This window comes from Pterocles gutturalis, unplaced genomic scaffold (genome assembly GCF_000699245.1).
Source record: "Pterocles gutturalis isolate BGI_N339 unplaced genomic scaffold, ASM69924v1 scaffold14424, whole genome shotgun sequence".
Taxonomy (NCBI): domain Eukaryota; kingdom Metazoa; phylum Chordata; class Aves; order Pterocliformes; family Pteroclidae; genus Pterocles; species Pterocles gutturalis.
The window spans coordinates 4,829-59,541 of record NW_010130915.1 but is presented as its reverse complement, the minus strand read 5'-3'; the positions used below and the strand labels follow the sequence as shown (position 1 = coordinate 59,541).

The 54,713-nt window shown below is 39.2% G+C and overlaps 1 protein-coding gene across 1 annotated transcript; it reads left to right on the top strand.

The window, feature by feature from the left end:
- Nucleotides 1-731: 731 nt before the first annotated feature.
- On the top strand, nucleotides 732-34,965 carry LMO7 (LIM domain 7; the record flags this gene model as incomplete). The annotated part of the gene is made up of 21 exons (XM_010080407.1): nucleotides 732-849; nucleotides 2,003-2,145; nucleotides 3,457-3,898; nucleotides 4,672-5,001; nucleotides 7,905-8,019; nucleotides 12,044-12,205; nucleotides 13,565-13,749; nucleotides 14,417-14,477; nucleotides 15,498-15,554; nucleotides 17,692-17,717; nucleotides 18,033-18,137; nucleotides 19,881-19,973; nucleotides 21,374-21,744; nucleotides 23,475-23,540; nucleotides 23,878-23,943; nucleotides 25,543-25,595; nucleotides 27,206-27,425; nucleotides 28,345-28,617; nucleotides 29,974-30,082; nucleotides 31,778-31,880; nucleotides 34,228-34,965. Coding segments are annotated over 21 exons (3,121 nt in total), but the record flags the coding sequence as incomplete, so codon positions are not given.
- Nucleotides 34,966-54,713: the final 19,748 nt, after the last annotated feature.

Below are 54,713 nucleotides of genomic sequence, written 5' to 3'. Positions count from 1 at the left end.
AGCACAGCCTTCTGGCATGTCAACCACTCTTCCCAGTTTCATATCGTCAGCAAACTTGCACTCTATTCCCTCATCCAAGTTGTTGATGAATATATTGAATAACAGAGCATTGGTCCCAATGGCTCTGTTAGCCATCCCAACTTGGATGGAAGGCATCAGGGAGGCTTGGGGAGGACTAAGATAGGCTAATAGGACCCATGACGTCCAGGAACTGAGCATTTAGCAGTGAATGACTTTTCCCTGTTAGAAACATGCATCAGTATCTGTTTTGATTTTATTATTAGCATAAGGAAAGAAAGAACGGAAGGTGATTTTGGGGCTGTTCCTGGAGAGAAGAAGTGAAAGGATGGGAATTTGGACTCTAGAAGGGGGAAGGCCTTTTAGTTCAAAGAAAGGAGCAAGGTCAATAGAGAGAGTAACAAGTTTAAACAGAAGTAGCAGTTGGGTATGAGGAACTTGATGTGAATGATTGCTGTAGAGCTGCTGCAGAGCTGCCTATTCCCTTAACCTGATTTTATTTGCTCAAACATGTAACTACTGACTTGAGTCCTGGCACTAGAGCACGTCCCAGCCTTGCTCGTTCATCTGCCTGTGTGTTTGTTGCTCTATTCGAAATAACACTCAAGAGCGCTCAGTTGTACTAATAGAAATCTCTCCCTCTCTCGAAGGTTTGACTTGCATAAATGATGGCTAAGATATGATAAAGCCGAGTACTGTTTTTTTCTTCCTAGGAGTAAATCTTTGAATGATGTCAGCGCAGAGGAGCTGCAGTCATTGCGCAAAATCCGTTATGAGGAGCTACAAAGGATAAAAGAACAGTTACAAGAACAAGATCTAAAGTGGCAAGAAGTAAGTACTCCTTTTCACCCCTCCTCACATATCCTGCTGACGGGCTGTGTGCCGCCGACCTTTAGTCTCCTTAAAAAACAGGCTTTGGCATGTGTGCAGCATTTTATGCAGCTGTCTTCTAAAACAATCCATCTCATCCAACTAGTAAGTGGGTTTGGGGATGTCTGTCTGATGCAGAACTGAAATGGTTATAAATATCATCATAAGTATCTGATTAATGCTTCAGGATAAGACTTGTATGTATTGTACATACAGACGATTTCTGTGGACATAAAGAAAAGTTAGGGCACAGTTTCATGTGTTATCTGAAATTTGTGAATACTTTTTTTTGTGAAATGATTGGAATGTCTGAGTATTTGATCTTTTCGGAGAAGACAGGGAAGTAATATTTCCTTGTGCAAATTCTTGAGGCTCCTATCCTCTAATAATTCTGTCTTAAATCCAGCTTGTCAACTGATGTGGTAGCTTTGCATAGCATCATAAGGGTATCTGAAGACGTTTTTTATTCAAACCTCTTCACAATGATTACCAACAAAAAGCTGAAATTAAGAACAGAGCACCAGGCAAGAAGTTCATAGTTGTTTGTTTAATGCATCTCAGTTCTAGTATTCAGTACTTGTCTTAACTCAGCTCTGATATTTCGTGGAGAATCTTGCCAGTTCACATTGTGGTTTTACAGAAATTAAGAAAATATAGAAGTATATGTTTTCAATTTGGAATTTAAGGCATGTTTATTCTCAGGCTAATATATCTGTCTAACATAGCAGTGATTTGGAAAAAAAAAAAATCCCAAACTCCAAAGCCTACAACAAAAAAATACAGATGGCATTTGCGTAAGTTTTCAACTATGTGTCATTGGATGAAGTATGGTAGAATAAAACTGAAAATGTTAAGGGGGTAAAAAAGGGCAAAATGTATTTTTCTACTGGTAGTCCAGTAATTACAATTGTTAACTTTAACAGGCAGTGAGCCTGTAACCCTATCTGAAATATGAGAACCTTTTTACCGTTTAGGAGGAAGGTGCATGAAAATGTGGCCACGATGCAGACATGCAAATAAAATCAAGGCAGTAGGTAGCATGTAATGGGATGCCTCTGTGGATTTATGAGGTCTTGAGAAAATTTGTTTGTATACGTTCATGTTATTCTTATAGGATCTAGCAAAATGGAAGAATCGTAGAAAGAGCTACACCTCTGAATTGCAAAAGAAAAAGGAAGAGAGAGAAGAAATAGAAAGGAGAGCCTCAGAGGTGTCTGAAAGGAGTACCAAGTCACTGAAAGAAATGCAGCAGGAGAGGTAATGACCCTAATGGGAGTATTATGTTGAAGAACTTAAAACTGAGCATTTTTATTCCCTTGAATTCTTGAGCAGCTTTTACTTGCAAGTTGCGATTGATTTTGCAGAGATCTCAACATTTTTTACTTGCAAATTACAGTGTAGAAATCTAGGCAGTTGAAGGTTGGAATCTGGTCCACTAACACACTGTTTTCACAGAAGGTTAAACAGTTTTGCTCTATAAATGATGTTTTTCTCTGCTATGCATAAATAGATCTAATGACAAGTCAGTATTTGCATCCACTCTAAAGAAGTTAAAATAATAGTGTGGAACCAGATAATTGCCTTTTTTGGTCTTGGATCAGCTTAACTATTTCTCTTCCTCTACCACTACATTTGCTATTTTTTAGGCACTGTGGATAAATACAGCCAGACTTTTAATGTATATCATAGAGCTGTAAACTTTTACTTGATTTCCCCTCTATCCCCAATGGTTCCTCTGGTTATTTACAGAACAAGATTCTTTCCAAAGAGTAAAAAGTGTAAACTGAGTAGCACAGTACCATTTCTACTGGTGATAGGGGATTTTTTTGTTTGTTGTTCGTTGTTTTGGTTTTTGTTTTTTTAAAATTCATGTATGACTGAGATTAAGGGAATATGCACATGGCATGTATTCATAAAAGAAATATTTAAATAAGTTTTAAAACAGAATGCTTTGAGTTTCTGAATTTTTTTACTTATTTGGGAGGACAAAAATTAGTCTCTTGAATAAAAATATGGATGCTAATTGTATTGAATGTCCAGTATCATTAGAATTTTAAAACTGATGTGGTAAAGATTATCTCTGTGGTGGTTGTGTCTTTATGACAAAGGAATGAATAGCAGGGGGAAAAAAAATTCTGAACTTCAGGCCACTATCATATTTTGTTATCTAAAGTTCAGGAGGGAGTTTCCATACAGCAGTTATACAATTCAGGCAGCATTATGGGACTAACTTCTTCCTATGCTTTTTTCAATAAAATCAGTATTTCTGAGGACATGTAACTTGAATAGCTGTATCATTTTCCTGGCAAAGATTTCTGTCATGGTAGCAACCTGATAATGTGATGGTAGTATGCCTGAATGTTATGGGAGTGTTGAAATGGGGAGGAGAGAGAAAAGATAGATTTAAAAATATATTAAAATAACAATATTTTTAAGTGATACCATTCGTTTTCATTTAGTGGAGATCTGTTTCTTGGTTTATGCTCTACCTTGAACATTCAGTAGTTGAAAGGCTTAGGGCCCACCTGTTTGGTCACTGTAATATTTTAATGTGCTCTGTCCCCATAGGGAGGACAGAGATAAAGACTCTTACAGGCAGCGAAAACATGAACACAGATGGATGTATTCACTGAGTGACGATGTGTTTAGTGAAGAAAAAGCACCTTCCACACGGTCAGCAGCAAAAGATTACCTTTTGGAAGAAGATACCTCCTACAACACTAAGGACAGCAGAAGTGCATATGCCACCCAACCGCACAAGGAGAACCTGCCGGAGAGCTCAACTGCTCGTGAAGCTCCTACTCTGCCAAAGAGCCGGGCAGAGGAGCAGAGCTCGGCTCTTTTGTCTACTCGCTACTCGGTGAATGCTCAAACTGGGTCAGCTCAGGTTTCAGCTTCTCTCCCGAGAAGTTACCAGAAAGCTGATACCTCTAGGTTAACATCTGTGGTTACACCAAGACCTTTTGGTGTCCAGTCAAGAGGAATCTCATCACTTCCACGGTCGTTCACGGTAAGATTACGCTTCATTCCCAAAGTTTGTGATTGTTGACGTCTTTGATAACTGGGGGAACAGTAGAATTTTAACATTTAATGTGTTTTTTTAAAAAATCTGCTGTTCAGTGAAGGGTGTGTAAATAGAGCCAGCAATTCTGTCATGGCTTTAGATGTTTACTCATGTTTCTGTACTTAAAGGCACTCCTAGAAGTAAGGCTGATAAATATATTTGGTGGAATAATCTTTTTATTACTTGTAAGTCTCCTTAGCGTTCCTTATCAAAAAAACTGCCTTCATCAGATGTAATTTTCTGAAGCCAAGTTAACATAATCAAGTGTTAAAGACAAATTTTTCAGGTGATATGTTTTCTCTGCTGTGCTGACTTTGCTGAAAATGAAATTTTGTTTTAGTCTAAAATTTGCCTGCTCAGTAAGGCACTGAAAACATGGAAATCAATTCCCCCACCACCACCCTCCTGATTACTATGTTGATTTTCATAGTTTTCTCCTAAATCCCTATTTGTGTCAATTTAAAAAATTGGTAAGAATGCAAATCATTCTAAGCAGATGATTTTAACAAGTTTCTCTTAAGAAGTCTGGACTACTTATTTTGGAAGCACTTGAAGAGAAAAAAAAAAGTTACTCTTCTTCAAAGTCAGTATTTAGTAAAGGGTACAGTAACCAGAATTTACGTGAAAGGGAAAGGGGTTTTTTTGTTAACATATTTAGATTGCAGAAAGATTATGATTTTTTAAAGCACCTATTTACCAAACTGTCATTTTTGTCCTAGATGGATGATACCCAGAAATACAACGGAGAAGTAGAAAAAGCTAAAAGAACTCAAACTTTGGTCACTAGCAGTTCGTTTTCACAACCAGACTCTGCACAAACTCTCTCCACTAGTGCATTCAGAAGCAGAGGTGAGGAGGAAGAGGAGGAGGAAAAAGAAGGTGTTCAGTCAACACCTCCTCCTAGTTTGGCATTACCTGTAAAATCCCAAGACCAAGATGCTGGAAGTAGTATTCTTAAACCAGAGTATTGCTCTCCTCCTGATTCTCTTTCACTTGCATCTTCTGCAGAAAATGTGAGTCTGCCAGAGCCTGAGGATTCAAAATCCCTGGTAAGTGTGGAAATAATGTGATTACTTAGTGTAACTGAATGCTACAGCAGAGTAAAAGAAAAAAAAATTAAAATTACATCTAATGCAAGTATTGTTTGGTAGGAGGAAACTGCTCGGAGAACTATTCTTTCCTTTGATTTAATTCAGGGGAAAGAGAATATTTGGAAAGAAAATAATTGGTTCTTTTGCTGCATTTTTTCCCTACCCTTTATATGTCTTGTGCTTAATTTTATTTCTCATTCTAATTCAAAATATTTATTCTAAATATTGATTGCTTGGAAAGTTTTTGTTATTCTCCAAATTACCACTTCGTGCTCACAGTCAGTGGGTCAGTTAGATGAATGATCTGAGCTGCTGTAGCATTCATTTGCACTTTTAAACTGGTGGTGGAAAATACAGATCAGCTTTTCGAAGGCCAGCCTTAAAGATTAGTATCATACTATCCTTTTTTCCATCTCCTGTGGCTTGAGTCCCCCCCTTGTTCTTTAAAAATAGTTATTTACTTGAAATTAATCTAGTTAATGTTCGCATGAATGAATTTTAAAGCAAGTCACCATTTGCTTGGGTATGTGCTGTTTCCTTCAACTAGTCACATGTTTCACATGTAAAAAATGACCAGCAATAGCTTTAATTACCAATACCTTTCTATAATTTCTAATGATGTGGTTCATACCCCTTGACAGATTAGAGATTAATTCTTTTTTCCTGCTGCTGCTGTAGAAGTTAATTGTGCCAGTTGCTTGGGTGAGGATCATAAGACCTTGTATGCTGATTTATGAAATCACTTCCTACACCAGCTTTTTATAAAATTAGTCATTCTTCTTCCTAATCACTTGTGGAGAAGGAACACATTTCAGTTTACTACTCCTGATACCCTTTGGCCGTTGCAATGAAGTGATCATAATTTTTTGAAACTGTGATTGTTGTATAAGGAAAGAGATCAGAATCTTTTTTTTTTGTTCCTGTTTTGTAGCAAAAACGGGCAGAGGAATTGCTGTTCTAATCAGTGAAAACATAGATTAGATATGGGTTCTTTGTATCACTTTAAGAGAGCCAAAAGAGAACAAAATGTACTAGGTCCCTTTTTTCTTTTTTTCCTTGTCGTTTGTCACGAGATTATAAATTGTCCTTCCTGCAAATGAGTAATGTGAGGTTTTTAAAATAAAAAATTAAAAACAAAATTAAAAAAGCTTGTGTTGTGCCCCAAACAAGCTGTAACTTAAGGAATTCAAGTTCCATTTTGAGTGTTTGTGAATCATTGCCAGAGTCGAGAGATTGATATAGTTCACTAGTCACCAGGGCAATAACACCAGGTTTGTGGAGTACTAAGTGTTTTGGAGACGACCTGTCCAAATGATGAAGTTCAGTGTGCAGAGTCGCATTACTCCTCTGACAAGAGGTAGGTTTGAAAAAGAGGTGGGTTGGGATGGTGGAAATAAAAATAATAACAGTAATTTCCAGGACCTCACTAAAATTCAAAGCTTTGTATGTGCTCTAGCCCAGAGTGCTAACCTGTCTATTAGTAGCTTAACTTTTAATGTACTGTTACTCATCTCAGGACTTGGGTTGTATGGGAGCATTTGCAAGCTAGTAGCTGTATTTGGAAGAAAGGACTTCGTTTCTACCCTGGGCTGCAACAGAAAGTGTTTTACCAGGAACATTCCTTTAACACAAGGTGAAGGTTCAGGATGTTACCTTGCAATGTTATTGTCTTCTGCAGCCAGTGCTTGGGTACTGCTGAAACTCCTCTGGCTGCATCCCGCCCGGAGACTCTGGCTAACTTCATCTGTCTGTGCAGTGCTCCCTGCAGCTGCCTCTTGCATCCCACCAACACAGGAGCTGTGGGGAATTGGCTTAGATACCTAGACTTGTAAATATTTTAAGTTAGGGAAAATGAATCCCACCCTTCAGGAAAGCTGCTTCACTAGGCAACTAAAATGTAGCTGTACACTTAGTCCACCAAATTTAGTACACTTGCAGGGATCTCCTTCATGCACACATTGCTGGAATGTATCTATTTTATCAGTGTTTGACAGAAAAAGTCTTGTCTTTTTTTTTTTTTTCCTTTTGTAACAATGTTTGTGCCATGATATAGAAGTGAATAGCATTTGGGTATTTTAATTGCTTTTTAATGAGTTCACATTAAAATGTTAATGTATGAAATACATGTTCATAATACAATGTGGGATTGAAAGCAAGTGTTCCAAAATGTTTTCCCAATCAAATATTTCTGTAATTTAAAATGATAATGTTAGGTTTTGATTCTGATTTTGAAAGCATCTTGAAAGTCCACTGGCACGGAAGATTTGTATTCTAGCTAATTCTGGAATTAGATTTATTATCTAAGGTCTCCATTACAAAATCCATAGCAAGCTAGTAGTATTTCACACAAAATTAGAAGGATGATTTTTCACCCAAGTAAACCTGGTTGCAGCATTGAGCCTAAAGGAAACCGATGATGCCCACCGTAGGATGTGCAAGAAAAAACATGATGAATTACTGTTATCTGGCTTTTTTTACACCTCTGTTTGACTGATGTTCTCTCAGGAGGCAGTGCATTCCACAAATTCACAACGACTGTCCATGAAGACCCACTTAGGGGTGTAGTTTCCTCAAATTTCTTACATTTTGTAGCATCATGTTAGGGAACATTTAAAGTAAGAGAAATACGCAGCTAAGTATATGTGTAGAGAAAATAAAAATGTAAACTGAAAACATACCTGTTTGAATAAAAAACAAATTAGGTTCTTAACTGCCTTTAATGCTGTTTGCTTTGTCTGTGATGCTAATAATAGATGATTAAAGTGCACATTGTGAGCAGCCTCACTTATTTAGAGGATAAACTTTCGCTCATTTAGATTCCTGTGATACCAGATACTGTAGTGTCATGTTTTATTTTTCAGGAACAGTACAGTGAAATGAGAATCAGTATGAACCAGAGGCCTGGCCACAGTCGCAGCTTTGGGTTTACAACAAATTGGAGTTCTTCAGGGGCCTTTGTACAGACGGTTGAAGAAGGTAAATGTGCATTAACTGCACCAATTTTGTTCTTACGTTTAGTTTGCAGAAGCTTCTAAATTAAGGCATTTGCTGTTAAGATCACTGCAAATATTTTAAGAAATCAGATGGAGAACTGAAAAATCGGTATTTGGTTTGCTAATGTATTTCTGTGAATCCTCATCTCTTGAAACCAGTTGAATTCAGAAATACCAAAACTGCATTTTCCTAGTCAAGGACATTTCTATAACCACTGAAAAGGAATAAACATGATTACTCAAAACATTCACCAAGTCCCTTAACAGAGCAATAGTAAGAGGCACATACAGACTTCTAATATCCAGATTTCTCCTTTCAACTAAGGTTAAAATATTTTGGTTCATATGGTTTGTAAACACGTGCAGAGGAAACTTAGTTAGAAATTAGTATTTTTATTTCAGTTTTTGCTTTCTTAGTCATGTTGAATTTTGGAGACAAAAGTTTTAAGCAATTGCAACCTATAATTGATTTCCCCTGCCATTTTTTTCCTTTTTTTCAGGAAAAGCAAACATTTTTGTCCTGAAATTAAACGTACATGAAGTTTATTTCTAAGCTTTAGTAGTCTTCTGCAGAGAACCAGGCCAGTTTTCTTAATTAAAAAACCACAACAAAACACAACAAAAAAGCAAGCAAATCACATGTAATGCTTGTTTTCTGAGCAGTGATCTTTCCCACTGCTAGTAATACTTGAGGAATATTGAATTCTGCCCTTTCATCCAGCTAACACAAGATCATCCTGAGAAAGGAGAAGTAACTGGAAACTTCTCATTTAGTTCATTATGCTTTCCAGAGAGGAAAAAATACTATTTAACAGCACTTTCTGAGCAGCCTTAACTTTTTTTTTTAAAATTTCACATTAAATTTTTAGATCTCTCTTCTCACAATTAGATCGTAACTGTTAATATTCGCTTTGCATGAAGAATAACTTTCTGTTTGCTTTCCCTGCTGCTAGGCTTCTGGTTTAATTTTGTTACTTGGAGGCGGAGGACTGTCTCTTTATGCTGCCAGCTGCAAATGAGAAGCCTGAGGGTAGTGAATGTTCCTGCTGGTCATTCACAAAGGTCAACATGGGCTCTATTCCCCACTCTGTAGGCAAGAAGATGAAGGCCTTGTGCCTGTTGTCTTGATTATGCTTTATTACCATTCTTGCAAGGAAGGGCAAAAAGTTTAAAGATTGAATGGAGAATGAACTGTATTGTGATATTCTTGTTTATAACCTGTGTTTATTATATTTCTTTCAACAACTGACTCACATTGTATCCTTATTCAAAAGGTGTAGCTTCCTTTAAAGAAGGATGTAAGAGGTGGACAGCTTGTTGAAAGAGTAAGATGTGCTTTCAGCTGGGCACTTCTGAACATTGTATTTCCTATTTTTAAGGATAAGTCAGGATAAGTCAGAATAATTCAGGTTGGAAGGGACCTTGGAAGATCACCTAGAGCAAACCCCTGCTCAAAAAAGTGTCAAGACTGAATTCAGGCCAGGTTGCCTAGGGCCTTACCTGGGTGGGTTTGAGACCCTCCAAGGATTGAAACTGCACAGCCTCTCTGCACCTTGCATAATTATCTTCTCAAAGAAAATTTTCCCTGCATACCCAGTCAGACCGACCATTGTCTCAGGGCATAACCACTGCGCTGTGTTCTCCTGCCGTGAATTCAATAAAGAGCTGGCTTTCCCTTCTCCATGACCTCCTGGTAGGTACTTGCAAGACTTCTGTTAGGTCCCCCTGCAGCATCTCTTCTCCAGGCTGAACAAGCCCATACCCCTCAGCCTCTCCTCACGGGGCAAGTGCTCCAGCTCTGACCATCCCAGTGGCCTCCCATGAAACTTACCCAGTTTACGGATGTCTCTCTTACAGTGTCACACCAAAACTTGACACAGTATTGTTGAAGTGGCATAACGAGTGCTGAGTGAATGGCGTAGTCGCTTCCCTCAGTCTGCTTGTCATGCTGGTGTTCATATAGCCCCACCATTGCCAAGGTCCCTCCAGCCCACCAGCCCCGCAGCCTGTACCATCACTGGAGTTAGTCCATCCCAGGAGCAGGACTCTGCTTTGCCCTTGTTGAATGTCAGGTTCCTGCTCTGAACGGCAGCCCTGCCCTCTAGTGTATCGGCCACCTTTTGGCATGGTTTGCAAGCTTGATGAGGGTGTGGTTCACCTCCTCCCCCTGGTTATTGGTGAACATGTTAGAGAGGACAGGTCCCAGGATACATCCCTGTGGAGCTCCACTTGTAACCAGTCTCCAGGCTGAATATGAACCATTAGCCACTACCTTTAGAGCCTGACAGCCCAGACAATTTTTCACCCATCTGGTTATTCTGCCCTGCAGACAATACGGTCCTGACTTTGATACCAGGATATTCTGGAAGATCATGTCAAAAGCTTTACTAAAGGCAAGATGGATGCCCTCATCCACAGATCTAGTCATTTCATCATTAAAGAAAAACAGGTTGATCAAGCGTGATTTAGGCTTGGAAAATCCATACCAGCTGTTCCCATTCATCTTGTTCACTTTTCTGAGCCCAGAAATAGCCTTCAGGAAGACTTTATCTGATTGTCTTGACATACTTGTCATCCTGACTAGCTTTTTCTTCAGGTGATAACCTGCATTTATCTTTTTACTGCTTATAAGTGACTCTGTATTTTGCATATGCTTTTCCTTCAAAAAATTGTTAAGAAAACTGCTTGGCAAGCAAAATTAACTTCTTATAAATGTTCTCAAAAAGCTTAATAAGAGTTAGGCTTATATTTCGGTGAGACCCATACTACATAGAAAAGAAGATACTGGTCATTTTTTAGAAGAATTTTCAACATTTGTGCTAAAACTTAAGTAAATAGAAACCCTTAAAGTCATTAATCTAGACATTGTTCTGACAGCTTCCCCAGTGCCATATAATCTTTATTGTTTCAGTCCTTTCCCCTTTACCCACCCTATTTGCAATAATTTTTTGAGACTGTGTTGATGTAGGAGTGCGTGTCTGTGATCAAACACTTGCAGGCATGTAGGACAAAGTAAATTTGACCCACTTCCTTCAAGTTTTAATTTTGGTTTTGTTAATGACTCTGAGGTAGTATTTATCTGTTGTAATAACAGCAGGTGGGGATAGGTTAGAGATAACTAAATTTGTATGGAAAATGAGTGAGTATTTGGTTGGTTTTCTTTTATTGGGGAGTAGTAAGAAAGAAAAATCATTTACTTTCAGGGAAACTTATGAAAAACAGCAGTGCCTGTTTTATGTAACGTAAATAAATCCTCTACAGCAGTGTAAAGTGAGATCACTTGCCAACATTTGGTAGTAGATGAAAAAGAGTATAAAGTGCAGCCTGTTTTGCAAAGTATCAGTAGAATTCAAAGTCCAAGCTGGAATAAAGTTTGCTCTTAATTGACAAAATAAGTAGAATCCAGAGAAGTCAAATGGGACAGCAGCCAGCAGTATCTTGAATCCAGTTACCAGTCAATTCAGAGCTAGCAAACTATTTTGGCAAAGCAATAAAGCAGCATGTTCTTGTCAGTAGAGCCCAGAAGAAGTAAATAAGAATATGAAAAAGCCAGTTTCTACTGGAATTAACAAAGTGGAGGTTGGTTTTTTTTGGTCAAATAAGAGGATGACCCGAACATTGGCTGAATTTCAGCTAATTGTTGACTGAAGACACTGTGGTGCTGCCTCTCTCTCCCCCTCTCTTACTATCCCAGATGATAAAGATGAGTTAGTGAAGGCAGGACTGGGCCCAGAGCCTGTTTAATAAGTGGGCTAGCCAGAATGTGAATGCTTGCAGGTCCAAAAGGCTTACGTCCATTGTCATTTTCATAAGTTTAAAATTGAAATACTACTTTTATATTGAGTTTAATTCATATATTCACAATGCAGTAGGTTTTTCAAAGACTTTCAGAGTATCCACCAATAAACATTTCTCTTTTTCGGGGGGAGGGAATCATTCAGTCACACTGGGGTAAAAAAATTTTCTTGAATGGAGACTTAATTTTATTTTTCTTCTGTTTTCTGCAGGTAGCCCTGCAGCACTTTGTCAGCTGCATGTAGATGATGAGATCATTGCTATCAACAGCACAAAGGTTTCACGTATGGACTATAGTCAGTGGGAAGAAGCCATCAGCAGAGCACTAGAAACTGGAAACCTGGTCATGGATGTCAGACGATATGGAAAGAATGGTGAGTTGTTTCATTGGGCAGATACAGTATGCTCTGTAAGGCAAATAAGCTTTGTCTCTGCTGTACCTGGCAGCCTAGAGCCCTTATTGGCCTTACAGTAGTAATATGTATCTACGCTAAGTAGTTTGCTAGCGTGTCTGTTGCATTTTAACACAACCTGGCTTTTTTTTTAACTACGTGTGCATTAGAAATGTCTTGACAAGCAAGTCTACAAAGCATTGAACTACTGACCTCTCTCTTATGCTCTGGCCTGTTTCTGAGAGGATGCACAGGTAAAAATATGTGCAGCCACCACACAAGGGAATTTAACATTTTATATCCTGCCATGTCACAAAGAGGGGCTGGTCTCTAGACAACAGTAATTTCTAGAGCCTCTCTCCTTCACTCAGCAACTCCACTTTTTGTCAGGGAAGGAGGATCTTGTGTTCCTTTTTTCAGGGAATGTTTTGGGTGGCATATGAGCTTGTGGTTGATGTAGCACTTCTGTGCTATGATTTTTACCATTGACTCAAATATTGCGATGCTGTAATCTCTCCAGAGTAGTACTACCTGTTCTGGTTAGTGAGGGTTTCCGTCCTGGCTGAAGGCCCTGTAGCGTCCTTAGACTTGCCGTGGGTTTGGTCAGGATACCCATTCAAAGTCCCAAAAGAACTTTTACAGAGTTGGAAGTGTGACCAATGACTTCTGTCACATTATAAAAACAAAGCTAGGTAGAATAAGTTGCCAGCAAGTAAAGGGAAAAAATAGTGAGGTGGGGAAGAGGCAGAAAACAAATCACAACTCAGGGCCTAGCACAAATGAAGAGTGAAATCAGTGGAGAACAACTCATTGAATAAATTTCAGGAGCCTGAGTGAAGATTGTGATTTTTGTCACCTCATCAGTTTTGCTAGTTTAGTTTAGACTGCCTGTTTTTTGCCCTCTGTGTGTTTCCTGAGGAGCACAGATGTGAAAATGACAGTTCCCTGGATAGTGTATGAGTCAAGCTGTACCTTGTGTGAGTAAAGCTGGAAGAATTTTCTCAATCCTTACTAATGCTAATGAAATAGTTTCCAGTGAATACTAATTTCTTTCTAATATTGAACTGCCATAGTCCATGTTAGCAAAACATCCAGTAAACTTTTACCTGGTTTACAACTAACACTTGCATTTTTGGGGAAGGCGGTCTGCTCATAAAAGCCCTTTTTCCTGTCTTCACAAATTCCACCTGATTTGTGTCTCTCCCTCTTCTGGTATGTGTGTGTTTGTTTGGAGGGTTGTTTTATTTTTTTGTGTTATTTTAATGTGTTTTCATTAACTCTTGTTCTGTTCTTTGGCATTACTGTCTACATTAATCTCTTGATCCTCTACATACCAAAAAGACTGGGGCAAAGACCAGCCTTCCCTACCACATGTAAGGCATAAAATCCTCAATCTCACCAGTATGGCTACCGACATTATAGGTACATCTGAAAATAAATGGATTGATGCAACTTCTGGAGAACACGTTTCAAATGTTTCCACCATATCAACAAAAAGAGATTTCTCCAGCAGCCTTCGAACTTCTGTGAGTACGTTTTTTGAAGGGTTGTGGGATTTGTGGGGAGGAAGAAAGTAAAAATGTAACACCTTGATAGGGGGAGGATGGAGAAAAGACCTTGGAAAACTTATTTTTACTTGTATTGCTTAAGGAAAATATAGGATACTGCAAGTACAGAGATGTAGTTATGTACTTACTAAGGTAAATAAGATGTTTTAAAGACTTGCTACTGTCCATTCATGAGTGGACACTGCTAAATATTACAATATTTGCAGACTACGTTTTAACTAAAATGCATAGAGTGTTTACTCTTTAGAAAAGACTTTTACCTCCAGTATTAGCGTAAATGAAAGTTGCAGCCCCAAAGAACAAGCATATACATACTTTCAAATTACTTGCAAATAACACTCTACCTGCCAAGGAGATGAAATCGGAAGATGTCTGCTTCTGGCATTTTCTTGCAAACTAATGGTTTATATTTCAGCCAGCAATTCACAGCTGGTTATTGATCCCCTCAAATGCCTGCAGTCGTTTGATCATATAATACACTTGGGAAGTTTTACATAGTTTTGTATCTTTCTGTGGAAGGTTCCTGAAGTGTTTCATGATATACTGTTCCTGTCAGGGAGATGTGTAATTGGATAAACTTCCACAAATCTAATGAGTCTAAACCCTTTATTTTGTATTTTTTCAGGAGACAGAAACAAAGTTGATAAATGGAATGCAAGGAGATCTTGGCTATAGTGAGCAGAGAGGTAAACTACTGTTGCTTTTCATCCGCTATTTGTGTGGGTTTGGAACAAGCACAGACACTAAACCTGTAATCATCGCAAGCTTTGTACAGTGAGCAAAGTGAGACCTTAATGAACTGAAAGCTAGACAGGTATCACAGAGATCTGGTTGCATCCATACTGGGTGTAGTTTGCTTCCACAACATGCTAGGCAGTTGGAGAACTGAAAACAAAGTAGTGCCAACCCCCCAGCATTAGTGGTTATAAATCCACTGTGTGGTAGGGGCGAAAGAGAAGGCACACAATGTACTGTAATTGCCACAGTATTATGTGGAGACTGAGTCAGTATGAGTATCAGTTTATTTCACTGCCCAGGAAGAGTGTAAAGAGTATTCAGCTTTTTTTTTTTCCTATTTCAGTTGTGAGGTTTTGGGGATAGTGGTTGTTTTACTATGGTTATTGTATTTCTGGAGAACGATGTTGATGGTTCTGGTATGAGTAATAATTACCTACAATGCTATGAACAGTTATAGCCTTACTTGATGGCAGTGAGAGGAACCAGGTACATAGACTTCCTAATGGACCAGTAGTCCTTAAATGGGAACTTTGTATTTCGTTTTATCTTGAATGTGCATGGTGATTGTAGAAGTTCCCCCAAGAGATCGTTTGCACTCTGGAGATGCCTTTCTGATGACCTTAAATGGTGATTAGGCTCTTCAGTCCAATTTAGCACCTTAGTCAAGGTGGCCTAAATTAGACAGGGAGAATCTGAGTCCAAGTTTGACACTTGTGCTGTTGTTATAGTAGGACATTGTTTGTGACAAAATAAAATACTAATCAGTATATGATTTAACCTACTAAAAACTGTATTTGTTCCTATGAAATATTAGATTTCCTTTGTGTTTCAGTGGCTTTTTATATTTCTGAAGTGATGTTGCTGTAGATTGGATAACAGACATTTGTTAGACCTCCAATGGTGATAGACATTTTAAAAAAAAAAAGCACCTCATTGACTTGTTAATATTCTTTGTATTTTTCAAATAGCATCTGAACCTATTTCCTTGAAAAACTTAAAAAGACGGTCAGAATTTTTTGAACAAGGTAAACCAAAGAGCTAACATTTCATGTACTTCCATGAAATTGTTCTTGCTGCACACTCTTCCTAACAAGTCTGGCTCTGGGTACTGTACCTCTTCAGAATTGTTTGTTGCAGTTACAAAGAAGCAACATAATTAATTTCCCTTCTTTCCCCAGGGTCGTCAGGTTATTCTTACAATTCATGGGTCTACCTTTGTGGTAATGGGTGTTTGTGTGTTCTCTTGTATCTATAGCTGTTTAAATCTCTTCTATGTTGTTCATACTTTTTTTTTCACTGGGTAGGAGTAGGAGGATAGCACACTCTGTTCAGGTTTGCTACTACCTACAAAACAAGAATAATGTTGAATATTCCATCAGAGGCTTAGCACAGATCTCAAAGAGCTGTTGATAAACTCAAATCCAGAGTTAAGTATTTTATCTTGAGCTGCAGCTCTGTGCTTTCATCTAAATTGGTGGAAAAAGGCAGCTGCTGGCTTTCCACTATGTGGTCGTGTCGCAAGATCCCGAGAAGACCAATATAAATATTTGAATTGAATATGCTAACTTTTAAAAGCAAAAAATGAGGCACTTAATTTTGGTTTTGTAGGTTGCTTTGTGATGTTTTGCATGTCACAACTCACATACTTCCACTAATGTTGTATGTCTAATGCTGTCTTTGGACTACGTATGCCTTGCTGTTCTGCTGTAGCCTGAAGGAGTGAAATTCTGGCCCACTGGAAGTTCAGTGTGAATTTTGGCAATTATTTTAGTGAAGCCAGGACTTTGCCTTCGGTGGTGATGGCTTCTGTTTTTTTCTACAAGTGATAAGTGAAGTGCCACAGCATAAATCTGTGTTTGTGTTCTGTTTGCTTTTAAATACTTTGCTGCATTGTATCTGGAATATGATAGTGTTTTGTTGTTGGTTTTTTTTGTTTTGTTTTGCTTTGCTTTTGTTTATTTGTTTTTTAAAGGCTGGCTATGAAGTTTGGTTTTTATTTAAATAAATGTTATAACAATATTGAAGTATTTCACTTGTGCTTGAGGGGGAGGAGAAGGACATATTTCTAGAGTGTACACTCAGTACATTTTTGTTCATTTTAAATTTCTGATGCCTTACTCTTATAATGATGTAAAAGATTCTTCTTTCAAAACCTGTCCAGGCCAGCATAAGTTTACAGGGGTGACAGAAGAGGGGAGCAAAGACAGGTGCTGCCTATGCCTCCCTTTAGCATCTCCTGGTGCAATTGCAGGAGATCAAGTCTCTTTGTCGTATTGTCACTGTGGCTGTTGCAATCTGATAATGAAGACAAAATTGTGCATATATAGATTGGACGTGAGTCTGTGACTCATTAAATATCTTTTGTAGCCTAAATTTGACCTTTTCTCCACTTCATGTGGACATACTTCAGAAAACTGTTGCAACTTGTTGCTTCTGTGCATTTTTTTTTTAAAACTGAAATTTGGACAGCTAAATAACAAATACACTAGCAACAGACAAAAATAGTAATGATGCTTGGGAAAGGATTGTATTTAAATTTGTGCTTCTCCCCATTTTCTCAGCTTTTAATATATTAGCATAATAGACTTCTCTCTAGTAATCATCTTGGCACAAGCTAAGACCAAGCATGATAGCCTCAAATAGCATAAGGTTTGTGATAAATGGCGACAAGCTCACCAAATTCAAGTGTGCTTTTGGAGTAGGAAAGGAGGACAGCTGGAAAGGGAAAATATATGGTTTTGTGGTAGAGATCTTGCCTGTGGATGTCTGTTGCTCTTAATTCATGTCAAAGGCAGGAGGTGAGTAGCTACTCTACCCTGCAGCAGCATTCTAAGTATCTGGTCATGCTAAACAGTTGGGTTTCAGAATAATAATAATAGCAAAGAAGCTTTGTATTGCCACAGTGGGAGGTGTACTGCTAATTCAAGCAATTGCTAATGCCACTTGTAAGCATGAAAAGCTTTTAAACAATTGCACACATTAGTTGAAAGCACCTAATGATTTTGACCTCAAGAAAGTTCAGTAGGGCAAAATGCAAGCATGGCTTACTAAGGAAGCAAAAATTAGTCTGAAAGCTCACACTTGCCACATTTACAGAAGTCTTGTAGTAGTGAATATGTATGGTTCTGATGATTTCTGGTTTTTGTCTTCCAAATCTCACAGGAGGCCCAGAGCCTGCAATGCTTGATGTAAGTACTACTTACAAACTACTAATTAGTTGTATTATCCTGGTCTTTTCAAGAAGCCCACTGCTTTCTATTGCTTTTTTTTTATACTGCTTTAAAATTGTGTTCAAATCTGAGAGTACTAAGATTTTCTAATGTGTAATGGGTTGGTTGCTTTCTGTCCCTTTGAAGAAAAGGCTAATTTAGGTCCTTTGTGACTAATAAAGCTGTAGTGTTTGTAATCACTTTTATTTCTCACTTAAAAATACTACATTTTAAAATGTAAAGTGTTGATTACATGGAAGAAGATAAAATTATTTCATTTCTTTGCTATATTAGCTCCCAGTCCCATCCATTACAGCTCCTAGTCGTCGGGTTTGGGATCAAGAAGAAGAACGAAAAAGACAGGAAAAATGGCAAAAGGAGCAGGACCGTTTGTTGCAGGTATAATTAATCTTAATAATCAGAGGCTGGCAATCTCTTGGGTGCAACAAATGTTAGGGAAGAAAAGTTAACACATTACTTCTCTAATTCTTCCGACTGATGTCCTAACAGGACTTTCAGATACGTTTGCTGGGCTGCACAGTTACACACGCTAGCAATAACTCAGCAAAAAGAGGACAAAGCATTAGTGAGCTTCATGAAATCAAACCCAGACGGTATTCACTACAGCCAGGAGTGCTCAGTTATCACAAGGCTGGTGTGCTCTTACCGGCAGCGGAGTTTAAAGGATAAGCAAAGACCTAAGGGGCAGTAGTCTTCACTCTTGAATATGAGTTTTAAGCTTTCTCCTTAAGAAAATTGTCTCTAGAATGAGTTTTACCTTCAATTAGTGATACTGCCTTGTATTCAGAGATGAAGAGAAGGCAGCAAGTGCTATGGTTAGATGCCTGCGAGCATCCTGTCATTTAGCAACTGGCTAATGAGTTGGAATCAAGCTGGTTCCCAGGACCTCTGAATCAGGAAGCTGAACATACTAATGCAAAACCACCTTGATAACCAGTTGCTAGAGATGGAGGAAAGTGTTGCAAAGGGAAGGGGTAGTGTTTGTCATCTTAGGATAGCATGAAAAAAAAAAGCACACATCTCTGGAAATTAAAGTTGGTTATCTAAATTCTGTTGGCTAGGAGAGACATCAGTAAACATCATTTACTCTGCTTAAGCCCTCATAATAAGTTTGGTGCATTCGGAAGAAAACTATGATGTCAAAGTACGGTGTAGAAACTCTGTTGCTTTTTGGATGTTTTCTCTTTCATCATTCCTTTTAGCTTACAAACTCGGAAAGGCAAGAGCTGTGCCTTCCTAAACATATTTGTGGTCTCTCTTATGGTTTGGGCGCTCTGTTTTGTGCCTGAAGAGATGGCTTTAAAGAATGTAAACCCTGCCTCCCCTTTCTTGAGAACAATCTCATCTCTTTGCCATCACTTTTCTTTGCTTCTCCTTTTTTAGTCCTGAAGTAGTAAATTTGTTCTTTCTCTTCCTCGTGATCCTAGTAATACATTTTCAAATAACAGAGAAAGGAGGGAAAGTCTGTCTTTGCTTATTTCTAACATCTTAGAAGGAATTCTTTTGACAACATTAAATATTTTGCTTTTCCCAAGATGTAAGTGGTGGCTGACAAAATCACCAAAACATTTATTGTGTACCTGGAGTAATGCTTTAAGACATTACATTAATTTCATATCAAATCTAGTCATAGGACAAATGTGGAGGTCCAGAAATTGGCTTTTGTTTAGATAATGCTACAGAAGACCAAGAGTTCTTGCTCAAACCAGATTACTGGCTCATATTTCACTTAGTGATCACTTTGTATTTACCACATTAATGTGCCCAATTCCAAGCTAAATATAATCACTTCATCTTTTAAGAAATACTTTGGATAGCTGGTTTTTGTTCAAATGGGAACTAAACTGTAAGATGGTGAATGTGACAGATGTGAAGTCAGTTGTTACAAGATTTAGCATGTAATAAGCTTGGATTCTCCAAAATCAATTGCAGAACTCCTTTGGACTGTAGTTGAGCCAGGATTTAATTCCCTCATGGCAGACCTAATGTCCTAGTGGAGCTCAAGCTTGTTTTTTTATGCTGGTCTGTTAAAAACCACAGTAAATACCAGTAGTACATTTTAGTGCAAATAAAAAATACCATGTTCTTATTTGTGTGTTTAACTTCAATCTAACCTAACAGGAGAAATACAAACGGGAACAAGAAAAACTGAGGGAAGAATGGCTACGAGCTAAGCAAGAAGCAGAAAAAGAAAGCTCCAAGTATTTTGATGAGGTAGACTGCGAATATGACTTCACCTTTGACAGTTTAGTTTCATGATGGCCTTTTTCCCTTATAGTAGATGCATGCAAGCAGGCAAATAATTTATTTTGCTATGTTATATATCTTTTCATTTTGCAAAATAAATTGTTGTCTGTGACTTAGTAGAAAGAGGTTGCAAAAAAGGAAGGAAGGAGTAAATGGGATGTTTTGAGACCTGTTGAATTTGACTTTTTGTCTTATGGATTGGTTCGGTAATTAACACCAGAACTATGTTGGCAAAAAGTTACAGCATGTATTAATTATTGTGACCAGAATGAAATGGTCACCTTTGCTGTATTATTTACCTCCTGAAGGTACTTGATGGAATTATGCTTCAATGCTTCCTCATGAGGCATGTTCGTAAGTGCCTGGGTTGTTACTGGCAACAAGTTCATCATATTTTGATAAATGTACGTGTGAAATCAGCTTCAGATTTGCTATCATATGTTTCAAAATATCAAATGCATGTTAGTTTATGTAGATGCTGACTTTTGTGTCTGTTGCTTATGGGAAGATTAACAGATTATTTTCCTTAGTGTGAGAGGTGTGTGAGGTCTCTCTCCTTTATTGCTATGCAAGTACTGCTTCAGGCATCCTAACTAATCAGTGATGTTTATTCAGTCACAAATAAATAGACTGTAATTGAAGGATTAGGACTTCAGTAAGAAACAGCTATTAGAGGACTTTGCTGTATAGGAATGTAAACCATTTCATATTTTTTCTATCATTAGAGGTTTGGATGGACCCATAAACAGTATTAGTTCTCTGCAACTAAAACATCTTTGGACCAGTGAAGACCTTTTCTCATATTTGAGAGAAGAGTCATAGAGTGGTAGGTCTGAGGCTTGACTTTCAAATGGTAGGAGAAAAGAGGAATGTGGGGGTTTCCTTCACATCAGGATTCTTGCGAAGTTCATTGGTCTTATGTACACTTGCAATGTATATCTTTGTGTATACACTCTTACATAGGTCTCGGGTTTCTAAGTCAAAACAGTAGGGAGAAATGCTGGATATCATGGAAGAGTTTGTTTTGCATGGGTATTTAAATGGAGATGGGATGGCTTGAAATATAAGGGATACTTTACAAAGCAGAATGTTTTGCATAGTTGTGGGCATGCTGCCTGTGTTGCTTGCTAAGGCTGCTGCGTGGAATGAAGCCTTTGCATTAGGAAAAGGTGGTTGCAGACATTCAAAGCATGAAACCCAAGTGCGCCCGGGATCTTGCATTGGAAGTGCTTGGGATGCTTTTTACACAGTCTTCCCTCATAGAATAAATGAACTTTTCCAGCCGAAACAAGGACACTGAGTGAGCAACCTGTTTAAAAAACAGCTCCCTTCCCTAAAAACATGATATTCTTTTTTCTTTGCTACAGGAGCAGACTGTTCTAACCTTAAACACAACATCTGTCACTGCACGGGCTCCATCAGTGTCCAGCTGGAGAGCAAGCCCTGAAGTGAGTACTCCTGAGGAGCCAGAAGGAGATGGAGGAAGTGAGCTGGCAGCACACTTGCTGGATGAGGAAGAAGAAAGAAGGAGGCTTCAGGAGGAACGAAGGATCCAGGAAGAAGCAGCCCTGCGTTTTGAGCAAGAAAGGGAACTCCAGGAGCTGCAGCTTGAGAGACAACGTAAAGAGAGGGAACAGCAATATGCTGAGGAGCAGAGGCGGCAGGCAGAAATGGAGGGGCAGAGGCGGCAGGCTGAAAGGCAGAGGGAGGCGTCGGTGGAGATACCTCAGTACCAAAGGTGTGTACTTGTGATGGGATGTGCTCTCTCTTCCTTCTGCATTAAAAATTGAAGTACATTTCTAAAGAGAGTGCGTATGTCCTGAATATACAAGCATATTCATGTAAGATTCGTACTGTAGATTAATCAGTCAGTGCCAGATACCACTGGATAGCCTTTCTTTCTAAAGGTAGAAGATTAAGGCATAAGACAAAGTCTTTCCCCATGAATCAAGTCCTCTATTAACCCGTTTCTGCTCATTTTTTAAATAAGAAGTATAAATACAGTAATTATAGCCCAAAGATGACCTGAAGCACTTAGTGGGAAGAACCCTGCATAAGTTTGTAAATTGAGAGCCAGCAGCTCAACATACAGTGCTTTCAGAAGACAGACCAAGTTAACCCTTTTCCAGTAAATGTGTGACTGATTTTCCAGACTCCTCCCTCATTTTAGTGCAACAGTGCAACAATAAAGTTTAACTGCACTGCTGGGTTAATGTGTCGATGAGGGGTATCATGGTATATGAGTGAACAGATGATGTCTTAGATATCATAGCCTGTTAGAAATACCCACTGTAGATAAATTTATTCTAAAGCATGAAAATTTTTGTTCCATTGCCTTCTTCAGCAGCTCTTTTTTTTAAAAAAAAAAAAAAAGCCAGAACAAAAAACCCCAACTATTGGTTTACAAGCGTGTGTTCTTGCCTATCAGTTTTCAGAATACAGTTACAGGTATCATGGGAGATTAATCTGTCCGAAACAGATTAAAACAGTAACTTTTCCTTATTTCTTGTGCATTTAGCTTACTGCCTTGTGTATGACTAGCTTTGCTGTTTCTCTTGAGGATTTTCCTCTGTTCTTATACTAAGACGTGACTGAAGATAACGCATGGTGTCAAGTCTTAGGAGAACAAAATATGATTATGAAATTGCATATATTTGCAGGGGAGATTGTGAGACCTGGAGTTACTTTAGCTGCTTGAGATCCCTGCTGAGCAAAGCAGAGGCACAGTTGTTACAATGGCTAAACAGGTTGTTCTTGGCAGCTGAGGCAGGGTATCTCTACAGTTTTAGCTTGCCCCAGTTGCAAGATAATAGGACTTTGTGCGGCAGCTTGTTAAGCTGCTGCAATATCTGCATATCTAAATCCTTGATATGTGCTTTAGTCTCGGGGGATTTTATTGCTTCTGAGGTTGCTGCCAAAGGATGTGTTTTGGTAAACAGAGATGGTTTTGCTTAACAGCAAGGGAACAAATCCAGTGAAACTGGGGTTTAAAATATCTAGTGTTAAACGTTTGCTTTATGGTGATATCCAAAGTTATGACTTGAAATCCAAAATGTTATATAAACATCTGTGAAGGCATGCTACTTGCTACAAGAAGCACTGAGATTGGAGACAGGCAGCTGGAAGAGCCTTGTCTGTGGAAGTTAGTGAGTGCTTCCCTATGGGTTACCAACAGCACTGCCACAATTTGCTAGTATATACGTGTAACTTCTAGAGAACTCTTGTGTTTGCACAAAGCTTACCTCCTGGCTTTGAAACGGATGAGATAATCATTGTCATATACTGATACTTGTAAATTTTGCAGCATCTTAAGAAGTCTCTGGGGTCTTTTTCTCATGTATTTTCATGTTTCTAACACACACATCTGAATTTTCTCATTTTTCTCTATGTTTGCTTAGCGTTTGTTCAATTTCTAGAAAATGTTTTTTCTTTAATACATATTTTCTTTGATCTGTATTTTGCTTCTAGACATTATGAGCGCTATGAAGTATCTAAAACAATAGAGGATCGAGCTGGCTATCCTCTCATTGACAGGTAATAAGAAAATGAATGGATAGGTAGGTTGAAACATCTTCAGCAATAGGTATTAACCATTTTGGCATGCTCAGGTTTGCATTCTTTGTCACTTACAAAAACATAATTTCAGGCAGTTTTTCTGACAGCCTTTCTTCCTTCTTTTGTTAACTGTGCTTCGGACTGATAAGATTAAGCCTCCTTAGTATTTTAACTGTGTGGGGTTTTTTCCTTTTTTTTTCCCTTAAGGTTCTGTTTTGAATATTTTTAGTAGGAAATATTTATGCCTGTGTCTGTGTATGTCTTTTCCTGTATATGAACGTAAAGTATCTTATACATTATTTTTTTCTTTTTATAGGCATTATGAGCGTTATGAAGTTTCTAAAACCATCGAGGAGCAGCCTGGTCAGTCATTTGCTGACAAGTATGTGTGATACTGAATCTCAGCACAGACTGTAACATCACCGTTTCTGTATCAGAAAGCTTTGAAACTTCTAATGAACTTTAGCCACTACACCTAAGTGTATACTTTCTATTGCTGCTGTGTTTTGCAGTTTTTATGGCATGTTTTCATACTGACAAAACAAGCAGCCAAACTTTTGGCTAGTTACATGCTATGCTGTAAACAACAACTTAGTATTTTACTGAGAGAAGCAGAACTATATGGAAGTAAATATGTGTGGGTGATGCTAGACTTATCTGGTTGGAAAGCAATTTCAGATAATATTGTGGTTGTGTTGTAACGTGCTGTACCAACTAAGGTGTAGTCATCCCAGTCAGGATTGTGCAAGTTAAGAGAGTAAACAGGGAGGGAAGTAAGAGGCAACAGCAACATATTTATCAGGAAGATAGCAGATGTGCCACTTGTTAAGTTACGCTGTCTTTCCTTGACTATTTTCTATTTTGTTTTGCTTCATGGTTTGTTTGGGGGTTTTATTGTTGGGTTTGTTTTGTTTTGTTTTGTTTTCAATAGAATATATTAACCACTGCAGGTTCGGTCTCTTTGAATAGTCAGCTTTTCTTCTACCTTTTAATAACTGAGCTATGGTTAAAAAATGCTGAAGTAACCTAAATCCAGAACATTAGCATCAGGCCTTTGTCTTAGATGGCATCTCACAGTAATTCTGAAAGATCACCTCTGCTGCATATTTAGTCAGTTATTCTAGTTGGAGTGAGCATAGCTTTTTTTTATATTAAGAGGAACCCCAAAACTGACAGGGTACAACTAATGAATCTGTTACTAACAGAAGATCTATATCTGCCTTCAGAAAGTGTCTGCACTAACCAGTTACATCTTGTATATATGTTTGGGGAGAACACTCAGGTGCTAAAAGAAAGCATCCTAGGCAAGGCTGACCTGCTCTTTGGAGCTCCTCTTCACTACAAGCAACTGTGAAGTTGTCACATCTTCTCAATCAGATAAGAAAACAGATAATCAGAGCTTGAGGGAGCAACAACTGCGATGCAGTTTGTTTATGCATCATTTATCTATAGATGAAAACAAGACTCCCTCAATAGACTGTTGTGCAGCCAATGCTGCATGTGTGAACATGTTGCTGTAGCAGCTTTGAGCTGTGACCCAGCAAAGGATTTCTGTTCTTTTCCAAAGTATTTTAAACTAAGAAACTGTCTGTATTACTTGAGGATAATAATACAGCACAGAGGTGTTGCTGAAGCTCCTGCTCTGTACTCTCAGAAAACCAGCTTTTTGCCGTTTGTCTTCCTGTATGATGTTTTTTGTCTGAAACTCATTATACCTGAAGCACTGGGAACTTTCAGTACACAATTTTAACTTTTAATCGGTGATTACCTATTGACATTTAATATTGATGTCTTTTTTCCTCCTTAATATATTGTTGATCTTCGGGTATTTTTATCTCATGTTTTAAGTACAGCATAAATTGTTGATGGGAGGGATAGTAAAAAAACGGGCTGTGTATCTGTGGTCTGTAATGATAAGATTTTTGTGTGTGATGAGGTCTCCTAGTTGAGATAGAGAAATGAATGTTTTCTGTATCCTTAGGAATAAGTCCAAGTCGACTTCAGAACTGAATGAATTCAACACAGTCAGAAATGGTAAGTACAGTTTAATTTCCATTATTTTTAAAATCTATTTTTTTGAAAAAAGGTGTATTGGATGTAGTCATCCTAAGAAAATTAATTGACAAAGTGCTTTTTGGTAGCTACATTGTAATTCAAATTCATACCATGCCACAATTTAATGAAGGAAGAAGCAAGAGGAAACTCATACAGTCAACATGCAAGCCTAGCACAAATACAATTAACTGCTCTCTTGAAGACCGTAGCAGTCATTACAAATAGATCTTAAGTGCCTAAATTTGAGATGGCTGATATTTATGTGAGATTAAAGCAATCGTGTAAGTGTATCATTGAAGATGTATGTGCTCATGATATGTTGACTCTGTCAATAAAAAATGCTGCACATACCAAGATGCAAATGTATTTAATACAACAGTTTGCTCTTTTTAACTTGTTAGTGTAGGAGTAACACAGCTGAAAGTCAGCTCTTGATACTGTCACAGTGGCTTGTTTCCGGGACTCCAGTTCTTTCGTGCCTTTCCTGAGTTGTCCTTCAGTTACATTATTGTGTTTTTTGAGGAATGTGTGTAAAGCAAACAAACAAGTTTTATAAATATGTTACAGTAGAAAATGACTGAAAGCTATTCCTGTGTTTAAAGTATGGTTTGAAAAAGCAATCACAAGTAATCATAGAAAAGTAAATGGTGTATTAGAGGATATATTGCAGATTGACAGTGCTGCTTTCATACATTAAAGCGTGGCCGTTGAAACTAGTGAGCAAATAAGCTTCAACAATATTTTATAATGATTGTCTATAACAATAAAATGAAGAGCAAATCTATAGTCAGAGGGGTATTTAAAGGGACTGAAATTTCAATTGAATGACTTATTGCTGAGTAATTTTCTTAATTAGTCTTACTGTAAAGGATAGTTACTGGCTCAAGGAAATAGAAATTTGTTGCCTTCTAACATGTCAACACATATTGGAGAAAGATGGCTTGTTTGTTTCCTCTTCCAAAATTTCGAAGGCCTTCTGTACCATAGATCTCATTTCAACTGACTAGTTAACACAGCATCCAAATAATAGAGAAACTCTCTGTAAGATTTACCCCTCTCTCTCCTCCCTACATGCATATAGATATATGTTTATATAAAGCAAGATAAAGCAATGTGTTTTAATGCCTTGAATAAGGAAAGAATGCTTGAGAACAGGGACACCTTACAAAAAAAAAAAACCAAAGCAACTCTTCTATGCATGCTTCAGTTTGTGTTGGAGAAAGAGTCCAGATTGTGGCACTAAAAGAGATCATGCCCTTTTAAAAATAGGTATATGTGCGTGTGTATATATGCACACACAAAAATACAGGCTTATACACTTGGGAAGTAAAGGAAAATACCTACTTGTATTTAAGTTAAACATCATGTAAAAGGCCACATTACTGGAAACATGAATTAAAAAATTGTGATAATAGTGGTGTATTGCCAAGTTTGATACTGGTCAGTCCGCTGTAAAAAGGAACCGGATAAATTCGTGGATCTGATGATGAACAGCTGCTTCTGTGGTTATAGCCAGAGTACTGGATGTGTGATAACTGCTTCTGTGTCTTAAGATGTCTAGCTGAAGTTTGCACGTGTTGTCCAAACAGGTACTCAGAGCAAGTATTCAGAGAGGTCCTGGAATACAGGTGATTCGCAGAAGAAGTCTCAAAAGGAGCAAAACCTGTCTGCGGCAGAGTTGGAGAGACAGCAAATCCTTCAGGAAATGAGAAAGAAAACTTCTCTACACACGGACAGCAGCTGGATAAGGCAGCGCAGTTCCAGTGTACATAAGGAGCCCATTAGTCTGTACAGCAATAGTATGAGGAGGTAGGAATCGCATTAAAAATTAACTTTGTCTCTCGTCAAATATTTTTGTTTGGTTATTCTAAACTTCAGCTTCTGTTACAGAGCACAGAAACAAATTGAATCTATGAAATGCTGTAAGGTAAACTCAATAGCAGCACAGATAGAAGAAAGTAGCAGTATTACAGCTGAGATTAAATGGTTTTTGCAAATAAAGAATGTGGGTGTGACTTGTAAATAACTCAGCTGCTTATTTCTTGGTCCAGCAGTGGAAATCAGTAAGTGTGCCTTGGCATTGACAGATGTGCTTAAGAAATTCAGCTTGACAATTTATTGTGGAAAGTTGTTATTATGGCTATGGAGTGTACCCTTTTTTACATAGAAATATGTCAGAAAGTCTGGAGTTCATTTCTTGCTTTAAGTAATACATGAATGTTGGATTTGTCACTTAGGAAACTGCCGAGTTATCAGTCAGGAGAGTGTTTGGCTATTGAGCCCACACCTTGTACCTAGACGATGCTATCCAGTCCGGGCGGATTGCTATTTCAATCTGGTATCCCTTGGAGAAAACAAAAACAAACCTGGTATCTGAGGTCCGTTGCTGTGCAGTGGATTTTGATACTGTTCACCGTGATAAGACTGGAGTGAAGAGTGTTTTGCCTTATTCTGTAGTGGTTGAGTGCCACCTCTCTTTCGCCTGGCCTGCTTTTTTCCCATGAGTCTAGGACTGGACACAAAGGATAATTTGCAGCTCAAACATTTTAAATCAGTATGTGAAGAATATTGCTCAGGGTGATCAGACAAACATATTCACGGTAGAAAAATCTTAAAAGTGCTAGGATAATTGTTTCCTTTTTTTTTTTTTTTTTTAAAGTAAGAATATACTAGCTCTTCTGCTCCAGCTGCACTGCCATTTACATTTGTATGTGTACCTATATTGCAGAGGGGAGTCTTTGGACAATCTTGATTCTTCAAGAACGAGCTCATGGAGGCACCACTCACGGTTGAACCAGTCTGCGTCCTCTTCATCTTTGTCCTCTACTCAAGATTTCAGTCGCCCGGTGTCCACTTCAAACCGAGCCTACATGTGCACTCCTTCCTCCAGCAAAGCACCTCCTGCCGCAACCTCTGTGAGAGCCCCCTCCGTGTCCCAGACAGCCCCCCGGGCTCAGTCTCCCCTCTCTGCCTCCCAGCCAGGGTCCCAGACACGCAGCAGGTGAGCAGGTGCCCTTTTGCTGGGAAGGTATAAATGTCGGGCTGCGCTACAGAGCGGACTCTGTGTATATGGTGGTCTACAGCAGTGTTCTTGCCCATAGCATTGACTAACAAGTCTGAAAAGTACCTGAAGTTTTCTGGCTGGATGGGATGGTGGAAATACATGATGGTATTACCTCCCTGCTCCAGCCATTCAGAAAATTCTCCAGGTTTGTAATCACTGCTTGACATTGGTTAAAAAAAACAAAGGAACTAGAATAATAAATCTCCAGTCTCCAAGCTGTGTATGTTGGTTACCAAAATGATTAGTAAAAGCCTACTCCAGATGGCATTTCTGACATTTATTTTCTTAGGTTTGTTTTAACAAAAGATTCCTGAAACCCACGCTTTATGGCCTTCATCTTGGTCTCTCCTCCCTCCTTCCTGGCATGTGGTCAGTATCATCTCAAAGGAGCACTCAGGAATGCTCGCAACCCATGACCCTGCAGAATTACAGAGTAGGATGTTAGTTTTAATCTAGGAGGAGAAAGGAGAATTGCAACATATTTTGAAACAAAAATGGAATTCAGTTGTGGTAGGGTAGATAACTACTGTTTTAAGTACTTGAAACATTTTAAAAATGCCTTGGGATAAGACAATAGAGAATCATCCCCACACAATTACATGCATTATATATAACAACAGTGTGAACAGTGCTTCACTAGCTCTTATGCTCTCAGACACTTTGTGATAAATTCACCAATTTTTTTTTTTTTTTAAAGCTAGGCCTCCTACATTCTTTATAATGTAAGAAAATTGCCTTCTTAACCATATTTCCTTATCTTGTTCTCACTTCCGTTTGCTAACATCTTGGTAGATCTATGGAAACTGACCTCCTTGTGGCTTATGTTCAAAGAGTTGACATAATATTATGTGCCCCTGACTAGCCTTCTGTTACCTAACAAGGTGCAGATGGTGGTACTTGGTGGGGTGCTTGCTGAAACAGCCTTTGGGATAACTCTCTGTGAATAAGAAATAAGGCAGGAGCACAAAACCTGTGTTCTCACTCTCCAAACATAACAATATACTTTCAATGTTTATTTGTAGAAAGTATTCTATACAAGGAAATATCTCCCAAGAATGTCTCAGAATTTCTTAATTTGTTCCTGCTTAATGTGGATCTAAATTATAACACTTCAGCTTTCCCTAGCTTTCAGATCTACAGTAAATAGTATTAATTTTCAGTTTATTTTCTCCAAGGAGCCTAATAGTCCACTTTTTACCAGTGTGCTTTTATTTTTAATCTGAAAAAGTCTTTGATAACTTTTCTGTCTTACCCTTTTCAAGCTGGTTTTAAGGATTTTCATTCTATATTTAGGTCAGTCAGTGGGAAGAAAATCTGTTCATACTGTAATAACGTTCTGGGCAAAGGAGCAGCCATGATCATTGAGTCTCTTGGTCTTTGTTATCATTTACATTGCTTTAAGGTGAGAGCTGGGAGTCACATCGTAAAGGAACAGGAACTAATCAGGAGCACGCATGGCTACTTGGTGTTATGCTCACAGGGGCTCTGCTAATCACTTGCTTTGCCTTCTACTCTGACAGTGTCGTGCATGCATATTTCCATGAGGCAGTCCTATCTGCAGGCATTTAGCACTCAACTCTAGAAGTATTTCTTAAGTACCAGAGCTAACAAGTAGGACAAGTAAGATGGGCACATTGACTGTGAGATCAAAGTTCTTCCTTCTTCGAATAGGCAGCAGATAATCAGAAGGTGCTGAGCCACTTCTAGATAAACCAGCTCCTTAGAAAAAGAAATATCTCAGCCTGGACCCTGGCAATTGAATAATTTAAGATGACCCATCACTTCAAAGCTAATCCTAGCAGACAATGTTCATGTGGTGTTTTCCAGGCAAAGGCATGTTGGCAACATTCAACCTGGCAGGATAAAACCCAGAATCAAACCAGAAACTGTATTTAGTGCTACTCAACCCTGGTCAAGAGGCTAGGTGTGTTAGCTCATGCTCAGCACTGAGACATAGATATGCACTGAAAGAAAAAATGCCTACCTGCAAAAGATATAATAGCACTTGTGGTTCCCCTGCCCTACGACGAGATGAGGAATTAGCCTCTGATTTGGAGGTACTGTTGAACCCTACTTGTTCCACGGCTTTAAGAGATACAGTTCTTTGGTTCAGAGCACTTGTCTTCTGTGCCCAGCTCAAATGCATCACCAGGAGTATTACAAGGGATTGACTCAAAGCTCTTCTTGGTCCTGCCTGCCTGAGCAGGAGGGACAGGAGTAATTGATGGGGACTGGTTGTCATTCTTTTTCTGCAGAACGTGTGTTCTGTGCGAGGGGGTCCACCTGTAGCTCCTCACCTACTTAAGAAAATACCAAATTTCTGTTTTTTCAAATTTCTGAAGATTAATGAGCTGTTGAACAGGCTACCATCCAAGAGATTCATTACTCATTTAAGCAGGAAAACTATCTGTCCTTCTGTAGATAGCCAAGTACTCTGGTTCGTAAATTCAGGAAGGAAGGTGTTATGTTTTGAGTTACATTCCTCCCAGAGGTGGTTCATATTCACAGCAAAGACATGTTCAGCCACCGTAGTTAAATAGTTTAGTGTTAGCATGAAAGGTATTGAGCCCCTCATTCACATGTTTATTCAAGAAAAATGAAATCAGCCCCTTCTCTCAAAATAAGAACTTGTTGCAAACCTAGGAAACTGGGGGTGTCTGAGTATTTGCTGCCTTGAGTGCCAAAGGGCAGAGCATGCCAGCAGCATATAGTGCCGCATGGAAATCTGCAAGTAGCACACCCAGGTGTTCTGTGCCAAAATTGCTGTTGCCATCTAGAGAACAATTTTTTTTCATGTCGAGCCGGTTCTAGTTTTCAGAGAAACTGAAGTTCAAATTAGATTTAATGAACTAATCTCTAAAAACCGCCTGCTCTGTTTGCTTAGTTGGTGTATATCTGCTATTCATTGTCCAGTTGTCACCTTAAAATACTTTCTCAGAGTTGGTTGCATTTTGATCTACTAATCATTATACATTTGCTTCTAGTGATTGTGGGTTTATGGTTCAAGCTTCGTTAGCTTAATCCAAGCTGCTTTTGAACAACATTTTCTTTTCTTAGTATTTTGTAAGGAGTTACTAATTATTGATCTGTTATACAGTGTGTTGCCTGTGGATGTGACCTTGGGGGATCCCGTGCTGGAGCTGAAGTCAGGATCCGAAACAACAAACTCTTCTGCAACGACTGCTATATCAGATTTAAAAGTAAGGCAACCAGACTGTGGTGTGCATGGCTGTAGTTCTTCTCGATACTGTAAAACCTCAAGTGTTTGCCCAGCTGAGCCACTTGATAGCTTTCACGTTTAGCTTTAATTTGGTATGTCAGTGAATAGGTTCAGCAAGGTTTGATTGCCAGTTTCTGTCTTTTGTAGGGTAGTCATTCCTAACTTTTAACTTACTGGTAGCTGATTTTACCACTGTATTATTAAGAAGCATCAAACAACGCAGTGTAGTCATCTTGCTTTCTTCATAGATCTGAGAAAGTGGTGTCAAGGAGTTGTCAGCTGCTGAACAGGCTTGTCTTGATAACAGAGAAGTCTTTTTGAAAAATTGTCTACTTTTTTTAAAAAAAGTAATCTGAATATGTATTTAATTCAGTCCTAACACATGCCTGGAAAGCTATTAGTTTATGCTGTGCAGGTGGCACAAATGCTGGTTTCTTTTTGCAATGCTATTGTTATTTGAATTATAGGTCTGTGATTGGTTATTCATTTAGGTACAAGTTCAGGAGGAATTGATTTACTTACAGATCTTAATTAAAAGGTGCAGTATAATTTTTTTCCTTTATTATGTTTTGCAGAATTCTGATTTACTGGAGCATGATGTTAAGGCTTTGAATAATGGTGTTGAGTTTTGTTTTTTTCCTGCTATCACAGATGATGGTAGACAACCTCCTAATTTTGACAAGTCTCAGGAGTTTTATGTGGCTCTGTTTTTATGTAGCAAATATGGAATTCTCCAGAATGATAAAACTTAGCTAAGGGAAAGCATTTCTGCATTACTTCCTGGGAAACAGGTCCGTGTTTCTTCATGAGCCTGGCACATTTTTCTCATGGTGGACGAGAAGGCATCTGCTGTCTGAGAAGCCTGGCCCAAAAAAAGAGAAGCTCTGCATCTGGTGCTGTTGCTGTTTTCAGGCTCTCTTTGGCTTCTAGGAAGAGGAAAAGCTGGCTGCACCACACAGAAATAATTGTGTGGTGCCTGAGCTAAAACCAGAAAACCTCAACGCTTTTCCTTGATGCCAACAGTGCATTCACAGAGGCTAGTGTCAGGTGTAAGGGTGCTGCTGTGATCAGTGGAAGGGGTGAAGAGAATCATCCCCTTCCATCTGGAGGTGATCCAGAGCACTGGGTCATATTTCTTTGAATTAACATTTGGAGAATTTATCTCCTGCTTGATGACAAGACTACACCAAAGTGACCATGTTCCCATTTTAAGCACCCAGATGTGTGGAAGATTCAATCTGGAGACCACTCATGTTATTTTTGCTTTATCTTTTCTTTTAGCAGGCAAAACTGCTGTATGAGTTGTATGAGTTTGGTACTGAAAAAAAACCAAACCCTGCTTTTTTTATTATTTCCTGGCAAGACAGTATTCAGGAATTTGGTGATGGAAGTAAGCAAAAATTTTATTGTGGATAAATGACTATTTAGTCTCTCTTTGACGTTACAGCCCATAAAGTCACGGCAGTGCCTTTCAGAAGCAGAGTTGAGCTGTGAGAAATGGTTCTATTCCCTTCCCTTCAGACTGCATCTTCTTGGGCCAGTGGGCACCTCAAAACATAATTGTATGAGATACGAGTAAATCAGGAATTGTAAGAACTTGTAGGTACAGAATAAAGCATTGAAATTAGTGATTAGTAATTGACATTAACTCTTTGAATAATACAAAAACCAGCTATATGATTACCGTAGTGAAAATATACTGACAGCACAGCAATGGTCTGTAATGCAGATTACTCTGTTTGCAGTTGGGAATTTTACATTAGCCTGGCTAATTATTCGTTAGTTTGGAACATAAACATATTGGCTAAAAGGTTTCATAATCTGTAGGATTATTAATATTCACTAAGTAATTTTATGGTGTGATATTTTTGCTCCTTTTTATGTTAATTTTGTGGTTTAAACTTGTAACGTTGTAGAAAAACACCAGTGTATTAGCAGATGCCTACAAATACATGCAGAGAGAGGATAAAAAAAGTTCATTTTTAAAATTGCTAAAGTTATTTAGCAAATTTTAGTTTGGTTATTGAAGGGTAAGTTTAGAAAATCTGTCACCCTGTCTCTATGCTAATACTAAAAATAATTCTTAAAAACTTGGTAAGGTGCATGTTCTATGGAATATTAGTTAGCCTGAAGTACTTGCAGTGCTATAATTAGATCAAACTCAAATTTGTGTTGCAGAATGTATGCTTTAGTTTGTGTTACCATTTTCAATTGATATTGGAAATACCATTATCTGAGAACTTTTAACTTGGAAATTTTAATTTTTGTCACTAAGATTCTTCAGTAGCTAGACTTAAATTACAATTTCTTCTGCCTCTCTCTAACAGCTGGACAACCAACCTCCATGTGAAGCAAATGAAGATATGAAACCACTGTTGCAGATAAAAGAAGAGGTGATTGATGCTGCTGTAGATCTATAAATATATATATTGTGTGTATGTGTGTTTTTTCTAAGAGTAACTCTTGCTTGTCTAGCCTTCATAGCAATGCATTGTATTCTTCATATAACTATTTTTATTTATAAGAAAGTAATTGCAGTAAGGAAATATCTGGGGAAAATGCTTTCACTTTTTCAGCTTCAAGTGCTGAGAGCACAAGGGAGAATAAGTATATTTTCAGTAATAACTTCAAAATATTTTTGAGGCTTATAATCAACTAGTTGACTTTCCAATGGTATATGAAGAGGGTATTTTGTTTCTAAGCTCTTGAAATGAGCATTAGAGAAATAGTTAATATAAATATATATTTGCAATTGCTGTCTTTATTTTTGACATATACTGAAAGTGAATTCTCTAGATTAATATGAAGCTGCATTTACATGCACACAAATGTGTTTGCTTTCCATATGCTGGTTTCTAAAATTATGTGCTTTTTTGAAACTTAAACACAAAGAATAATCTGTTTGCTCAGTGGTGCTGACATAATATTCTGTGTAATCCATTTAAGGGGAAGAGTTCTCTTCCCATTTGGAAAATGTAACTATCACTTTTTCCTCCACAAACTGAGTGGAGAATGGTTGTTGAATTGCAGTATATTTGTAAATAAAATTTCTGATGTTGCATTTATTAGAAGTTTTTGTTTTCTTTCTATCCAACTAAATGTGCCTAAAATGATTTGCTGAAATACAGAATTGTTTGAATTTCATTTTTGGAAAATATTTTTTATGAAAGTGTTAAAATGTCCACCTAAATATGTGTAAGAGCAATAGTTCTTGCTTTTCTCTTTTCCTTCACAGTAGATTTCAGGTTTTGTATGTAGTTCTTCTGTCAAGCTTCTCATGCTCTCTCTCTCCAGCATTTAACACAAGTGATGAGGCTGATTCCTTGTCCTGTATGCTCATTCCTGAAGCACAACAATTGGAAGCAGTGGAGGTTCCCCAAAACTTCTTTGCTGTGGCTAGAATTGAGGTGCTGAAAATATGTTGGTGCTGCTCCTTCTGAAAATACAGGTGGAATATGCACTATATGTTTTTCAGTGGTTGCTTTGGTCAGTGGCTTCCTCAAATCCTTTCGTGTCCAGTTATGTACCCTTCCTTCCTTGGAAGCAGGAAAGAAAACATGGGACGTTGATCAGAGGAATTAGGGGGAGCATTTTGTGGATGAAACAGAGGAAGAGGACAGCTGGGACGTGTAGGAGGGTGATGGGGCTCTGAGTTTGAACTTGTATGTGGCACCATGAGGAGCTGCAGTGAAGGAGCCAAAACAGCTTAGGGTGCTGATTTCTCTCAGAGGATCTCAGGGATGGGCAGGAGAGCTAGCAGATTGGGGAGAGAGGTCGTGCCTGTGACAGCTGGTGGCAGCAAGGGAAGATCATGCTGTTTTGGTGTAGTGGGAGAACTTCACCTGTGTGGGCCTCCTGTAACTCCTGCTTTTAACTCCTCTGCCTGTCTGCTGTTCTGCTTCACTCCATTGAACTTTCCCCTGAGCAGATGGGTTATGCCTTGCGCCAGGGATTTCCCTGGTAATAAATGCTGAATTACGAAGCACCAAACATGATCTTCAAATTTTGCTTTAAAAAAAACACATCTAAAGTGCCTCATCAACTCAAAGTTGCCAAGCTTGTTGTTCAAGTACCTTTGTGACTTGGCCTTAGCTTTTGGTATTCAGTGAAAGTGTCTCCTGTGAAGTGGACTGGTAAAGATATTCTGTGGTAAGTTACGACACAGTAGACCACAGGTGAGAACTCTGGGGTATGGAGACCCTAGTCTCCAAATATGCAGACTATGGAGGGATATTCACTTTGCCCATTCACACAACCCTCTGAGAGCCTGGGGTCCTCTCTGCTGCTCGTGGAAGAAGATTGCTTCCCTGAGAGCTATTCACAGTAGGAACCTGAAGTAGATGCTCTGCAGATCTGGCTCTCGGTTAAGACCAATACCTAATGGAGATGGTGCAAGTGCCTCTCTGCACTGTCTGGTTTTCAGCCTTCTTTTATGGTAGGGTGGTGGGTAAGGTAGGGTGGACGTTCCCACAGTCCCCATCACCAGCCCTGAAATACTCTGAGGAAGACACATTTTTTTGGTCACAGGTTTAAGTTTCTCAACCTCCAGGGCAGCAATGAATTTATTGTACCCTATCCATGATTTCCTTTCTCCTAGCGTTGGGTTATGCAGCAAAACTGTGGGAAAAGTCAGGGCTGGCCATGCCATCTTTTACATCTTGAGCCCAGTTGTGTTGCCTTGTCCCTCGGAACCATTTGGGCATGGAAATTGACAGAGGGTGAAAACACAGAGGGAGAAGAATAGCAACCTGTGATGCTGCTGGAGCTTACTGGCTGGTGTCCCACAGCCTGGAGTGACGCACTTTGAGCTGGGCTGACTTTTCCTAAATGGTGTCAAGTATTTCCATGTGGGCTTCAATTTTATTTTCCCATAAAACATCTGCAAACAAATGGGTTATTTCATTAGCCTGTACCAAGTTGCTTGCCTGTGAGCAAACAGCAAGTGGGATTTTGAATTAGTGGGGCTCAAAGAGCTGCAGTTGAAACTCTTGCGGATATGAAGCTGAGTTTCTCACCCTGGTTAAGGCCTGGCTTAAAAGGGCTCCTTCAAACCTGCATTTTCTAATTTGAGTTGGCAAATGTGAGCAACGAAAACTCCCTCCTCTCCCTCCTGTGGAGGGGAACAGGCAGAGAAACCCACTGATCCTTGCTGAAGTATTTGGAGCATGTTGGGCTCTGAAGTTCAGCAAGACCAGTTATCTGCTAGCAACACAAGATGGCAGTGTGGAAGTGCAACTCGCACTATAAAAAGCCCTTTCTGTGGCTGCAGTCTTTTATAAAAAGGGTCACATTTGCTATATAATATTAAAGTTGAAATCTAATGAGAGTTGTAGAGAGAAAGTTCTTAATCTTGGGCCTTTCTCTGCACCGGGCATTGTGGAGGTGTGTTGTGCGACTGAATCTGAGCAGTCTCATCTGACCTGGCTGCCAGTTGGTTAATTAACTGCTACTTAAACCAATACTGAGTAGGGAGAGATGTAAAGAGAGCTCTTCCTGGGAAGAAAAATAAGCTAGATGATTTCTAGGGGAGAGTTTTGATGTACTTTGCTGGATTTTTTTTTTTTTTAATGCTGTTAAAGGAAGAAGAACCAATTGCTTTCCCTCCATTCATCAGCCTCAGGCACTCTGTTGAAGGTTAAAACCCTTAAATGCAGGTGTCTACAGGGGAGCTATGCCTCTGCACCGCTATTAAAATCTGGGTGGATTTAGGACTCAGCTCCCTTCTTTACTCTTGAATGTCTGGTGCTGCTTGTCATGTGTCTAGGACATATGCCCAGGGCTTGGAGGGGGGAATATGGTGCAAGTCTGGGGAGATACGCGTGCAGCTGCTGCTGCAGATCTCGCGGGATACTTTAGAGCATCTGAAAGGGCAGCAGAGATTTATGAGCAAGCATCTGAATCAAGCTCAACTCCCTACAGACAGGGGAGCAAAGATGTGATTTCATGGGCCAGTGAAATAGGTACCTGTTGTCGGGTGAGGTGCTTGGCTGTCTAAGCTTCACTGACTTTTAACAGGCATGTGGATGCTGCTCATACGCAGACACCTGCTTTTTTTACATCCCTGTGTTTACCTATCTTAATGCTGACTGCATTCTTCCGAAAATATCTAAAACTGTCATTCAGCTAAATCCTTAATCTACCCAATATTTAGACTTACAAGCAATCAGCTGATTAATTGCAATGTGTATTTGAATATAGTTTTGGAGTGCTCTACAGACAGAAGCTCTAGTAGAGGGCAATGTTTAAATAAAATGGCACTTCAAAATTAGAAAATGTTTTTTGTAACTTTCAGTGTGAACTCACTGTGATTTTTCTAATACATAAGAACAAACAAATCAAGCATCTCAGAGTGTAATTCAAAGAATTGCATATTCTCTTAGTTTTGTTGAGGTTTCTTTAACATTTTTTTAATAGAAGATTTGTCAGAAATTTCAAGCTCGATTACCTATGCATTCATCTCCTCACACAAGCTGCAGCACCGAAGGCAATGGTGGTTAGTGGCGGGATTTATGCAGCAAGCTCTTTGTTAGAGCCTGGTGTCTGAATTCGGGTCTCAAGCTGATGACAGCAATGGGCAGAGCCAGTCTCATTATTTTCAGGAAAGCACCTCACAGGTGGACACCAAGGATGGTCCAAGTGATAAGTTCAACATTTCCTTTAGGTAATAGATATTGTAACATGGCCCACCTTGTCACTTACAGAGGGTGAAAGGATTTGAAATCTGACAATTTAAGCTCGTCATGAAAACCAGTGCACTTGCAGCCGTGTTTTAAATTTCAGTCAGTCATTTGTAATGGCTTAGCAAAACCTATGCCGTGGCTGTAATGGAAGGCTATTAGCAGCAGGTGTAATTACATGAAAGAGGAGCTTCATCCTGGAAGCTCTTCAGCATTTTCATTTTGGTTCCGTGCTTCTTGGGACCTAGGGACACTGACACAGAACAACATAGGATGATGTAGAGCATTTATTCACAAAAGGAATATTCTAGGGTGAGTGGTAGGGTATCAGTTTATTAGAGCTGAAAATTTTTTTAATTGGTTCAAGCTACTGGAAGCAAACTTGCCAATTAAGTAGCTGCTGCAGGCAACAAACACTCGTGTTGTGCAATGGGAATTATTGGCTTCTATGGGTTTGCCTTACCGGTCAACATTGTACAAAGAACCAAAGCACTTAAAAAAAAAAAGGGGGGGGGATGTACAAGGGTGTGTATACACACAGATTCTCTTTATTAATCTTAACAGAAAGAAAGAAAAAGCTTGGGCCACTGAATAGACAGTTCATAAACATAGTCCAGTGGGAGCAGGCTTGCGGTCAGCACAGTGTGCCATCTGAAATGGCCTTTGGCCAGTAGCTGTGTCAGAGCAAGTGTTTCTGATTCCCTGAACTGCAATTTTCTTTTGCCCGCAGACAGTCAACCAGATGTGCCATTTGTTGGTGCATCAATTGCATATGGCCCTTCTGGGATGGAAATTCATAGATTTCAGGGTCAGATCAGGCTGCTGCAATAATTTGATCCACCTATCCCTACCTGATCCCTACAAGGATCAGAACTTCTCACTCAATAATTCCTGTGTCGAATACACAACTTCGGTGTGAACAACAGTGTTCTCTGCTGGAAAGAAGCCCTGTGTAGATCTGAAGTATGCAAATCACTGAAAATCTACCACATGTCAACATAAATTGTTCTAATGGTTAATTAGCACTCTTAAAAACGTTAATTTTATTTTTAGCTATTTTAATGAGCTTTATAGCTTATTATGATTTTATTTTCATTTATTTAACTAGATTTTGGCTCTTAGCACTGAATTAACTCTTTTTGTCTTTTTCTCTTCTAGATTGTACATGTGACTTTAATACAGTCCTCATTTTTCTTTTTAGTTTTATGTCTTATAGCTGTACATGAGGTCTTCTTGTATTTTCTGACTGATATGAGCAATATTACCACCCTGGGAGGACACTGTGGATAGACTGGCCCTGTCTCAGTGAATTGCAACACAAAACTCTCGCAAGAGATTATCTAGAACAGAAGTGAAGTAATCTTTAAGAGCATTAATAAATCTGGAGCTCTAAAATAATTTATTTGTGTAATGCATAGATTCAAATAAGAGCTTATGTCCACAAGGGAATTTTGCTGCATAAATCTTTTGGTAGGATTAGTAAGGCATTGAATTGCCTTCATGGGAATGGCCATGCCCAAATTCCTGTGTGGTTCTGCTAATTTTCCTGTCTTGGGGAAGCACCTGTAAGAGATTCCCATGCTGACCTGTCTCAGTTGACAAGGGGACAAGATCACATTCCATTTTTATTTTTCAACATGAAATGTCAGCTGCAAAAACACAATTAGTTCCTGCTGTGTTTGGCAGGTATTGATAGAAGAGGTCCAACTTGCAGCCTTTCATCGAACTCTAGCTGTGTAAAAATAATAATTACTGTCTTTTGATGCCTGCGTAAACAAGATTTCTGCAGAGAAACATTAGTTTTTACTTGCATGTGATACTTTATTTTAATTAAAATTCATTTCTACTCATGATACTTTATTTTAATTAAAATTCATTTCTACTCAGGTAACTATTGCATTTATGACATATATATGTACTGCACCTCATTAATATCAGTGGTTGTACCAGTGTAGTCCTGTCTGCACAAGTCAGAGGAGAATCCCAGAAGAGTTTAGGAAAAGCCCCAATGATTGCACTGGAACAAGTCAGTAAATGAGCAGCCTTCAGCTAGGCACAGTTACTGTCTGTTAATAAACCCTGGCCATCTAGCCCAGCATGCTGCAGAATGGCAGCCACCAGCTGTGCTGCTCAGCATATTTTATGCAAAATTTGTGTTACAAATTAGCATGCATTTCTATCAACAATTTCATAGAATCATAAAGCAGTTAGGGTTGAAAAGGACCTTAAAGATCATCGAGTTCCAACCCCCCTGCCCTGGGCAGGGACACCCTCCACTAGACCAGGTTGCTCAAAGCCTCATCCAGCCTGGCCTCGAACACCTCCAGGGATGGGGCATCCACAACTTCCCTGGACAACCTGTTCCAGTGTCTCACCACCCTCACAGTAAAAAATGTTTTCCTAGTATCTAACCTAGATCTACCCTCTTTCAGCTTATAACCATTACCCCTCATCCTGTCACTGCATGCCCTTGTAAAAAGTCCCTCCCCATCTCTCCTGTAGGCCCCCTTTAGGTACTGGAAGGCCACTACAAGGTCTCCTTGGAGCGTTCTTTTCTTCAGGCTGAACAAGCCCAACTCTCTCAGCCTGTCCTCTTCTGGGAGCTGCTCCAGCCCTCTGAGCATCTTTGTGGCCCTCCTCTGGACTCACTCCGACAGGTCCGTGTCCTTCCTGTGCTGAGGACTCAAGAACTGGACGCAGTACTCCAGCTGGGGTCCCATGAGAGCAGAGTAGAGGGGGAGAATCACCTCTCTCGACCTGCTGGTCACATCTTTTTTTGTTGCAGCCCAGGGCATGGTTGGCTTTCTGGACTGCATGTGTACACTGCCAGCTCACACTGAGCTTCTCATCTACCAGCACCCCTAAGTCCTTCTCTTCAGGGCTGCTCTCAATCTGTTCTATGTCCAGCCTGTATTTGTGCTTGGGATTGCCTTGACCCACATGCAGGACCTTGCGCATGGCCTTGTTAAATTTCTTGAAGTTTGCACAGGCCCACCTCTCAAGCTTGTCAGGGTCCCTCTGGATGGCATCCCTTCCTCCAGCGTGTCTACCACACCACACAGCTTGGTGTTGTCAGCAAACTTGCTGAGGGTGCACTCAATCCCACTGTCCATGTCTCAAACAAAGATATTGAACAACATGGGTCCAAACACTGACCCCTGAGGAACGCCACTCGTCACCAGTCTCTACTTGGACGTTGAGCCATTGACCACAACTCTGAGTACCACTATCCATCCAATTCCTTATCCACTGTGTGATCCTTCTGTCGAATCCTTGTCTCTCCGACTTAGAGACAGGATGTCATGTGGGACAGTGTCAAAGGCTTTGCACATGTCTGGGTAAATTAATGCTTACAAGTACTTTTGGATCTCAGCAAATAAAAAAAAAAAAGTGACAAATCAGTTCTTTGCCCTTTGCCATTGGATGGTTTTGGCTTTGGCCAGTGGACTCAGTATTCTTTCTAGTTTTCTGTTGCCCATAATAGTTCATAGCATGTCTAACACGTGCAAACCTTGGGATGTTTTGTTCCCTCTCCCTCAGTACTGTGTCAATTCAGCAATAAAAGAAAGGCAATTCTGGGCTGAAAGTCATCCCTGTCAATGTACAAAGGTATTAAGGTTGTCCAGAACATTCTGTGTTACGCAAGCCAGCTTGATTTCACCATCACCTCATCTTTTTCATTTCACCTGTTTCTTCTAGTGCTTTCTTTCTTTCTAGTGCTAAATGGAAAACAAAAAGTGAGCAGATAAACACCAGTTTGGTACTGGAAAGATGTATAGATGCTAAACAAGAGGGCATATACAGGCTACACAGTCCATTAACCCTTATTGCACTAATGCTCTCTTTGATTATTCCCTATAGCACTTTGAAGATATACAGTGTTATCACATGGCATATTCTTAGTATCATATACATTTATGTTCTCTTAAATCCTATTTCTCTGTAACATCTTGGACTTGAAGCCAAGAAACCTGCCTATTCAGAGAAATACTGTTTACATAATCTTTTAATCCTATTTCCTTGCCACATCATGAATTGTTCATAACACTGAATTGTGTACAAAATACTAACTGAAGGTGCTGACTTCATGAAGCTTGTAAAACCAAAGCATCCCTTCCTTTAGTACTGGAGAGCATTTGAATTCTTCCGTTTAGTGTCCCAAGGCTACAACCTTGGAAGTATGTCCATAAAAGTATCAGTAGACAAGGGCAAAAATGTTCCTGGATCAGTCCCCCAAGAAACAAATATTTACACTCACTGATTTTCATAGCCAAAGTAGTATTTTTTTTCTCTCATCAGTCTTGCTTCACAGTTTTTGGGTTTTTTTTTTGGTTTTTTTTTTTTGTTGTTGTTGTTTTTTTTTTCCATGATAACAACAATGGTTATACTGCTCAACAAATGTGTTTATCTTCTGATCAGGCTTCATCATGAGGCAACAAAACAGATGCATTTATAATGCTGTTCTCATGCATGTAGGTCTACTGCAACTCTCTGATTCCCACAGAGCCTAACTGATTTGAAGCGGAGCACTCAATGAAAGTGAGCCTGGGAGTCATCTGCCTGCCTCTTGCCTCCCATGATGGAACAGGCTCTTTCCAACAGCAGTGCTGTTCTCTAGCCTGGGAAAAAATTTCCCCATGCAACCCATGGGTATGTTCTGCTGTTCAATAAACTCCAGTGGTTTGCCTGAAAGGAGAGCCTGCACCTCTGGAAATTTACTTCATTACTGGCCAGTTAGTACAAGAATATGACTTGGATCAGCAAGGCCCATTAGTGAGGTTGTGAAGTGATAACCTTGACTGAGACAAATACTAAATCCTATATTGCTGGACAGTGTTAGAAAAATTAGCTCTGTTGTTGTAAGCAGAACTGCACTGGTTTGCCTCAGCTGGGGGTGTATGCATGGCACAGATGAAAATACAACTACCTTGTGATTCTCATTTCTACTTTTCAGTTTTTGTATACGTGCTGTAGAGGTCTTGTACAGGCATACAGGTGTCACCAGGGTTTTTTAGGAAGCTTGACAGAGTATCTGAAGATTTAAGAGACCGATGATAACAATATGATGTCATTCTGTGAAGATGTTGAGTGCTCACCTATTTTGTTAGACTGTAAATATCCTTTGTGATGTTCTTGAAGCCTCTGATTTCAAACTGTCTAATTAAATGGTAATTTTTATAAACCAGGTGACCTTTTTGCTCCTTAAAGCAAGAAAACAATGAGAGCAAGCCACATACTTCAATAAAAAATTAACTTCTGTTGGCATTTCTTCAGCTAATAGAGTGTGAAGAGCCCTTGATAGGTGATTGCTTCACCAAAAGAAACGCCAAGGTTGAATTATTTCTTAAATTATAAAATGAATCTTAGACAATCTGCTGGTCCTGGACTCTTGAGTGATGGATATGTGATCCCCTCTAGTTTGAAAAGGAGCCTGTGGGCAGTATTTTCTAATGTTTCTAGTTAGACGTTTGTAACATGCATCTGTGTAGCTGTACTGATTATTATTTTCCACATGACGACTTAAGTTTAGATTTTCCTGACTTATTTGTAGCACCCACCAGCTGTTAGTAAGCTTCAGAATTCAACAAACCAACCTGTGAGGAGAATGATTAGAAGGATGATGAATGTTTCTCTTTAATCTTAGATTAAAGATCTGCTGTCCCACTTCCTCTGGTGCTGGAGCACAGGCTCTCTTTTTTTCTGACAGTAGCGATTTTTCTCATGGGCTGCATTGGGCAGAATTTGATGAGTTTGCCTATTTTTTTTGTCATTTTTCTGAGAAGAACAGCACTTTCTGCTGAATTTTATTCACTGGTGGTTCTGACCAACAGAGTTGGACACACTCCATACTGTGGCTGCTGGTTTTATCTTCTCCATGCCCGCGTTCCAGCACTAAAGTAAGATTTTTGCCTTCTTGACAGCTGAAACAGGGTGGAACCTATGTTCAGCCTCTTTCAGCCTCTCCCTGCAATGTCAGTAACTAAATGTAGCATTTTTCTTTGCCAAGCAGCAAGCCTTGGGGTTGTCACAGCCGTGCTGCAGAGCGAGATGTGGCAGTCTCCACTCTTCCCTACTGCACTGTCAGGCTGGCTCAGCGATTATCTACTGACAGGCATGTTGCTGGCAGAAAGAGTGATGTCTCTTTGGCAGCGAGCCCATGTGTGACTTGGTACTTAAGTTATTATTTCTTTCCTTCAGCCCTGCTTCAGCAGCATTTTACAAATTCACCTGGGGATCAGGTTCCTTTTCTGCATTCAGCATGCTAAGGGGAATTCAGTCAAGTTGTAGGTTTCATAAATAATCTCCTTTAAATGCAAAGCATTTTTAGAGTTTCCTGATTTCTATCAGCTGTGTATCTGTCTGCCACCATGCAAGGGAAGATGCATATTTTCAGCAGAAGCCGCCTCTGCTGTTGTGGAGTCCCAGGGAGCAGTACATTTTGACCTTTCAACTGTCCAAATCAGGTACTGGAGGAACAGTACAAACTTAGGAGTAAAGGAAGTACAACCATGAAGTGCTTATCAGGGGAGCTGTTCATCACTAGTATCCCATCCTCAAGAAGAGCAAAAGTATGGGGAACTGTGTGGAGTGTTGCCTCCTAGTTTTAGGTAGTACTGTGATGAGTGTGTTGGTTAAGGTGAGACTGGGATGAGTGTGATGGTTTGTGCTGACTGCAGGAATTTGAGTGAAGGCAGATGACAGGAGGGAAAGGCTGGACCCAGAAGAGAGAAAGGCAGCTTTCAACTTCACTGGTTGCAGTCATTAAAAACTATTTCCCTTATCAGAACCTGATCTGGGCCTTTGGTCATTAAAGAAAAAAATCAGAACTTAAAGGATAATGATGTGATGCAAAAGAATTTTTTGTCATTTTCTGACAGATGCATTTAATTTCTCTTTCTAAGAAGTTACAACCAGTTTGGTGAAAACCTTACTCTACTGGAGGACTATGTGATGGAAAAATGGCTTGCATAACATGGTGGACAACTGGATATAAACCTGTTCACATCAACAGAGGGTATCATTGGTTTAATTTCTGATTTTTTAGGCTGTGATAAACCCCTGTCTTTGTATTTCAATCAAAGACACCATTTCTGCAGACCTTTCTCTGAAGAATTTAGTTGAGACTGACTGAGTGACAAGAGTGAACTGATCCACTGGCAATAGAGCAAGGAAAGAGCTGAATTTTGGAGATTTTTATCTGAAAAATACTGAACAGTTTTTCTATGATGTTTCATGAAAACAATGTTGGCTTTAGACTATCTGTAATTGACACTTTCTTGCCTAGATGGTGGATTTTCTCTGAGGTTTCATATCCAAGCTCTTTGTAGGTTTGACCTTGCTTCCCTTGTGGCATTTGAGGCAATGCCTCTGGCTTTGCATACACATACAAAGATTAAAGAGTTAGATATGCCTTTTAATTAATTTTTAATTAACAGGGAGGAACTGGAGAAGAAAAAAGGAGAGAGTCCTAAAAGGCTGAAATCTTTATTCTGCTCTGAGTTGGCTTCAGCTGTTGTTATGTTTGAGAACTGCAATTGATTCAGTCTTTCTAGCTTGGTTAAGAACTAGCCAGGGTACATGGACATTTTCTTGCAAAGTGCATCCAAACTTTGAGTTCTCTGTTGTCCCTGTGTTCTCTGGTCTGTTCCTAACTCAGAAACCACAGGTCAGAAGTTCAGACCCAAAGAGGCTCACAGAGTGTACTGGCCACTTATGGAAATATTTAATATTAAAATAATTTAACAAGACTACATCCATTAACACAAACTGCTATACATTTTTTTTTGACACAATGTAATTAATTTATTTTCACCTCTTCTTTACCTTCAAAGATCTTGTCAGCCAGCATGAATCTCATGTGCTCAGGTCAAATGCATTAAGACCATTTAATAAAAGGTCATGTTCTTTTCCACAAATGCCATTTAAATGTATTTGTTGATTGAGCTTAAAGATTTTTCTTTAAAATGACACTATATGTAATTGCCTTTTTATGCTGAGAGAAACTTTATTGGGGTTAATTAACTGCTTTCATAGCTCAGTATAATATGCAATTAGGCGAACATAGCAGTTTCTATTTTATTTGCTACCAGTCTAATTTGTTAAGGTTGAGTTTTGTTTTGCTTTTAAATTGAATTCAGATAATCACCGATTGTATTTACTTTGCATTCACCTAGAATCCTAATAAACTGAAGAGGAACAGATAAATCTTCCAGATTATATTCAAAATGCAGCTTGTTATAGTTCATATGTGGTTGTAATAACACATGTAGATGCCGTGTGAGACTGCCTGACTCTCACATTAATTTTTTTTAATTATTCAAAATACTTTGTGCATGACTTTGTCCCATTGCTTCTAGATTTGTTTGGCCAAGCAAAGGGTTGAAAGGGAATATGATGATTCATGTATAAATGCATTCGGGAGAAGGAAGGTGTTAAAAAAGATAAAATCTTTTCAAGTTAAGAGGAAGTACTGGCATGAGATCAAAGTGTTGTGCACTGGTCATAAATTTAGACTGGAAGTCAGAAAAAGATTTCTGACCATTTGAAGAATGAGGTCTGAGCAAGTCTTCCAAACATGGCCATAGAGACAAGATGGACTTTCAGGGATATATGGAGGAGTGCATATGGCAGAAAAATAAAGCAGTTCCTGGGCATAGAAAAAAATAAGGATTTTGTGGTGCAAATCCCTTTGTGTCTGGTATGTTGATATCTTGCAGGAGCGTGAAAGGAGTGTTGATTTGAAGATTTATTTTGTTGTAATATGATTTTTTGGATGGGTGAATCAGTGGGGAGTAGCATTTTGATAGGACCAGAATTAATTTCTTCCTTCTCTGGAGGATTTCTGAGGCATAATAGTTTGGGTATAACTACTGGCATGAGTAGGGTGTGTTGGTCCTTCTGATGGCATTTGTATATTTTGCAAATCCCAGGTATGTGTGCTTTGATAACTCACAGGATTGGCTTCATGGTCACTCCTGGGGCTGGGACAGAGCCTTTCCCAGGCAGGATGACTGAGGTTTTGCCAATGTGAAGGACATGCTAGGAGAAAAAGGGAGCTTTACAAAGGAAATTCCCTGTTTCTGGCAGGATTAAAGACACTGGCAATGCTCTTGATCTTTCCCAATCTATTTCTATGACATGTTATAAAAACTCAGCTTTTTGTCTGAATCTGCATGTTAGATACCTATGTATTAGGTCCTTTTCACTTTTTACAAGGACAGGTGGGTGCTTATCATATTCCTATCTAGTTGAGACCTGCACCACGTATTCAGTTTTCTCACAGCTCCTCCTCCCTGCTGCAGTTTACTGGCCTCTTTGTAACATGGTTGTGTCCTGGGCTGATCTGAGTTTTCTAAGAACAGTCAGTCATTATTCTCCATCATTACCTGAGGTCACAAGAATACTCCTCCAAAATATATGTGTTGTGCTCAAACTGAATATATTCTGTTTTCCTAGTGATTGAAGATCTTGCCCCTAAATAGTCTGAAAAGGAAATCTGGAGGCAACCATGATTAGCCTCTTATTAAATTTCTTCCAGTCTTTCGGTTCATAGCACAGAAAGCCAATACGAATTAATTTTTTGGACATGACGGTGAGATGCAGTATTTACAGTTTTCCTAAAGCACAATACTTTATGAAGTCTGTGTTCCCTCTACCTGCCTTCTAATGGTCACTTCTATCTCTGTGTACATCAGACTTAACTTTTTATTTCAAAAATGTAGTCAGGTGGCAAATTATATCAGAGCTATGACTCAGTAAACTCTGGATATGTGCATAAATATATTTTCATCTTTTTCTCATGCTATGTTAGTGAAATGCCTGAGACAAATCCTCAGCTTGCTTCCAGGCATCTCTGAAAGTGAAGGGCAGTGACTGTTTTTCAACATTAGGGAATTAACCAAAAAAATCAAATTTATTTATTTGCTATATTAGGGATAATTGACAATAAACCTATATTAAAAATAAAATACTTGTTCTTTGAGTTTATTGCTTGCTTGTCAAATTGGACAGTGAAAATAATGATGATTTTTCTTTTAGTCAGTTTGTGAGATTCATTCTTCAAGTATGATGTCATGTAAACAATTTCAGGAAATGCATAAATGGTATTTCCTAAAAAATTTACCCTTATAGAATTGTTTCATGCACATCACAAAGATAGAGAAGTTGGGACCTCCGTATCAAAACAAAGAAAATTTTTTTATTCCCTGTTGTCCCACATTAAAGGGTAGCAGCTGCTTCTAGAAATGAGCCTACTTTTATTTTCTTCGTATACAATAAGAGCACCTGTTGTAGAAACTGATGGATGTGTATTTGTCAGAAAGGATCTGATCTTTCATTGATTTCAGCACAGAGCGACTTTGGAAGGACATTTTTGATGATTTTTCCAAGAGCTCTGAAATCTAGTAGCTTGAGGTGAAACAGGAAATCAATCCAAATCAGTCAGTTTCTTTGAAAGTTGGAAAAAAAGCCTGTAAAAAAGTTAAAATTTATCTCTACAATAGCTTATCTTTTTTTTTTTTAACTTTCTCTCGTTACTTGTTTCTAAGCATGAAGTGAGCTATGAATTGAAACAACAATTAGCGATTTTCCTGTGCGTTTTAATTTTCCAGCTGTTAATCACAGAGTACGTTGGCTACTGAAAATGCTTTTTCCTTTTATTTTTAATAAGTTGGTAAGTACTAAGTTTAACGAGAGACAGTGATTTTTATTAGTTACCATGGCAACCTACTCTGCAAAATTTCCTTCAAGAAATACCTTTTAATTTACTGTGTCCTAAATTATATGTTAAGTAGTTTACTGTGTCTCAATGCAGTAAATGCTGCTGTATTTTATGCTATCTTATGAGTAGCATGTTAAGTCATCCATGAGCTTTGTGTCTAATTTTGCAAATTGGTAGAGAGAGGCCCTTAATTCGTTAAGCATGTATATAAATGCTATTGTTATTATTATTGCAATTCTTCTAATCTGCTTCAGCAAGTTCTTTTAAGCATCAATCTCTAAGTTTCATTTTTTATCTTCCCTATTATTTGACGATGCATGTGATTTTTCACTGGAATCCCTTGCATCTTTTTTGAAGTAGTTGACCCATTCTTCCCCTCTCCATCCTCTCCACACTGCACAGTACCACTGCTGAGGCATTTGCAGTGAAGTTCTTACAGCTCAGTGTGGTTTTAGTCATTACCTGGTGTGTATGTATTTTCAAGCTGATATGAATTAACTATGTGTGGCATGATTTAAATGCTGTATTTCTGAGGAGCACACAGTCTGCAAAAAAAAAAAAAGGCCAAATGCATCCAAAATGATTTTGCAAGATTAAGGCATGTTGAAAAGTGCTTTCTGGTACCAGGCAGTGGGTGTAGTTTCCCCTGGCACATGTTGATGAAATGATTTTAACATCTAGATATTCAGGTTTGCAGGTCAGGACTGGACCATCTCATTGTAGAAAAGCAGGAGAATCCCACAAGTGGATTGTGATGGCCTCATGGGCTGTACTGTACCTCAAGATGCAGATTTGAAAGAATAAATTGTAACAGTGGAATAATATGCAAGATTGTATTGCTTCTGTTTGTAATACAATGAAGTAGAATATGATAGTCTTCACCAATGTGTAAGATGTTTTAGAAATCAGGGTCAATTTGCGGTATTTGTGATATTTAACAAGCCCACTTAGTTTTTTCTGTTAAAACCTCTTAGTTTTGCACCGTATGAATCAGGCTCAGTGACAGCACTGAGACAGAATCTTTCTGTTTCTCTTGTAGATTCCCTAAGGTACTATTGCTTTTCATTATGTCTAAAATAATCAGGATGTTAGTATCTATTCAAATGTATTTTTGTATTGCTATGACTATCTCAGTGGACCATGATACTCCAGCAGAGAGATTTTTTGCACATTTCTCATCACAAGGACTCTTCTCTGTTCTTTCGATCTTCCTTGAGGTACTGTTGCACAGTTGTTGCTTTCCTTTAAACATTGCTTTACTGCTAATTGAGATAGGTATTTTTTCTTGTTTTTTTTGTTTTGCTTTGTTAAATAAAGGTATGATAATTATTGGCTATTCAAAGCCATTGTGTCATAAAGGCTCTTCCTTGCTAGTCTTTTTCTTAGCACTGCCTAGCACATGGTACTGGGAATCACCCTCAAGGTAGAGAAGAAAGCCATAATAAAAAACAATTCTATGGGGCAATGGGATGCTTTTGTTTACTTGGCGGGTTGGCTTTCAGGCAAAGTAGACACCAGTGTTGCTCAAATTTTTTTAAAATCATGGAATCATAGAATGGTTTGCATTGGAAGGGATGTTAAAGGTCATCTAGTTCCAACTCTCCTGCCATGGGCAGGGACACCTTCCACTAGACCAGGTTGCTCAAAACCTCATCCAGCCTGGCCTTGAACACCTCCAGGGATGGGGCATCCACAGCTTCTCTGGGCAACCTTTTCCAGTGTCTCACCACCCTCACAGTAAAAGTTGTTTTTCCAATATCGAGTCTGAATCTGCCCTCTTCCAGTTTAAATCCATTACCACTCATCCTGTCACTGCATGCCCTTGTAAAAAGTCCCTCCCCATCTCTCCTGTAGGCCCCCTTTAGGTACTGGAAGGCCGCTCTATGGTCCCCCCAAGTGCCTTCTCTTCTCCAGGCTGAACAAGCCCAACTCTCTCAGGGAGGTATTCCAGCACTCTGATCATCTTCATGGCCCTCCTCTGGACCCACTCCAACAGCTCATGCTGAACTTCTCATCAACGAACACCCTCAAGTCCTTTTCCTCAGGACTGCTCTCAATTCATTCTCCACCCAGCCTGTATTTGTGCTTGGAATTGCCCCAACCCACATGCAGGACCTTGCACTTGGCCTGGTTGAACTACATGAGGTTCATGTGGGCCCACCTCTCAAGCCTGTCAAGATCCTTCTGGATGGCATCCCTTCCCTCCAGCATGTCCACCCCACCACACAGCTTGGTGTCATCAGCAAACTTGCTGAGAATGCACTCCATCCCACTGTCCATGTCTCTAACAAAGATATTAAGGAACACCAGTGCCAGGACCAGTCCCTGAGGAGCACCATTCATCACCAGTCTCCACTTGAACATTGAGCCATGGAGCACAAGTCTTTGAGTGCAATCATCCAGCCAATTCCTTGTCCACTGTGTGGTCCATCTGTCATATCCATGTCCCTCCAATTTAGAGACAAGGATATCATGTGGGACAGTGTCAAAGGCTTTGCACAAGTCCAGGTAGATGATGTCAATTGCTCTTCCCTTATCCACCAATGCTGTAACCACATCATAGAAAGCCACCACATTATCAGGCATGATTTGCCCTTAGTGAAGCCATGCTGGCTGTCACCAATCACCTCCTTGTTTTCCATGTGCCTTAGCATAGTTTCCAGGAGGATTCACTCCATGATCTTGCTGGGCACAGAGGTGAGACTGACCAGCCTGTAGTTCCCTGGGTCTTCCTTATTTCCCTTTTTAAAAGTGGGTGTTATGTTTTCCCTCTTCCAGTCAGTGGGAACTTCACCAGACTGCTATGACTCCTCAAATATGATGGCTAGTGGCTTAGCAACTTAATTCACCAGTTCCCTCAGGACCCGTGGATGCATCTCATCAGGTCCCATGGACTTTTGCACCTTCAGGTTCTTTAGATGGTATCAAACCTGATCTTCTCCTACAGTGGGTGGATCTTCATTCTCCCAGTCTCTGTTTTTGCCTTATTTATTATGTAGCGTCTCACCGAGTCTTGGGGAGGGGTTGCACCTGTCGAAAGAACAGCTGAATTCTTCACAATGTGTAACCTTTGTGCAGACAATGTATGGATTAGTACCCTCATTTGTTACTGGACTTTCTTTTATCTTGCAAGGAGAAGATGACAATCATGCTTAGGTATGAACTCCACCTGTTAATGGGAATACCTCACTGATGTCCATGAGCTATTAAAGTGTCTTTTTCTAAATACTCATTTCTTAAGTGGCTCAGTGTTCTTCTCCAAAGAGTAGTAGAGGTTAAACACACTTGACAGTCTGTCTGGAGGAGAAATGCCTGACTTCAGTAAAATATTTAGTGAGTAATGAAAGAATACTATAAAGAGTCTGTAGCCTACATCTCCAGCTTGGCCTCTCTGCTGGCAGAAATCTTCTGCCAGCTGTTTGGAAAGTCTGTTGCTGAAGACACTCCAGCAATAAGACATCAATGGGGTGCAGCTGTCATGCACAGATTCATGCACGTTGTGCTGAGTGGGGTCTTAGAAAAGAGGAGTCGTGGTGTCTTCGTGGGTGTAGGAGGAAACCTCCCAGAGGGACCAGAATGGAGAAATCTATAATTTCTTCATTACTGAAAAAGAAAAAAAATGTTGTTAGTCCGTTCATTGCCATCTGTCTTTACTTGACTAATCTATTCACGAAACACAACTGCATTTTCCTGTTGTTTATCTGCCTGCAGAACAGGCCCAGATGCCTCTTTGCTATGCAAATCCAGACATTCCTGGATACCCTCGGCACTGCCAACATCTCCTTGAAAAACATGATTAACTGGGAAAAAGGAAAGCTTTGCAAGCACGCAGCCATTTAATGCAGCTAACCTGAGTTATATCCACTTAATGCTGCCTGGTTCTGTTCCTACAAAGATGAGTTATAATAGTAACTTGAAGGAAGCATATCTTCTTATGGCTGATACACTCCCAAAAAATTACTCATGAAATTAAATTCTCTACTTGCAAAGCCATTACCTCATTAGTAAGTGAAGCTCACCACATGTTGATCACTTACTTGAAATGGTTTTGTGGATTGTTGTGACGTGTAATTCCAGGGTTTGATAGTTATTATTCCTCTCTGTTGAAAAGTTTTATTTCAAGCTCATAATCAGAAAGACCTTTGTAGATCTCACAAATAGCAAAATCATGTTTGTCCCTACAAATAATATTTTTGTAGGTATGAAAATACACCACAGAATAGCCACAATGGAGAATGTATTGTCTGGTGGAAATAGAAGGGATAATGTGTTTGTAATTGCAGAAATTCTTTGTTGCCTATTTTGTTTCGGAGAAGTCTTGGTTTAGCTTTACCTCAAACCTGACACAAGCAAATCACTGCATGATATATTCATATGATGAGTGCAGATAAAGAGATGGTGAAACTTTCATTTAACGTATTAAAAAACAGTGACAAGAGTTCACCTATTTTTGTGCCCCACAAAAAAAAAAAAAAAAAAAGAAAAGAAAAGGAAAAAGCAGACAAAAAGAGCTTTTGCATGGGTCAAAATTGCTGCTTGTGCTGAAAATGTATGCAGTTCTGTGTAAAAATTTGTACCGCTCCATGGTGTTTGCTTAGGGATCTCTAACTCACATGATGAATAGCATCTACCTCACCCTGTTTCTTCCTCCATTTCCACCCAATTTGGTCAGTCTCTCCCTGCTGCCACCTCTTCTATCTAGACATTAAGGACTGTGACACGCAAAGGTCCTGTTTCGTGTTATTGAGCAAAGGTGTGCGTGTGACTTAAAGCAGAAGAGTCAGCATAAAGCTAGACCCAAGCCCAGGGATGTAGTCCCCAGAAAATCCTGGAGATAATTCCTCTGGGTGAAGAAAGAGGGGGTTGGAATTGTAAGTAGACAAACATCACATTTAAAAAAAATCTGAGACAGAGATAAAGATTTTAAATAGAAAAGTACTAATTATTTAAAGCAAATTTCCAAAGGGATTTCAGTGAAACTTCAAACAGGAATGTTTTAGGTCTACATCGATGAGCAAAAATGTGAAGACAGATCCCAGAAGTGTTAGTTGACTCAGAGGTGCAGTATGAGGGAACCCGCAGAGTACTGCGAGCCCCTGAGTTTTCTTCATCCAACACAAGCTCCATGACCACAGAGCCACTGCATATTTGTAGCAGTTGCTGGGTCTTGCAATTTTTTAGAGGTCATGGCACTGTTCTCCCTTATAAAGAACCAACTGCTGAAAAAACAAACTTTCCCATGATCAGGAATTGCTTTCTGATGAGCCAGGCTGTGGTTACTGCTGTCTGCCTCCTGCTGTGCTTAGGCAAACTGCCTTTTCTCTTCTTTACTAATAGATAGCAAACCAGTAAAGAAATACTCACTGTTGATACTGACTTCTTCTTCTAACTGCCTCTAACTCCCCTTTGAATTTTA